Raw genomic sequence first — 72,089 nt, 5'->3', positions numbered from 1 at the left:
GCGGCGGGCAGGGCGTGTAATACGGTGCAGCTTGTCTTGTCCTGGAAATATACATTGAACATGGACTTGAGATGCAGGTGAGGCTCCCAGGCTGCACCGTAGGGAGTTGTGTGCGGTGTGTGGTGATTTGGTCTAGTTATAAGGTTAGTTTAGGATTATTGAGGTTTTATTCTCTAGGTGGTGGGCATTACAAAAAAAGGGTATTGGGTCATTATTATTACTTTTGTTATTATTATTGTTAGTGTTAATGTCACTATTATGTAATTGTTTTGGCTTACAATTTTGGTTGTTAGTCAATAGGGATGAGCGAGTATACTCGCTAAGGCACTACTCGCTCGAGTAATGTGCCTTAGCCGAGTATCTCCACGCTCGTCCCTAAAGATTCGGGGGGCGGCGCGAGGTGGGGAGCTGCGGGGGAGAGCGGGGGGGAACGGAGGTAAGATCTCTCTCTCCCTCTCTCCCACCCGCTCTCCCCTGCTCCCCGCCGCAACTCACCTGTCAGCTGCGGCGGCCCCCGAATCTTCAGGGACGAGCAGGGAGATACTCGGCTAAGGCACATTACTCGAGCGAGTAGTGCCTTAGCGAGTATACTCGCTCATCCCTATTAGGCAAGTTTTGGTTTTTTTGGGGATTTCAGGCTGGATCCTGTGAGTTATGGTTATGTTTTCTTAAATCTGGGTTAATTGTTATATATGTACAAATAAAGATTATTATTATATGTCGTATGTAGTGTATATGAATTGGTGTGTAGGTTTAGAGTGTAGGAAGTGAGTAGGTTGGTGTAGTGTGCTGTATGTATTATTTGGACCAGTTGGACCTTCGGCTTTTGTTTCTTTGTCCTGAAGTAAGGCAAGTTCCAGTTAAAATAAGTGATAATTTGTTTTTGTTTTAGGTTTACGTCTTATGCTAAGTGAGCAATATTTATGTTCTTGTCATTGTTATGTTTTTCAATTTTATAGTAAAAAGATCTACAGGATGTAACTCAGGATCAGTACAGGATAAGTAATGTATGTACATCATGATGTCACCAGCAGAATAGTGAGTGCAGCTCTGGAGTATAACACAAGATTTAAGAATCCTTTTACACAAATTGATTCTCGTTTGAACAAGTGAACCAGTGAGTGACGTCACCGCTAATGCATTCACACTCATGTAGCCTGTTTAGACTGGCAAATGCATCATTGGCTCATTCAAGGGAATACAAGGACTGACCGAGCGCTGTTTAAACCGAACGAGTCAACAATGATTGTTATAAACAATTCTTGATCATCGCTCAGTTGTTGAATTATCGTTCACTTTCGCTCATTTGAATGATTTTTTTGAACAATACTTGTTATGTCTAAAAGTACCATAACTCAGAATCAGTACAGGATAAGTGATTTAATGAATGTACACAGTGACTCCACCAGCAGAATAGTGAGTGCAGCTCTGTAGTAAGCTGTGTGTAGGAGAGCTCTTCAGGAACTAGGGTGTGATCTGGAGTCCCAGGTGAAGGTCTTACTGGGATCCCAGGAAGAGTGCACTCTTCAGGGTGTTTGTTTTGCAATGGAGTTCTGCACCTCCTCCTTCTGATCTCAGTCGGAGGGATGGAGGACCTTGATGGCAGCAGCATCAGCGACAGCAACAGCTTTGCTACTGGTGCCAGATAAAGGGTGAGCCACAGACTGTGACAAAACTGTCCAAATGGAGTGATAGACGGGTAGGAGGAATCTGTGATAGACCTGGCCTCCCAGTTGGCAAAGCATATGCAGGATTATGAGACTGCAGGGAGGATGATTGTCCTGCAGAAGGGAAAACTGCCCACTGCTAAGCTGCTAAAAGAGCAAAAAGATGCAAAGGTTGAAAAAGCAGTAGCCAGGAGGGTCATACAGGACTGCAAAGACTGCATTAATATGTGGCGTGAAGTCAGAGAGAAAATCTGAAAATCAGAGAGCGGTCCCTCTAAGGAGAAACTGATCAATAACTATCGGTTTGCAAAAAAATGGCTGCAGTTTGTCGTGGCCATGAGCAAACCGAATAGTCAAGTAATGGTGAGAGCTTGGACGAAGACGCTTATGAAGATGTGCAGGAGAGTTTGGGGGAGCAGCCTGTTTGCTCTGCTGAGCAATGACTGACCCAGAGCAGTATCACAAGTCCCAGAAGTATCATGCCTGAGGAGATTGAACTACCACCTACATCAGAGGAATCTAAGGTGGAAGGGAGAGTAGGAGTACTTCAGGTTCAGAAGACCCCACAGCGGGAAGCCTCGTCTGCTATGAGGGAGCTTCCTGTTTGGCAGTGATTTGCCAGACTAGGACTCAGTGATCCGCAAAAGGCAAAAAAGAAACTGGAGAAGAGACAGTCCCTGAGATTGCTAGTCCAGGTGAAAAGTTGGATGAGAGTTCTGACCCCAAGAACCCCCCTGACTTTGGCTCTGTGGTAAGCTGGAAGCGGGGCATTGGGAAGAAAGCTGAGCTGGTCAGACCCCTGACCCTGTGTTAGTTGGTAAAGGAGACAGAGAGATCAGTAAGAAAGGCACAGGAAAGTCTAGTACAGCTGCAGGCGACAGAGGTGATTGCAAGAAAAGGGGCAGTGGTGCCACAAATAACATAGCGAGTGGTGCCTGTGAAGCGGAGGGGGCTGATGGCCAAAAATCTTGTGTCTCCCATGATCAGAGAGTAAATCAGACAGGGTCCTGGGCTTCCAGTGATGCTGAGGCCAAAAAAAGAAAAGGGTAAAATTTAAAATAAGAATAAAAACAAAACTTCAGCTGTGTTACCATCTACTTCTGGAAAGGCCAAGGCCCAAAGTCCACATCTAGCTAAAGAAGTGAATGTGAGAAGAGAATGTGCTGGGGATGAGGGAGAGGATGCTGGGGGTGCTGGTTGTGCCTCTGATGTTGCTGAGCCTTTGGGTACTCAGGGTACCTCTGGCAGTGATGATGCCACACAAGTCGATGCAGGTATCGGTGGAGGTTCAGGGGATACTAATATAGTAGGGCAAGAGGAGTCACAGGTTCCAGTTGCCCCTCCAGCAGTGACAGCATCTGGTAGGAGTTATGCCAGTGTCGCCACTGGGAGGAGTGGGTTCTCCCTGTGTCCAGGCTCTAAGGAGGGCATTTTGCAACAGCACCTCCTGGGGGATTTACAGAAAGAGGAGAGGTGGAGCTATCTCTTTGGACAGAGCGATATGACTTGGGTGCCTTCCAAGAGCAAAGAGGGGAGACCAAATGGTCCCTACCGACACCCGGGCAGGACGTAGCTCGTAGGAACGTAATCTGTCTTCGCTGGAGAGGCAATGACTCCTATCCCCCAAGGGGGAAGATAGTGTAACTTCTATTGAAGATGGACTTCAGGGTGGTTGACATCTTTGCCCTGATCCATGCAGGGGCCTGGACATTTATGATCATGCTGAAATGTTCAGACAACTCAGTGGCTCACATACTATCTGCAGACATCCTCAGCAGGGATTGTATCCTGGCCTTTAACAAGGGTCAGCTGAAGCTCTGGTGTAACCTTTGTGGTGATCTTGGTCACCCATTTAGTTGCTGTCCACGCTTCTTTGCCAAAGTGGTTTCGGCCCCTATGCATGGGGGCTGTGATGTGGCCTCCGGGGCAGAGGAGACTAGCAGAAGTGAGGAAGCTCAGGCGCCGTGGAAGAACCAGCAAAAGATGACTGCTCAGCAGAAGCATCTGGAGAAGTGCAGAACGAACAGGGAGCTGACAGGAGCTCATTTGGAAGGTGGGTCAATTGTTGCCCCTTATCTGGAAGCAAATCTAGCGGCTGAGGCTTTGAGGGACAGCGAGTTAGATGAAGAGGACAGGAGAATCCAGAGGGAGGAGGATGAGACTAACTCTGCAGTTTCCTCCTGCTATGAAAGGGTGGATGAGGAAGGCAAGAGATGGTTAGAGAAAAGGCGTAAGCTAGGTGTCATAAAGAGGAACCGAAAGGGGGATTCAAGATCTTCTCCCACCCTGGGCCAGGTGCTGGAAGGGGAAACCTCGCCTCCAGTTAGACTCTCCAATGGGTTCCGGGCCCCCTGATACATCTCTTCCTCCTCTTCTGTGGGTTAAGCGGAGGGCAAGGTTTCTAGGGCAAGAGGAAGGTCAGTAGGGGGCACTAAGTTTCCTTCTCATGGAGGCGTAGTTCCTTCTGGGGAGAGGCCTACTCTAGAGCCTGGAGACAAGGATGACTGGGTCAGAGGATCCCTTGCTATGGACACATCCATGTCCAAAAAAAGGAGCAATGGGCTTAACTCTGACCCCGAAGTGGGTGTGAGGAAGAAAGCCATCTAATTTAATACTTCATGATGGTGGCACCCACTCTGCTAACTCTGGCATCAATTAAAGTTGCCAACATTAAGTCCAATATGGCTAGATTTGCGGCCTTTGATTTTCTAGGCTGTGTTGAAGCTGACATGTTATTTTTGCAGGAGACCAGGCTGTCTGATTTGGCAGCCATACATAAAGCAAAAAGCGAGTAGAGGTTGGGTCCTTCCTATTGGTCTCTTGCGGCCGAGCTGTATAGTGGAGTGCCTGTCCTTTTTACTGCTTTGGTTGAGTGGCGCTGAGATATTTAATTAGAAATGGGAAGGTGTCTGTTCTTGGATGTCCTCATGAAGGGACAAGAACCAAGTGCAAATGATAAAACTGAAAATCGGATCCAAAAGGGCTCACCGTTCTGCGGCTTGACAATTCCACTGAGATGTGTTGAGGAGATCACATGTGGAGACTTGGTAGACTGCTAGCTCATGCAGCTGACATACAGAAAGAGGAGGTAACCAGCTTCAACACATCGATCTCCAATACTTTATTATATCTTCATACAGGACAGTGAAATATAAACTTTAAAAAAGCATTCTGTTAAGCTGCCTACGTGTTGCAGCGAATTTAAGGCCTCATGCACACAGGCACACACAGATTCCGTGTGGGAAATGCCACACGGAGTCCTCCCGTGCCCGCTGCCGGTGACCCTGCATAACTGTCAGAAGTCGTCTTCTTTCTGTATGTGGATACGCCTCCAGTGCACATGTGCAGTATAGGGGACACTGCGCTGTCGGCTAGGCAATGACACGCCTCCATGACACTTCTGCAATGCTCATTGCAGAAGTGCCACAGGAGGGACAGCTTCCATTGACTTCAACAGAAGCCATCCCCGTGTAATTTTTATACATATAGTAAAGCTCCATCAATTTCAGACACCAGTTTAGTTTTATCTTTGATATTTTTACCAATCCTGCCTATATAACTGCAGTAAATACTCAAATGCCCCCCTCAAAAAAACGCAATAAAAATATATGTTCTGGTGTAAACAGGGACCAAATTACTTTTTCTTACTATAAGCTTACTTTTATTTGAATGAAATGGTGTTGCACAACTAGAAACACGTAAGGCCCATTTAGACACGAATACCGCTCAAAAGCCATCTTTTGAGTAATAATCGTTGCGGCTAAACATGCGGCCAATCATGCTCTGTTCATTCATCACTCATTTATAGCCAGCTAAAAATTAGGCATTAGCCTTATCAGCGCCGCATGCTGATATTTCATCAGGTGGTGGTGATAGCATTCTTTCAGCTGGTATCCTGCTGGCAGTTCTCAGTGGGACACCAGCTAAAAAGCTCTGAGAACAATGCAGCTGTTTGCATATACAAAACAGCTGCTTTGTTTTCAGAGCTATCACTGTGGTCTCCTGCTCCACCTACATTAACTCTTAAGTAGCTAATTAGCTACTTGGAGTTATGCAAGGATCATCGCTCAAAACTGTCGTTTGAGCGAATTTTGAGCGATGATCATTCTGTTTAAATGGGCCTTTATTAAATGCAAAAGGATTTTTTTAAAATAAAAAAGCAAAACTGTAAGGCCTCCCTCACACAGATGTTTTTTTTTTTACAGCATTTCAATGGGGCTGCTCACACAAGCGTCAAAACGCAGCGTTTGCAACGCTGCACTTTGACAGCAGTGCATGTTCTATCTTTGGCCATTTTCGGCCCTGCGTCGCCCATTGAAATGAATAGGCAGCGGTTTCAGCTCTGCCGAAAAACATTGCACAACTTGGTGACACGTTTTGGACAGCGCTAAACACCCTAGCTACACTACCTGAGGGGGAAAAAAATCCATACTCACCTGGCAGATGCCGTCAGGGACTCTCCAGACCTCTGTGCAGGCTGCTGGGCACTTGTCTAGTAAGCAGAGGATCTTTTGCTAGTGACTGAGATTAAAATCCCCACCTCCAGCAAGAGATTACTCTGATTGGCTGAGCACCGCAGAGTGACAGCTCACTCAGTCAATCACAGCCAGCGCTGGATGCTCCAATGAATGGCTGTGATTGGAGCATCCAGCGCTGGCTGTGATTTGCTGAGCGGGCTGTCATTCAGCGTTGCTCAGCCAATCGGAGCAATCTCTTGCTGGAAGCATGGACTTCTAATCTCCGTCATTAGCAAAAGATCCTCTGCTGGCTTGACAAGTGCCCGGCAGCCTGCATGGAGGTCAGAGAGTCACTGACGGCACCTGCCAGGTGAGTATGGATTTTTTTTTTTCAGCAACCTTGGCTGCGTTTTCAAGTGTGCTTTAAACGCAGCCAAAACCCTGGCATAGCACATGCCAGCGCTGCTGCAACTGGACTGAATCTGCAGAAAACGCTGCATTTCTGCAAACGCCTGTGTGAGGGAGGCCTAATTGTTTATTGATTTTCCTTTTTATCAGTGGATTTACATTAAATCTATTTTATTATTGAAACCTTTGGGATGTCTCCTGTCCAGAGTCATTATACAGAATGCTTCTCTCCTGAATGCCTTGGGTATCTCCTCCCCGTATGGACAGTGTTACCTTTTCTATTCTATAAAAATCAAAAAATTCCAAATTACTGTTATGCTGTTTTTATAAAGTGCTAATTACTGTGGTTTTTATAAAGTGCCGCGCCGCTGCTGATCCTCCTTTGATGTCCTCCAAATATCCTGAAATTCTGTTTTTTAATTTGCGTGTTGTGCATACTGCATAACCCTTTTGACCTTGTTTACAATTAATTACATATATAATATTAATGGTGTTACAGTTAATGAAGCTGTCAATTTTATATTCTTTATTTAACTCTTTGTTAAAAAATTCTCAGTTTTTTTTCATGTTTTTACATGTTGTGCATCTATTGCCTCCATAGGGAAAAAAAATCCCTTTTGTGCCAACCAGCACGGCACTGCCCTGTGACACTCATAATGACACTGATAAATTTTTATTTCTTTTGGGGACGCATAATACGCCCTCTTCTAATATTGATTACAACGTTATATCCTATTTAAGGATCAGCAAATAACTCAGAAAAATATTTTTTATCTGATTGAGGGCGCATTCCCACAAACGTATATCGGCTCGGTTTTCACGCCGAGCCGATATACGTTGTCCTCGTGTGCAGGGGGGGAGGATAGAAGAGCCAGGGCCAGGAACTGAGGCTCCCGCCCCCTCTCCGCCCCTCTGCACTATTTGCAATGGAGAGAGGCGGGACGGGGGCGTGGCTAATTCCCGGACTTTAGCCCCGCCCCTGCCCCGCCTCCTCTCATTGCGAATAGTGCAGAGGGGCGGAGAGGAGGCAGAGAGGGGGCGGGAGCCTCAGTTCCTGGCCCTGGCTCTTCTATCCTCCCCCCCCCTGCACCCGAGGGCAACGTATATCGGCTCGGCGTGAAAACCGAGCCGATATACGTTCGTGTGAACGCACCCTTATATTGCTTTCTGTACGCTGTAGAAGAAAATATTCTTTCATAGAGTTTGTCCTTTTGCCTTTTTCCATACAATAACACATTTCTATTTTGATGTTTGATCTTGGACTGTGCTCTTTTGATCACCCACCGTTTATAACTAGGGATGAGCGAGCATACTCGTCCGAGCTTGATGCTCGTTCGAGTATTAGGGTGCTCGAGATGCTCGTTACTCGAGACAAGCACCACGCGGTACTCGTCTCGATTAAACGAGCACTGACTATTGAATTCAATGGAGCCGGCAATACAGCCGACTCCATTGAAAGCAATGGGCTGCCGGTGAGCGCGGGATGAATTTTCGGGAAGGGCTTAAAAATATGTCATTCAGCTGAGGGCTGCCCCTGAGCCAATCAGAGGCAGCACTCACTCACCCATTCATGAATTCATGAATGGGTGTGAGTGAGACCTGCCTCTGATTGGCTCAGCGCTGAGCCAATCAGGGGCAGGTCTGACTCACACCCCCTTCACACCCACTGCAGGCCGGCCGAGCTGAACTCCGTCTGCTGGGACAAGGTGAGTATATATATTTTTTTTATTTTTACACATTTCTGGATGAATTGCAGGGAAGGGGTTATATATTTAAGCCCTTCCCGACAATTCATCCTGCGATCGCCGGCAGCCCATTGCTTTCTATGGAGCCGGCTGTATTGCCGGCTCCATTGAATTCAATGGGCTAACATCGTTCTTCTCTGCCACAGCTGTTACAGCTGTGGCAGAGGAGAACGATCTTTACGCTGACAGTGCGGGGGGGGGGGGGGTCTCACTCTTGCCACTATTGTGGCTTAATAGTGGGACCTGGGAACTTGAGATGCAGCCCAACATGTAGCCCCTTGCCTGCCCTATCCGTTTCTGTGTCGTTCCCATCACTTTCTTGAATTTCCCAGGTTTTCACAAATGAAAACCTTAGCGAGCATTGGCGATATACAAAAATGCTCGAGTCGCCCATTGACTTCAATGGGGTTCGTTACTCGAAACGAACTCTCGAGCATCACTGAAAGTTCGACTCGAGTAACGAGCACTCGAGCATTTTGGTGCTCGCTCATCTCTATTTATAACCTCTGTCTTAATCTAACATTTATTTGATTTTCAGTTTTAATATAATCACTATTCTCTGAGCATGTTCGTTTCGCTCTAACGTATTACCCTAAGGCCTCATGTCCATGGGGAAAATCGGGCCCGCTACGGATTCTACATGTAGAATCTGCAGCGGGTCCCTCCTGCCCCGCAGACATGAGCGCTGAAAATACAAATAAATGACAATAAACTCACCTCCCATCCGCTCCGTTTCTTCTCTTCGCGGCGGCGTCATCTTCTCTCGTCGCGGCCGGATCTTCATTCTTCGGCTCGGCGGATGTGCACGATGACGTCGATGACGTGCCCCGCGCATGCGCCGGGCCGAAGCAAAATGATCCGGGCGCGGCTGAGAGAGGATGGTGCGGCGCCGAAGAGAAGAACCGGAGCGGGTAAGTAAAATGTGATTTTTGTGTCCCGCGGATCCGGACGGCTTCCATAGGCTTCAATAGAAGCCCGCGGGAGCCGTCCCCGCGGGAGACCCGCATGAAAATGGAGCATGGTCCAGATTTTTTCATGCTCCATTTTTTTAAAATCACTTTTATTGACGATCCGCGGGTATTTATCTACCCGCGGGTGGTCAATGCATCCCTATGGGGGTGCGGATCCGCGCGCGGGAGAAGAGTTAAAATCCGCTGCGGATTTTAATTCTTCTTTTCCCCGTGGACATGAGCCCTAAGGGGATAGCTTTCATAGTGTGAGCCGGATGTCAACTCTTAGCATGCACTAGAAGTGTTCCTTGCTTCTAGTTTATGGTAGAGGGTGGTCTGAATCTCACTGGAGTTTTCTTTGGCTGTGAACTGTAAATCCAAAAGTGATATGGAGACCTCATTATAATTACTAGTGAAGCTCAGATTTAAATCATTGGTATTCATATAGTTGATGAAATCTTTCACTTCTTCACCGAAGCTCCAAATTATGAAAATATTATTCACAGGGGCAGTAGTCTAATAATTCAAAGTAAAGTGGTTTGCACTCTATTGGAAAAAAGCATAACATTGGCAAACATTACCCCATTTGTATGCTAAGCCAGTACTATTTATAAGTATTCTTTGCCAATAATAAAGGCTTATAAGCAATATTTGCCAACAATAAAGGCCTACAAACCATCCCTATCAGTGAGAAAAGTGCAATATTGGCAAATATTACCCTCATTGTTTGCTAAGCCAGTATAATTTACAAGCACTCTCTAGGTTTATAACCTCTAGGCAATAGAGTTGACAATCCCCTCCCGGAGACTACTGTATATTTCTGGGCGCTTATATGCACCTAGAAATAATTACGGCTGAAATTTGATTATTATTGATCAAACTAATTTATTATAAGCCTCTTGTCTATCCTGGGCAGCATGTATCTGTATCTGTCTCACCTGTGGGCAGTACATTGCTGTTGTGAATACTAATAGATGATAACTTCCTGATGATCCGTGGGATCCACGGGGAAATGCGTTGAAGTCTCTAAATCTCATGGTTGACAAATCTGATAACATGAAACAAAAATATGCATATGCTTATAGTGACCTCATCATCAATTTGTCAATGGGGTCCTATTTTCTTTGAAACCATAATAAAGTATTATGCACTAAAGTTCCCATGACTGACATAGTCACACAGAAACCTGATATAATTAGCAACAGGCAATTGATCTATTATCTGGCCTAAGTACACGAGGATTGTTTAAGGGTGCATTCCCACGAACGTATATCGGCTCGGTTTTCACGCCGAGCCGATATACGTCATCCTCGTGTGCAGAAGGGGAGGATGGAAGAGTCAGGAGCAGGAACTGAGCTCCCGCCCCCTCTCTGCCTCCTCTCCGCCCCTCTGCACTATTTGCAATGGGGAGAGGTGGAACGGGGGCGTGGCTAATTCTCGGAACTTAGCCCCGCCTGCGTCCCACCTCCTTTCATTGCAAATAGTGCAGAGGGGCGAAGAGGAGGCAGACAGGGGGCGGGAGCTCAGTTCCTGCTCCTGGCTCTTCCATCCCCCCCCCCCTCTGCATATGAGGACGACGTATATCGGTTCGGCGTGAAAACCGAGCCGATATACGTTTGTGGGAATGCAGCCTAAGGATGAGTATCTTAGGAGGACAATAATGAGTTGTCAAAATGTTGAATTACAGACATGAATAAAATTCAATATTAACGCTGCCCTAATACTTATTGTATTGGCCATAGAAAGCGGAATATCTTCAGTAATAGCTCACATCTACTACCATATTTCTAACATCCACTAGAAGGATACTCATGCCTTATTGGCTACCTGAATTAAAGGTGCCAATTTTATTTAGTGTGCTACCCTCTGTCTGTCTGTTTGTTTTGTGCACTTTCACGTTTGGTGTGCCCTACAGTGGTATGTTTTTCAATGAATATCAATAAAGAAATTTATGAAGCGATTATAGCTAATTATTTTATCCAAAAAGGGGAAGCAGAATAAAATTGATGTTCCTCCTACCATGCCATATAGAGATTGGCCAGAGTGGGTGAGAATTTAGACCCCATTGGATCTCCGGTGATTTGGAGGTAGTAGGTTCCGTCAAACATGAAAAAGTTATGGCACAATAAAAATTCTACATACATTACAATAAACTCTCTTAGTTCCCCACTAAAATTACTGTATTTCTGTAATTGGAATATAATTGATTGTTCAGCCTGTTGGTGGGGAATACAAGAGTATAGACTAGCTATATCACATGTGAGCCATTTTAAACCTTTTTGCCAGCAAAAGCCTTCTAATTGCTGCAGGAGGTCTCTGCTATCTTTGATATACCCTGGTGTACATTGGACTAGAGGTTGTACTGCCTCATCTATACACTGACTTAGTTTTTCACTCACAGAACGAATTCCAGACACAATGGGACGAATTGGTGGTGGAAAAATATTTTTCTGGAGTTTTGGTAATCCATAAAGCGTTGCTGTTATTGGTTTATCAGGTTCTAAATGATTTATCTCTTTCTTTGTTAATACTCCTAAAGCTAGCCCCTCCTGCAGCAATTTGGGAAGCTTTGGTTTTAAATTTCCCACTTGGCTTTTCCTCTAATTTCTTATATGTTTTATTATCATTCAGGACATGATGGACCAATCTTTGCTATAGGGAGGCATCCATAACTACTATCTTGCCTCCCTTATCAGAAGTTTTGATGACTACATTTTTATTCCTTTCTAGTGAGGGAGTGGAGGTCAGGTCCTTCCTATTGGTCTCTTGCAGCCGAGCCGCATAGTGGAGTGCCTGTCCTTTTTACTGCTTTGGTTGAATGGCGAGAAGTTATTTAATTAGAAATGAGAAGGTGCCTGATCTAAGATGTCCTCATGAAGGGGCCAGAACTAAGACTTATCAACATCTATAGTCCCCAGTCAAAAAAGGACAGGAAGAGTCTCTTCATGAGGATCAAGCCCTACCTTTTTACCAGTCGTCAAGTTGTATTTGGAGGTGACTTTAATGCAGTCACAAGGGCCTGTGATAGGGGAGGCTTTAGGGGCAAGTGGTTGACTTTTGATAGCGTCGTGCTTAATGCCATAGGTAGCAAAGCTTACCTGGTGGATGTTCACATCCGGTACACCACAGGCCATGAGGAATTCGCCTTTCATGGAGGCAGCAGCGTAGAATAGACAGGTTTTATTTGAAGGAGGAAGCCATCTCTTCACCAGTGTCTGTCGTTGAGGTGGAATTCTTTGACCATTGTCTAATATTGTTTTCTTTGAATGTTGCAGAGACCCCCTGGATGGGCAGAGACCTATGGGGACTGAATTTGATGCTCTTTGAGGAAGCAGAGATAAGACAGTCCTTTGAGGTCTTTTTGCAGAGCCAGATACTGTTACTGGATCTCTGTAGTAGTGTAAGACAGAGTGGTGGGAAATGTTCAAGAGTGGTGTGGCGAGGTTCTTCCGAGAGCTCTCTTAGCTCTGGCGCATGGACAGGTACCGCCTGTATCAGGGCCTGAGGAGGAAACTAGAACATCTCGTCTTGACTGGAGGTAGCTGCAAGGAGATCTCCAGGGTGAAATTTTTACTCAAGAAGTGCTGGTACGATAGACCCACATCCTTGGTTTTTGAGAGGGATTTCGGGAAGTACTGCTCACCCGTCTCTTACAGAAACTGTAGGATGTCAGTGAATAGTAAAGAGGTCACTGGACTGATTGATAGTACAGGGTCCCTGAATCAATCCAGATCAGGGATTCTGGAGGTCATCAGAGCCTACTACTCTCTACTCTTGGGAAAAGGGGACCTGGATTTGGACATGATGTCGGCTTTCCTGGCTGAAACTGTCCCTGAGCCAGGGGTAGACGCCTCTCTTGATGTTTTGAAAGAAGAGATCAGAGAAGAGGAAGTTAGACTGGTGATTGATAGGCTCTGGCTCCAAAAATCACCAGGCCCAAATGGCTTAATATCTGACTATTATAAGACCTTCAAGGACTTCTTGAGTCCCCTGTTGATAGAGGTATTAAATGAGTGTCTTTCCTCTCGCACTGCCTAGGTCGATGAGGAGGTCAGCTTTGAGGCGTACTGAGAACTGGCATCCCATAGTGCTTCTCTGGACAGGAAGATTCTAGAAAAAGTGCTGTTTAATCGGCTAGTGAACTTTACACCCTGGATTCTCTCGGGGGCCCAGCATTGATCTGTTCCAGGTCGAAGCACCTTTAGTGCTGTTCTCGGTGTCCATGAAGCAGTGAAGCAGGATAGGGATGGTCACTGAGAGGGGTACCTGCTGTCGCTGGATTAGGCAAAAGCGTTTGATAGGGTTAATCACGAGTACCTCTGGTCAGCTCTCCTGAGATATGGTCTGCTGGGGGGGAGGTTGTCAATTGGCTTTGAATATTGTATAGAGACTGAGTCTTTTCCACCGGTTAACGGTTGTCTTGGCCGCCCTTTTGAGATGGGGTCTGGCATCCATCAGGGCTGTCCTCTAAGTTCCCTGTTGTATGTATTTGCAATAGAGCCCTTCCTTAGGAGGTTTGATCGTGGACCTATAACAGAGGTTGGGATGGACCGGGCAGTGTTGGGGGTCATTCTGAGGGCAGTTGCATACGCTGATGATGTCATGTTCTTCTTGTCCTCGAGAGGTGAGGGGAAGTTTGTGGTGTCAGTAGTGGACTGCTAATCTGAGGCATCCGGGTCTGGGGTCAACTTGGATAAGTGTGAGAGTCTCTGGTTAGAAGGGGGGATCCTATGTTTGATCTCCTGGACACCCTTCTGGTGCCCCACACTTCAGCAAAAGTTCTCAGCATCAAATTTGTAGAGAGGAATTACCCAATGCAAAATTGGATAGACAGACTGGATGGTGCCACTCAGAAGGGGAGTCAGGGGAAGGGTTGGTCTCTGACCCTTCGGGAGTTAACTTGATCAAAACATACCTGCTCCCTTTATTCATCTACCTGAGCAGCGTATGCATTTTGCCAGAACCTCTCTGGACCCGGGCGTAGAACCTGTTCTTTCTAATGTTGTGGGGGAATAGGGTGTACCTAATCACGTAAAGACTAGGGGGGTTATTTATGGTCAACCCTGTGGTGTTTTTTGTAAACACCTTTTTTTAAGATCAACATAGGCAACCTCTTGCAAGAGAGGGCTCCTCCATGGGTATACTCCTGCCGGTTATGGTTTTGGCCCTTCTTCCAGGAGTGAGAGACAGGAGGGCAAGTGAAGGACCTTTGCATGCAGCATGGATATCTCCTGGCTTATGCTACCATGGCTCTGAAGATGATATGCTGGTGAGGTCTAGGGATGTGGGAGATCAGGACTCTTACGAGAAAGCTCTTCGATGATAGAGTCATGTTGACCCATTTCCTGCTTCAGTGCCCCTTTAATGTAGAGGTATGCCAACAGGTAGGGGTCTCCATAGGCTAGCCTCGGCTGGCAGACCTCTCTTATGCACAGAGGGCTTATGGAGCCTTCAGAGGTCTTGGTGGCAGGGACCGCTGCACTTTATTTCTAGTTAGCCTAATGGTCAGGTTCCACATCTGGAGTGCGTGGTGTTTAATCTTGATGCAGTAAAAAAATCTCTCCGTGGATAAAGCATGTAGGAACATTTGAGGTACCTGGTGCTGGTACATTACAAGGAGTATGAGAGGCTGGGCACATCCAAAGCTTCTCTCCTATGAAGAGGGTTTGTTTTTCGTTAGGGACAGTCTATTCTTAGGGAGTAGGGAGAGGAGGAATAGGATAGGAGCAGTTTTCTATGAAAGGTCAGATTAAGGGGCAGATTAATTACAGTCTAGGGAAAATTAAGGAAAGAATGATACCTTTTTATAAAAAAAAAAAAAGGAACGAAAAGTACATTGCTGTGTCTGTGCCCGGCCTATCATCTCCAATACCGGTTAGGGGCTGTGAGTGCACCATGAAGCTTTTTGTTTTGGTTTGGGCACAATGGAAAGAAGTAGGGCTGCTGGTGAGCTAACCTTAGGTTTTTGGGTTATGCGCATATTGTATAATATTTATATTGGTTTATGTTCATTTATTGGAGTTTATGTATTTGCACATATTTATATATTCCCGTTTTGGGTGGCAGATAGGTTGGGTGGGGAGTTGAAGGGAGTGGGGTTCACTCCTTGACCCGTAGCCTGGCATGTCCCGAACATTGAACTCTGGGCACGGACTGGTGAAGCGGGTGTGGCCCCCAGGCTACTGTGGGCACAGTGTTGTATTATTGTTTTTAAAAAACAAAACCTTGTACGGCTTAGCACGTCTTGAACTTTGAACTCTGGGCATGGACCTGTAGAGGACGCATGGCCCCCAAACTGTACTAGGGACCAAAAAAAAATTAGGTAGTTTGGTTATGCCAGTTGGCTTAGTCTTTATGTTAGTATGGTTTGGTTAGTTCTTTATTTTTGTATTTATGCTATTGTTTAATTTTATTCATGTTTAGTTTCAGTGGGGTTTGGCTGGACCTGTAGTTTTAGTTTCTATAGCTTTATGCTCTTTTAGGTATTTTTTTGTTATATGTTGAGTTTTTGTGGGTGTGTGAATGTACAGTGGTGGCAAAACTCCAGACATGGGCATAAACTAATTTTACTTTTGTTTGTGGCTCATGGACCATGGGTGAAGGGCCCTTTCTTGTATACAATTCTGTGTTTGCCGTTAATGTTTTTCTTTATTTTTTTGTTTTCTACTTTTCTAATAAAAGATCTACTGGATATAACTCAGTATCACCACTGTATTTGACAAGTAATGTGATACATGCACACAGTTAATTGATATTTTTAAGTAGATATCTGTATCTGTGAAATAGTGTCAAAATGTCAACATACCCAAACAAATGACGTTCCACTTTCATCAAACCTTAATAACATTTTGCACAAGAACAACATTTGGGTTACACATATCACTTTATTATCAGTCACTGCTCATGATGATCGGGACCAACATGGGAAAATAATTGACATAAATAATGCTGCTTTGTGTACTACATGCTCCATTGCCAGCAATCAGAAGCCAATGACAAGTAAGGCATTTCAGATAAGTACCCATAATGCATTTCAGTTCAATGCATATACGATGTACACAGACTTTGTCACAGAAAGAAATATCAATAAGTTAGATGGAGTTTTACACCATTACAAACAAATTGTTCAGTTATTACTTGTACATATCTTAGAAGAATCATTGTAGAATTCACTTCTTGCAGTTTCCCTGTAAGATGGGCCATACACATGAGATAGCTGTTAGCTGAAAGAGTGGCTGATTAGCTTATAGTCAAGGGACCCCTTTAACAATTAAGGATCGCCCTGTGCTAAATTAGTGGTGGACACTTCTGACCTCATGTATTATCAGGGGAAGACAAAGGCTTAGATCAGGGGTGTCTAACCTGCAGCCCAGAATATCTTTGAAGGTGGCCCACAGGGGTGGATTGGCCGTTTACTGCACCAGGGAAAGGTCTGGTGGGCCGACCGCTCTGTTGGCTAGCAGCTGTGCTTCATTATACACAGGGAGCTGTCAACGGCAACTTAACTACATGCCCCATATATTTGAACCACAGCAGGCCGCCTGCTCAACTACACCTATGTGTGACTGTGAAAAAACGGCACTAGCGTAACTATAGGGGATGCAGTTGCATCTGGGCCCAGGAGCCTTAGGGGACCTATAGGGCCTCTATTCTCCATACAGGAGCTCAGTACTATGAATAAAGCATTATAGTTGGGGGCCCTGTTACAGGTTTTGCATTGGGGCCCAGGAGCTTCAAGTTACACCTCTAAGTAATGGAGTACAGAGACACTGGTACACAAGGGGCAGGAGCCTAAGTGTGGGCACTTATAGTTCTTACAAAGCTGCTGCTGCTGCTGCTCCAAGTTGTATGAGAGCCAATAGAGAAGAGCCAATAGAGAGCTGTTTTGGCCGAGTTTAAGCCAGCGAGCCCCCATAGTAGTCTCGCCTTCATGCTGTGCTGAGCATTTGACACACTGCCAGCCTGTAGGTGTCTGGACATATTCAGTGGAGCATCAGCGAGCCACCTGTCACTGTCCATAGCTCCGTATTTTCCTGCCCCCTCTCTAATTCTCTCTCGAGTTGCTGCTAGGCAACTGCCCAGTGCCCGTCAGTAGTACTGTAAGTGAGTCTGTGTAAGGGAGACTCAAAAGAACAGCACGGGGCACCATAGCAAGAATGTAACAGCAATAGCTATACATAAGAGCATTTCAATGATTCCAATTAAAAAAGAGATTAATATTTACAGTAACAATCAACATTATTCATCCCCCATTGCTTATGTCTAACATGCAATCAAATGTCAGTCAACAAAGCCCTCGCCAGTCCAGGTATTTGATGTCTTTTATCTCAAGCACGCCTGATGTAAATAATGAAGTCCTTGATTAGTTGCATCAGATGTGCTTGAGAGAACACCTGATTTGCAAATGTATGCTCTTATGAGGAATTCTATGCAGGAAATTGAACAAGTCTGCAATATTAATTAAAAGTGGCATTTTGTGTTGAGTTTGGAGAAACCACTTGTTACTGTTTATTACTTGTTTTGAGATTTTAGGTTCCTGTATTTTTTTTTTGGCAGCTGAAACTTTGTAAATTTGGCAACTAAACTTAAAGGGGTTGTCTGAGCTCTTTTGAACTGAGAACTTATCCTCTGGATAGGTCATTAATAATTAATGGCCTGAGGTCTCCCACTTGGGACCCTGTCCATCCGCTGATCGTCAGTCGCCCACTGTCCATTGCAGCAGGCTGGAATAGGTCATCGGTGGACAGGGTAGGAAATGGGAGCACCCGCTTCACTGCCTCTGAAATCGATGGGAGCCCAGAGCTGCTATTCCACTTTTTGTTCCTGTTCCTGACATCCGGTCCTGGACAGGAAGTGGAGTAGCAGTGAAATCAATGGAAGTGAAGCTGCTGCCCCCACTTCCTTAACAACATCAAGCCCACTGCACTGGAATTGGGTCAGTTAATCAGCTAATGGACAGAGGTCCTGAGCAGCGGGCCCTCATTCATCAAATCCAGTGGGTAGTTATCAGTTGAAAAAACCCAGACAATCCCTTTAATTTGTAATGGCGGTTGAATAATTTTGATTGCAACTCTATTTCTGGATCAACCCTTTTAAGACCTTCCAACTTTTGTGTTTCCCAGCATTTTCATATGCTTATGCATGTCTCCCAACCATCCTCATGTCTCAAAGGAGGTGGACTTTATTGAAATATACTCCAAACAAGATATTTGTTGGGCATTCCTTTTTTGGGTAGGGTTTAAAATGTTCCCAAGGATGGGGATTCAATGTACTACAAGCCATATGTTAATATTTACACAGAAGTCCCATTTAACCCACCTTGAAAACAATGTCAAAATTCATAAAATTAACAAGTGCTACCTATATAAATAATAACAAAGCACTATATATATCATGGTATATGGGTTACAGTCAGGTTAAAGTCCCGCTTTGCATTTGTTTATGTGTTTTGTTTTTTTTTCACGTGGAATAAATATATTTATCATTGAACCTGAATGAGTCAATTCTTCACCATCTCCGATGGTGTCTTCTTCTATTGTCACACTCAAGATATGTGTTATATGGCTATAATTCACAGTCAAAAGAATGCACGTTCCTTTACAGAGTAACTGACCCCTTTCAGGTTCCCGTGTTCATCTCAGGGCCTGCTGAAACAAAAATGACATATATCAGAAGGACGTTCCATATTTATAGAGTGAAGAACACAAGGTTTAACTCCACCAATGCTATCGGCATCGATCTAGACTAAAGGATAATCCATCCTGCGACTGTTAGAAGTCAGGGGTATAACCAGAGGCGTAACTTGAAGCTCCTGGGCCCCAATGCAAAACCTGTAATAGGGCTCCCAACTATAATGCTTTATTCATAGTTCTTGACTCCCTATATGGAGAAGAGAGGCCTTATGGGCCCCCTAAGGCTCCTGGGCCCGGGTGCAACCGCATCCCCTGCATCCTCTATAGTTACGCCCCTGGGTATAACTATAGGGGTGCAGAAGTCACTCCTGGGCCCTAGTACCTGAGAGGGCACAATTAAAAAGGTGTCTGTATTATAAATGGTAGTGGGAAGAGGGGCAGTTATAGATTTTGCATGGGGGCCTGAAGCTTCAAGTTATGCCTTTGCTCAAAGTCACCAATGAATTCCTAATATGTGAAAATGAGAAATACACTAGTAGTATTTAAAAACCACCAAAGGTGCTGACTTAAATGTAACTATAACAAGGATTAAATCCTATTCTATTCAGCTGGGTGCAAAGATATTCTCCTGCATATCAATAACTACATTGGATGGCATTTTTAATCGAGACCCTGGTCCTTTTACTGATTGGAACTTTCCTGCAGGGGCTGGCTGGCAAGCACACAGCACTGGTACAAGCCTAGTGGCCCACCTCAAGGGTGGATACACATGATGCAGCTGGCCACACCCAGCCAAGTCAGGGCCACTCAAGTTATTGGCAAAATTGTGCAGCCATTGGCCACTGCTGATGGCTTGACCTCCCTATGTGCAGCCAGTCATATCATGTCCTTCCATCTATTTAGCATAAATATGGCACCAAAACTAAGCTCATAAAATTAATACAGCACCAGAACCAAGCACAGTATAAAAATACAGCATCCGAACCAAGCTCATAACATGATTATAGCACCAGAACAAAAATCAGCACATGACTATAACATAACCAACCTCAGTGCATAACTACAGTACCAGGACTAACCTCAATAAACAAATACAGCACCAGAACCTGTCTCAAAGTGAATATAGCACCAGAACTAAGCTTTTACTATAAATACAGTACTCAAGCTAAACTAATGCATCAATACAACACCAGAACCAAGCTTGTGATATAAATACAGCACCAGAACTAATAACTGTATTTCTTATTTATATGGACAGTTTCAGTTGAGCATATTAAGGGTACATTTTATAGACGAATCCAGATTTCTGTTAATGATTGGAAGGTCAGAATTTGGCGCAAACAGCATGAATTAATGAATTCTTCATGTCAGCTGGTCAAGGCTGTTAGCAGCTCCATCCAGTTTGCAGCAGTTGCAAGAAGTTTCTTGTCCACATTATTGCTGCAGAACAATTTCAACACCTAGTGGTATCTATGCCAAAAGGAACTACTATGGTTCTGAAGGCCAAAAGAGGTTCAATGCACTACTAGTGGGGTGGGAGGGGGGGGGGGCGTATTTAAAGTGGCCATTCAATGTATATGGACCATAATAGTAATGATCCCAAAACAAAGACACAGGGTCTACGAAATAAGGAACAAGTTCATAATGGTAGCTGTATAGGAGGAGCTTCCACTAGTGACTATGGGAAGTACCTTCATTCAGTTCCACGGTCCCCTTCCATCAGTAGCCCCATGGCAAGCTCTGCCTCTATGGTAGGTAGGCACGTGAATCATGCTCCATGAAATATGTCAAGTTTAAAAGGTTGTTGGCACTGGCATCAGCAGCTAAACAATTGAAGTGTGTCCATATAATATGAAACCTCTCCAAAGGCCACCTGCTCAAGAAGACCACATCAGACGTAGACCAGCCATCTCGGAGGTCTCTACAGAGAGGTTTCCCTGTATTATAATGGTTCACCTCAGTGATATTCTATTGCTTCACATTACATTTTGTTGAATTGGCTTTCACTTACGAGTATCTTCCCATTTTTCGAATAATTAAAATGATGATCATGGCACTTATTCCGAAGATGGATACAATGCCGGCTACTATTCCAACCAATGTGCCCAAATCCAGGCCACCTGCCAAATAGAAAACAAAATCATCCGGCCTTGTAGCAAAATATACAGAAATGACAGTAGCCTTTTTCTATCCAATGGATTCTCAATGAGGGAATCATAAAGGGCCCCACTTTGCTTTATATTTTTTTTCAAACAAAGAACTCCTAGTTAATGGGCTTTCCATAGAAGCACCAGATCCTCCAGAGCACGAGTGACCTGAGACCCCTTCTATGAATTCTACAGGCACGGTTTCACACAAAGAAAAGTTGGGCCCCTCATGATTCTCTAATTGTCAGGGAACCCTGTTGTATGGAAAGGACAAGCGTTGAAAGCAACAATACTGTGTATGGATTTATACAGCTGCAATCAAAAGTATTCAACCCCATTGAAATCTCGGGCGGAAAACAAATCGCAGCATGCTCTAGTTCTGTGCGGGGCTCGCAGAGCCAATACTGTCACTGTCGTTTGAGCGATGATCTTTCAGTGTAAATGCGCCTTAATATATGTACACAGTGACTCTACCAGCAGAATAGTGAGTACAGCTCTGGAGTAGAAACACAGGATGTAGTTTAGGATCAGTACAGGATAAGTAATATATGTACGCAGTGACTCCACCAGCAGAATAGTGAGTGCAGCTCTGGAGTATGATACAGGATGTAACTCAGGATCAGTGCAGGATAAGTAATGTATGTACACAGTGACCTTATAAGCAGAATAGTGAGTGCAGCTCTACAGTATAATACAGGATGTAGTTTAGGATTAGTACAGGATAAGTAATGTAATGTACACAGTGACTCCAGCTGAATAGTGAGTGCAGCTCTGGAGTATAATACAGGATGTAGTTTAGGATTAGTACAGGATAAGTAATGTAATGTACACAGTGACTCCACCAGCTGAATAGTGAGTGCAGCTCTGGAGTATAATACAGGATGTAGTTTAGGATTAGTACAGGATAAGTAATGTAATGTACACAGTGACTCCACCAGCTGAATAGTGAGTGCAGCTCTGGAGTATAATACAGGATGTAACTCAGGAGCAGTACAGGATAAGTAATGTATGTACACAGTGACTCCACCAGCAGAATAGTGAGTGCAGCTCTGCAGTATAATACAGGATGTAACTCAGGAGCAGTATGGGATAAGTATTGTATGTACACAGTGACTCCACCAACAGAATAGTGAGTGCAGCTCTGGAGTATAATACAGGATGTAACTCAGGAGCAGTACAGGATAAGTAATGTATGTACACAGTGACTCCACCAGCAGAATAGTGAGTGCAGCTCTGGAGTATAATACAGGATGTAACTCAGGATCAGTACAGGATAAATAAAGCAGTATCTTTAAATAATGATACTGCACTCTTCATGTAAAAACTGAAAAACATATTGGTTGTCATACCTTCCGGATCTTCTATAACTACTGTGTATGTTGCATTGTCCAGGCTCTGCGTGTCCGTTTCCACTGTAAAGGCTCTTGCCGTGCTGGTGTCATACAGACTTGTCACATTAAGGTCTGTCTCAGGAGTCTAAATAAGAAGAGATTCAGAAAATGGACAGGATTAAGTTTCACCCAGAATCAGAAAGAAGAATGTATTTGTCTTAAAGGGGTTGTCAATTTCAGCTGATGTCCTTTTCATTAGAATAGGCCATGATTGGTGGGGGGCTGATCCCTGGGGATTACCACAGATCAGCATAACAAAGGGTGTGACTGGGCCTGCTACTGAAAGGGCCTTGCTGCTATGCTGGTATATAGGAGGCGGCACATGGAGAAGCAATAAAGGATGGGCCATCTGAGCACAGGGGGTGATTGTCACTCAGTTGACTGATGGGGATGACGGGCGTTGGACCCCCACTGATCGAATATTGATGGTTTATCCAAAAGGAGAAGACATCAATATTACAATTCCAGAAAACCCCTTTAGTGTAGTGATGTACTTGGTATACATTAACCCCTTAAGGACATAGCCTATTTTGGGCTTAATGATGCAACAATTTTGGGAGGATTTTCATTTCCACTTTTCATAAGCCATACATTTTTTATTTTTCCGTTGCCATGGCCGTTTAAGGGCTTGGTTTTTTTGCGTGGCGAATTATAGTTTTTATTGGTACCATTTTTGGGTGCATATAATGTATTGTAAAACTTTTATTATTTTATTTTTGAGAGCAGCGAGAGAAAACATCAATTCTGCCATTATTTTATTTTATTTTTTACAGCGTCAATGACACGAAACATTTCTTTTTGCCGGTCGGTACGATTACAAGGATACCAAAAACATTATACTTTTTTAGGTTTTTCCACTTTTGCATAATAAAACCCCTCTTTTTTGGAAATGATAATTAGTTTTGAATTATTGCATTCAAAGTTGCATAAATTTTGTATTTTTCCTCCTTATTTTTTAGTGTGCTCAAATTATAGTCCAGGTCATTGCAGACACGATGATGCCACACGTGGGGTTTTTCTTAATTTTTTGTCATATATATATATATTGGATAAAAAACTTTTTTGCTCACTTTCCCCTATATATAGGGGAAAATGAGCAAAAAAAATTATTTTTTCACGTGATTTTTTTAATTTCTTAGTGACCGAGCCTGTTTGCGCCTTAGTAATGGCGCAAATTTTGGAAATCTGACATTTCACTTTAACGTAGAATAACTCCGTAAAGGTTTTGCATCTCCAAGTGATTCTGACATAGTTTTTTTTGGCCACATTTTGTACTTTATTTAGGTGTAAAAATAGACCGATATAATTTGGGTATATTTATTAAAAGCCAAAATTGGGAAAAAATGTAAAAAAAAAATTCATTTTTTTTACATTTTCAACTGCAATATCTCAAATATGTATAAACATACTGTACAAATTTTTGATGAGAGATATATATTTCCATCTGTTTAATTTATTCTGGATGCATGTTGGGAAACTTTAGTTGCTTTTTTTTAACCATTTAGGAGACGTACAAATTTAACATTGATTATTAATAGGGATGAGCGAGTATACTCGCTAAGGCACTACTCGCTCGAGTAATGTGCCTTAGCCGAGTATCTCCCCGCTCGTCCCGAAAGATTCGGGTGCCGCCGCGGGCAGCTGCGGGGGAGAGCAGGGAGGAACGGAGGGGAGATCTCTCTCTCCCTCTCTCCCGCCCGCTCTCCCCTGCTCCCCGCCGCGACTCACCTGTCAGCTGCGGCGGCCCCCGAATCTTTCGGGACGAGCAGGGAGATACTCGGCTAAGGCACATTACTCGAGCGAGTAGTGCCTTAGCGAGTATACTCGCTCATCCCTAATTATTAACATTTTGAGGAACACTTTATTTTCCTGCACCAAGCCAAGATTGCAGAGGCTAATAGGTGTCAGAATGATAGATACCCCCACAAATGACTCCATTTAAAAAAAATACACATCTTAATATATTCACTGAGGGGGGTCAGGAGTATTTTGATCCCACAGTTTCTTTTCAGGAATTAATGCAATTTAGAGGAGACAAAATAAAATGTCATATTTTTGCCCTGTGTTCAGAAACATACCCATTGGGGCCCATGTCTTGTGTCTCTATGCACAGCGGGGCCCAAATCGGAAGGAGCAGCTGGTGGCTTTCAGAACCGATATTTTACTTGAAGCTAATTTAGGTCCTATTGTCCACTTATAGAGCCTTTGAGCGACCCAAACGACAGAGAACCCCCACAAATGACTCTATATTGAAAACTAACGAATTCATCTAGGGGTGTACTGCGTATTTTGACCACACAGTTTTTAAATGAATCTAAGCAAAGCAGAATAAAAAAAGATAAGATTTTCCTTTTTTGGCAACTGTGTCATTTTAAAAAGTTTTTTTTGTACGTACCTATTGTGGCTCTAATCTTATGTCCATATACACAATGGGGCCCAAATCACAAGGAGCATTACACTTCAACTGTTTTTTAACTTTTACGTGATCGCATTATCTGTTGGATAATGGTGATCACATGACCCAGGACCACTCACTGCGGCCCTTGCTCACTACATCAGGCTTTTGACTACCTTTAGTAGCCAGAAGCAAGGAGATTAAAAAATTTCCAGGGCCCTCCCCAGCTTCTGCGCTTGCGTCCACCATTTTGGTAACAAGCGCAAGTGCCAAAGCTTGAGAAAGGTCTGCGGATAAGGATTCCATCAGGAGACATCACCGGAGGCCCTAGGTAGGTAATTTCACCGCCCCTCACAAATCGGATCTGTGGCGGGAGGCGAAACCTTCGCTTTTTTTTTTCTCCCTTTTCCGTGATCGCCTTTAACCATTGGATAACGGCAATCATGTGACCAGGAACCGTGTACTGCGGACCCCCGTGAGATCTAGAGGCTCTCGGTTATGTTTCGTAGCCAGGAGCAGGGAGTTTTTAAATTAACCCGGCAATCTGCGCTTTTGCACATGCACCCGCCATTTTGGCGAAGGGCACGTGCACAGAAGCCAGGGTAAAGTACGCGGATAAATGCGGGAACCTTAGGTACGTAATTTCATCCCCTCTGACGGATATGATCTGTGAAGGGAGATGAAACTTAAACTGGATACCGGCTGGATTTGTTTACACTATTTTGTGTTTTTACACTGTCTATGTCCCTGAAGGGGATCTGATTGATAGCTGCTATGATCGTTATTATAAAGCATTGCAGGACTTCTGTTTTGCAATGCCCTATCACTTGTAGTGGTAATCGTAGGCAATGGCACAGCAGAACGCCTGTATTTGGCATCCTGTTGCCATGGCAACCCATTGGCCTTCTGCGATTACATCCCAGGAGTCCAATGACAACAAAGAGGGAGTGCGCTCTTTCTGTGAACCTTTTTCTATGTAAGTGGTTAACAGCGGGGAATGCTCTCCTTATGCATCTCGGTAACAGCCAGCGAGGGATCTCTTCTGATCTCGCGCTATCTATAGCATGTCCATAGAACTGAAGACCGCTAGATTTACAGTAAATCATCAGAAATGTTTGCAGTTTGATTGAAATACCTGATCTTTACAAAATTTAAAGTTTGTTGCTACAAAAATGTCACTGAGAATGCAAACAGAAGAAGGACTGTGCTGGAGTTCATCGACGGAATTCTTTCGAGTTTTTGCCTTCCCCACTCACTTGAGTTTGAGTTTCTGTTGACACTGTGAAGGTTTCTTCCGTTACGTCCAAAGTTTCTGCTTCATTATCCGGTAACGTTACAACTAGAAAAACAAAAATGGACTAAACATAAATAATAATAATCGTTATTTTATACATTCCACAGCACTTTATAATTCACACCTGCGTTGGGGATTCTGATTTCCTGCTTCGTCTCTGGATGGAACCGAACAGCGCTGGGTGGACCCTATTGACTATAGTGGGGTCAATCCAGCTGCTCGGCTTTTTGCACTATTCTTTCAGTACTTTGAGCTGGATCTGTGATTAAAACTCCCTTTTCTTGAAGATGCCGTAGTTTCTTATTCTCTTCTTAAAGTCCCTTTTAGGCACCGAGTGACGTCACATTGTGACGTTTTCATGGCAGACTGTTTTTGCGGGGTGGTTTGCCATTGCCTTCCCCAGTCTTCTTTTGCCCCCACCAAACTGGGTACTCATTTTACTGACCTTGGAAGGATAGAAGACTGAGTCAACTTTGAGCCGGCTACCTGAATCAGTCAGAGATTGAACCCGCAACCTTCAGGTCGTAAGAGAGCTTAGGCCTGCACTTCTGCTGCCTTAACATTCTGCGCCACATTTTCAAAATGCTATTCATTACAGTACCAGCAACAATACTAATAATGCATTGCCCCCTTACACTTGCACCAATTTAAAGGGGCTGTATAAGGTTTTTTTTGTTTTGTTTGTTTTTTAACTCCTCCTCCCTGTGCCTACAAAACCTCCTATACTCACTTCACTTAGCTTCCTGCAGCTTCTGATCATGGGTCCATCCGTCATGCCAAGTTTGTGTTGACAAGTTGCACAAAGTTACTTCCTGTCTACTATCTTCTTCTAACTTCATCACTTTCTAAACACATGTAATACAGTGACAGACAGGGTCAGTGTTACGGCACTCTGCCCCCCGAGCGCCAGGTGGGGTACCCTGATCTTCCCGCACCCCACTGTCCCTGCCTACTTGTCTCGCCCTGGCTAACCCCAGGCGGACAACTGGACGGCGGTCCCTGCCCTGGCTAGGGACCTGGCGACTGACACGATGAAAACTACCTAATGGGGGGAACAGAGTGCCGACAGAGAAGGCAGGTGGAACAGACCAACAGAACTTACAAGGCAGAGTAAGGCTGGAGATGGAGCTCACAGGCAAACTGGAAGGATGCTGACTAGCAACTAGAGCAGACTGAGACAGACCTGACTAGAGGCTAACAGAACCAACAGGAGCAAGACTGAGCAATGGGTAAGAAGAAGGAGCTGACAGACAACTAGGGACTGACTAGATGAAAGCAGAACCAATAACTGGCAGTGAACTCAATTCACTGCCAGTCTTTTAACCACAAGGCTCCGCCCAGGGGCGGAGAGTGGGAGGAGGCAACTCCTCCCACTGCTGTATAAGAAGGATGGAGGAGTGCGGGCGGCACCCTACAGGCAGACACGCCTACGCCGCTGCCCACTGGCCGCCCCAAGCCGCTGGGAGAACCCGACACAGAGCTCCAGGCCGCCGGAGCGACGTGCGCTGACCGCGGGAACCCGTGCTGCCCTGCATGGTAACAGTCAGGTGGTATTTGTCAGCGCCCTATTCTATAGTCTTCAAAATGTGGAATTGTAGTATTAAATGTTGCCAATTCTAATAAAGGAGTCCTCCAAAGTGTGAGGTATTCTTTGCAGCAGCTATTAGGGCATTCTTTTCCATAAAGCCAAGTTATAGGGGGTAAATGCCTCATGGAGCCACAAAGGACAAAAGGGAATACCGGTAATATAAATGCCACATAGTAGATAGTGGACCTCATTACAGATTTGACCTTGAGGTAAATTTTGCATTAGTATTATCAATATAAGTTATTCTATAACAAGGGATGCAGAGGAATCACATAGAAAAATGCAGACTGTTCCTCTTTGTCCTATTGGCAGTACTACATCCTCCCCCTTTTTAGGTCTGCCCCACCCATGAGGAGTCATCCCAGATGGAGTCCTCCAGTTCATGGTCCAGAAAGGCTTTGTGGTTAACATGAAATCATTACTTGGGATAAAAAAAAATAAAATTCATGTGCCTGTTATTTTCATACCCAATGTGCAATACTGCAAAATTAGTACTTATGTTTCCATAGTTAACTAATAACAGTCTCTTTAAATAATAATCAGCAAATTCCTCCACCGCCACCATCTATATAAAGCCCAGCGAACAGTCAGGCATCAGAATACTTAGTCTGTCTGTATACTCCCTGGTAAAGTCAAACACTATTATATCAAGGAGAACATATCATTTTTGTATGCGGCTCACCCCATATCCCAGGGAAGGATGGAAAAAAACATTCTCAGTTACAAGAAACCTCAGTCTCAGCAAACAAGTTTTCCTTTGACTGTGGATGGTCAGTAACTGGGGTGGAACACAAATGTCTATACTGTTTATATGGAAGCAGCAAATGAAAAAGTGATTTATACTGTTGCTGACTGGTCAGTTATTCTTTTTTTTCCTATAAAAAGTATTCATCCACCACCCTCTCGCCTTGGACGTTTCCATTTATTGTAACGGCATTGAATTACACTGGAGTTAAATGGCCTTTTTGACAGATGAACGGAACGAAATTTCACCTTCACCTTGTTGCAGAATGATATACTGAATGATTGCTGCATTAGGATCAACTGGAACATGGCATCCTGTGATCTGGAACACCGTACCACCATATGGGCACATCATGATTTTCTGTCAGATAATGTATTTACCTCTCCTCTGCGAAGCAGAAAGCAACTTTTAGCAGTCATGGGTAAATGTGATACCTCGAGTAACCTTCACCGCAGGCAGATTGTTGATGCCTGGAGGTGGGGTTCCTGTATTTCTGAAACAGTCGCACTTGTTGGTTATCCGCAAGCCACGATATCTAGAGTGTACCATAGTTGAACCATGGGCAGACATCCAAAAGATGACCACACAGTGGCTGGCCAAAAGTGATTAAACCAAGATGCGAGTGTCATGTACCACATCTGGTATCTCAGCAACAATATGCAACAGTCGCCCAACTGACCCAGCAATACAACAACTGGGAAGTTAGACAAATTTCCTTAATGAATATGTGGCGTACCTTCTACGCCAATAGCCGAGACCAACAAGAGTGCGCCTGATGACTGAGCATCATTACCAACAACTCTTTGAATTGGGCTCAAGAAAGACATCAATAACCTTGGACACATGAAGGTCATCTGGGGGGGGGGGGTGAGTCCTGTTTCCTGCTGAATCATACAGATGCCTGTCTCCACATCTGGCATAAACTACATAAAGTTGTTTTCCATGGATGTATAATTAGGGTTTAACAGGCTAGTGGTGGTAATGTCATGGTTTGGGGGCCATTGGCCATCATACCACAATCTTTGAATGGTGAATGCTACAGTGACCTGTTAGCAGACCATCTGCATCCATATCTTCAGGACGTCTTTCCTGAGCACAGTGCCATCTTTCAACAAGACAACACTCCATGTCATCGAACATGGCTCACTAAGAAGTGGTTGGAGGAACACTTTCTGGGTCCTCAAACTTTCCGGACTCTAACCTCATTGAACATGTTTGAGATATGCTGAAAAGATTGAGATCTACTTCCACTTATGCGCAAAATGTGCACCAAATGATGGAGCAACTGCAGTGGGCATGGGTCGAGTTGAAAATGGAGGATATTCAGCACATTGTGGAATCTGTTCCCTGACATCTGAAAGCTGTGATCGCCCAAAAAGGTGGACCAACCTGTTATTGCATAGGTATTGCTAAAACAGTGATTGTTCAGTGTATAGATGATCTCAATTTGACTATACCAGTAACTTCCAAAACCAAGTGATTTTTCCAATGTACACATCGAAAACTACATTTATTCATATCCGGCTACAAACAAATCCTGTGTAGTTTGCTCCTTCAATTACACTCTCTTCCATTTGTCCCCTACTTCTAGGTCTATCCATTAATTTTTGATCAGGCCTCGCCCACAGATTTGGCAGTGGCTTTCTCTTATCTCTCTATTCAGAACATACTTGGTCAAGTTGAGCATTCATGTGTGTGGGCGTGTTTGGACATGATAACTGTCGGCTGAGTATGCATTTGGCTGACAGCTGTCCTATTTGTATGGAAAACCAAAAGGGCCTTTAAACACTTTAGTTAAGAGGCTCCATTGTTACACTGGTCATTTTAATAATTTTGGGTGTAAAAGGTTGTAAAAAGGAACTGAGGCTCTGCCACAACTGATTGGCAGGTGGTTAATAGAAAAGGAATTGAGTCAATAATGTAAATCAAACAAGGAACATTGTATTTAGAAGTACCAGGTAACGTGTTTCGAGGTACATAGACCTCTTCATCAGACAGTTGGATTGGACATGTGACAGTACATCTTTTCTCATGGTCCGATGCATAAATGACCATTGTAGCTAGCGAGCTGCCCTTGCCCACCTACACTTTGTTCCTGGTCATCAACGGTCATGATTGTTTTATGCATTTTAACCATGAGAAAAAGATGTACTGGCATAAGTCCTAGCCAGCTGTTTGATGAAGAGGTCTATGTACCTTGAAATGTGTTACCTCTAGTTCTAAATAAAGTGTTTCTTCCTTGATTTTATATAATTGTCTTAACTCCTTTTTTGTCAACCACCTACCAACCACTTGCGCCAGAGCCTCCGTTCTTTTTTACAACCTTCCACATCCATGATTCTCACTAATATAACCTTTGGTTGACCAGCGTACTAGGCCAGAAGCACCTATTTGCACTTAAGAACTTCTTAAACCACTGCACAGTTATGCTTCACTTCTGTTCCGCACTTCTTTCCCTTCATTGGTGCTCTGCCCAGATTTTCCCTACTACTGTATAGTCATACTTTTTTCATCCTGTATTGATTTTAGTATTTTTGACAGCAAGAAGAATGCAGTCTGCAGGGTTATTGTTGCCATCAAAAAATAATTGACTCAATAGAAGTCAATAACGGGAGGGGCATATCATGGGAAGTATCGATCATCTCTACTGTGGCTTCACATGTTCTCTGCCAATAGTGAAGTAAATGCCACCTTTATAGTATTTTTTATGACTACTGACCAAGAGAAATTTCGAAGGAGAAGCAATCCGATTAAAGATACATTCGGTTGAAATGTTTTTGCTTCATGTTTTTGCCCTGAAAATCACATCACGTCTGTAGCTTAACATGCATTTGCTAAATCCGTTGATAGACTACCACAGCAGAATAGAAAAGGGGTGTGGCTTATAGCAGTTTGCATTAATCCATTCCTGCTGCAGCCCTTTTTTTCCCTTATTTTCATTTTTCCCTACCCACTTTCAAAAAATCACAACTCTTATTTTTACAGCGACATAACTATATGAAGGCTTGTTTTTTTTTTTTGTTTTTTGAGTTGTATTTTTCAATGGTACCAGTTAATTTACCATATAATGTATTGGAAAAATGTAAATATTTCTAAGTGGGCCAAAATGGGGAAAAAACTGCAGTTGTGCCACTCTTGGGGGTTTGTTTTTGCAGTGTTGATGGTTCAGTAAAATGAGAAGTTATATTCATTAATAAAATTACATGTTATCCTCAACCTTTAATATTTCTTATTTTTATTTAACCCCTTGCTGCCCGGGGCGTATGTGTACGTCCTGGCAGCAGGGTACTTAACGCAACAGTACACTTACGCCATAAGGATAGCGCAAGATCAGAAAAGATTCTCATCATCTCCGAACGTGGCTGTTGTGGGCAGATGTCAGCTGTCAAAGACTGCTGATAACCACGTGAATGAAGTGGGTTCGGCTCTGCCCTGGTGATGTCATCTGTCAGAAGCCATAGTGCTGGACCACCGAGGCAGCGGTCTGGCACTATAATGAGTCTACGCTCCTTGTCAAAAAGTCTCTCCCCTAGAAGGAGTTGTTGGAATTGAATTAAACTTTTTATGTGTAATTGTAACGCTGATAAGTAAGTGATTACAGTATCAGATCTTTTATTGCAAAAAAATGAACACTTGAAGGGAGTCTCTAGTACCCTGTTGTACCGCCTCTAGCTTGGATACAAGATGTGAAACAGGCAGGCATGGAGGCTCTAGTACCCTGTTGTACCGCCTCTAGCTTGGATACAAGATGTGATATAGGCAGGCATGGAGGCTCTAGTACCCTGTTGTATCACCTCTAACCTTGATACAAGATGTGATATGGATGGACATGGAGGCTCTAGTATCCTGTTGTACTGCTTCTAGCTTGGATGCAAGATGTGATACAGGCAGGCATGGAGGTTCTAGTACCCTGTTGGTCTGCCTATAGCTTGGATACAAGATGTGTTCCAGGTGGGCATGGAGGCTCTAGTACTATGTAATACCGCCTTTAGCTTGGATACAAGATGTGATATGGGGGGCATGGAGGTTCTAGTACCCTGTTGTACTGCCTCTAGCTTGGATGGAAGATGTGATATGGACAGGCATGGGGGCTGTAGTACCTTGTTGGTCTATCTCTAGCTTGAATGCAAGATGTGATATGGGCGGGCATAAAGGCATTAGTACCCCGTTGGGCCGCTTCTAGCTTGGTTGCAAAATATGACACAGACAGACATGAAGGTTCTAGTACCCTGCTGCCCCACCTCTAGCTTGGATACAATATTTGATACCGACAGGCATGAAGTCTCTAGTACCCTGTTGGGCCGACTCTAGCTTGGATGCAAGATGTGATATTGACAGGCATGGAGGCTCTAGTACCCTGATGTACTGCCTCTAGCTTGGATACAAGATGAGATACGGACAGGTATAGAGACTCTAGTACCCTTTTGGGCCACCACTAACTTGGATGCAAGATGTAATAGAAGCGGGCATGGAGGCTCACAGGTTCTGTATGGTGTCCTGCAGCATATCCCTATATATTTGCTGTAACTGAGCCTCCAGATAGTGCAAACTCATAGGCTGTTAAAGTCGGCATCCCAGATGGTCCCATACATGTACTACTGGCAATAAATCTAGTGATTGGGCAGCCACGGCAGTGTGACAGTGTTGTAGGGACATTCCCGTGACCCCCTTGTATGTGTGGGTGACCATTATCCTGCTGCCTCTTGGAAGCCACCATGAGAGGAACACATGTGGCTGCAGGATGTCCTGAACATATCCATGAGCTGTCATTGTCCCTTGTACCGCTGCTAGGGGGACCGACATATGCGATGGCCCTCCAAACCATCACACTACCAGGGGGCAGTGTGCCGCCCCACAGCAAAGGCAGGAGTGAGGCGCTCACCCCGAGGTCTCCAGACACAAATACGGCCGTTATCAGCGCCCAAACTAGAACTGGATTCATCACTGAAGACAACCCGGTTCCACTCCGTAGCAGTCCAGTTTCATTGTTCATGATCCCAATGCAAACGGAGGCAAATGGGTAGGTGTCAAAGGCCGTACATGTGATGGGTGCTGTGAGGCCAAATGTCCTTTAGCCAAGTGCCTGGAAATGGCTCTAACAGACACAGGGGTGTAACAATGGCGCCCCCTGTCTCTGGACGGCAGACAACAAAACAGTTGGAGCTCTCTGTGCTTGTTGGACGATCAGTAGATCCTCTCTACTGGTGGTCTGTAGGGGGCGTCTTGAGCCCGGTCACCTTGTATGCCCTCACACATGCACTGGTCCCAACACCTCCTAACAGTCGGGTCAGGTGCTTGATTTATTTTGACAAAAAGTGTATTTCGTTTATATAGTTGTGAGCACAGGGCTCCCAAAATAATCTAAAAGAAATAACTTGGAAAAAACCTTTAATCAACTTTTTTTATTTTTACTTTTTTGATGTATTGGCACAACAAGAAAAATAGTTTGCAAAGGTGGTCATACCCTTTCATAGAGCTGTCACATCAGAGACAACTCGGTTCAAAATATGGCTGCTGGTCCTGTTTCTGGCAAACAGGTGATTTTGCTGGGGAAAGCCACTGCCAGCCAGCCGCTCATGTAATGCAAGGACAGCTCGAGTCGGCCAGAACAGCTTTGTTTGCACAGGGAATCACTTACTGCTGGCTCATAGTGGGGTGTCTCAAGCAGGGGACCCCACTGTGATGTCATTATGCCCTAATAGGATACATAGACAGGGGATTGCTTTAAACAGCTTTTAACCCCTTAAATAAAAAAAATGTTTAGACGTCTTTCCATTGTTTACAACCAGTTTATTAACTTTGTTTAAATATTTGGTGCATTAAAAGTGACCCCAGGAAATGACTCAGCTGCAGTGTATTTAGCTGCGAATAGTAGTGGTGTTGTCCTGCTCCATGGCTGCTGTGCAAATATTTTTGTACAAGGCTGCTGTCCTACCTTATTTCTCCAGCTACAGCTTCCTTTTACTAAATTTACCTTTTCTGTTTAATCTGAGTTCATGAGGTTGTTCATATGCGTTTCTAACCCCTGTCACGGGCCTCTCACTAGCAAAACCAGACTCCTGCTGCACACTGATGAAGGGCAAATGCCCTGAAACAGCTGTCTGTGCATGGGTTCTGGCTTTGATTTCAATTCTCGGTCATTGTTACAAGGCTTGTATAAAGAGTCTAACTTTGGCTTGCAGGAATGCTACCTTCCACTAGGTGGCGCTGCAGAGGTATTGTTCCATCTCCCTTATTTGCATGTAGAAAAAAATAACACAAGGGACAAATATGTTCTTCAGAGGTTGTCTCATCACTGCAGTTTGATCTTGGGGTCCAAGGTCTTCTGCCGCTTTGTATTTTTGTTCTTGGATGCTTTTCATTAATTATACAGTCTCCTACCAAAAGTAATTGGACACGTGAGCAAGAATTAGAAGTAGCATTTATTTTCATATGTTAATACTTAGTAGGGCCCCTTTGGCCCTCATGATATTGGATGCTCTTGGTGGTATACTTTCTACTAATGTCTGATACACTTTAGCTGGTATTTCCCTCCATTCATCCTGCAAACGCCTGGCACGTTCTCTCAGAGAAGGTGAATACTGTTCATATTTCCTGACCCAACGTTCCAGTTTGTCCCAGAGATGTTTAGTAGGGTTCATTCGGGAATCTGTTCAGGTTAGTCCAATTGTAGTTTTACGATTGTGCAGGGCTTATGCACCTTGCCTGCGCAAATTAACTAAGAAAGGAGTTCACACCAAAATATTACAGTCCAAAAAAAATACACTGACAAACATAAAAGGGAAAAGTGGTCCAGAGCAACTTTTGGGGGAGCAGACTCTGCCTACAGACAGGGCATTTGTCCTGAGAAGGACAGCCCTGCATCTCATACCTAAGGGCCTAGTCTATCCCTAGCTGGAAAGTAGGGAAAAGGACAGAACTAAGATAGATGTAAGATAAACCTCATAGGTACTCAACACACAGATGTTGCATGCTTGTCCCAGACACCTACGGATGGGGAGTAGATTCAGGCGTCCCGCACAACTACGTACCGACGTGGGGGATTCAGGCGCCCCACATACCTACGGATGAGTGTGGGGGATGGAGTGATTCAGGCATCCCCCTGCACACTTACGGATGGGGGAGGGTGATTCAGGCATCCCCCACACCTATGGATGGGGGGGAAATCAGGCACCCCACAAACCTACGGACTGGAGGGGATTCAGGCATCCTGCACACCTACAGATAGGGGATTCTGGCGTCTCCCACAGCTATGGACGAGAGGGGATTCAGGTGGCCCATAGACCTATGGATGGGAGGGGATTTAGGCGGCCCACACACCTATGGATGGAAGGGGATTCAGGCGTCCTGCACACCTACAGATATGGGGGATTCAGGCATCCTGCACACCTATGGACGGGAGGGTGTTTAGGCATCCCTCACACCTACAGACCAGAGGGGATTCAGGCGTCCCGCACACCTACGGACGGGAAGGGATTCAGGCGTACCGCACACCTACAGACGGGAGGGGATTTAGGCGTCCCGCACACCTATGGACGGGAAGGGATTCAGGCGTCCCGCACACCTAAAGACGGGAGTGGATTCAGGGGTCCCGCACACCTACAGATGGGAGGGAAGTCAGGTGTCCTGCACACCTACAGATTGGAGGGGATTCAGGTTTCCTCCACAACTACAGATGGGTGGGATTCAGCTAGTCCTGCACACCTACGGACGGTTGGGAATTCAGGCGTGCTGCACACCTATGGACGGGAGGGAATTCAGGCGTCCTGCACACCTATGGACGAGAGGGAGTTTAGGTGGCCTATACACCTACGGATGGGAGGGGATTCAGGCGGCCAATACACCTACGGATAGGAGGGGATTCAGGTGTCCCGCACACCTACGGATGGGAGGGAATTCAGGCATCTTACACACCTACAGATGGGAGGGAATTCAGGCGTCTTGCACACTTACAGACAAAAGGGGTTCAGGTGTCCTGCACACCTACATATCGGAGGGGATTCTGGTGTCCTGCACAACTACAGACCGGTGGGATTCAGTTCGTCCTGCACACCTACAGATGGTAGGGAATTCAGGCATCCTGCACAACTACAAACGGGGGATTCAGGCGTCCTGCATACCTATAGACGGGAGGGGAATCAGGCATCCCCCACACCTATGGATGGGGGGATTCAGGTGTCCTGCACAACTATGGGTGGGAGGGGATTCATCTGTCCTACACACCTATAGATGGGGGGGATTCAGGTGTCCTGCACAACTATGGGTAGGAGGGGATTCAGGCGTCCTACACACCTATGGAAGGGAGGGGATTTTAGGCATCCTGCACAATTACGAGTGGGAGGGGATTCAGGCATCCTACACACCTACGGATGGAAGGGGATTCAGGTGTCTCGCACACCTATGGATGGGAGGGGATTCAGGCATCCTGCACACTTACGGGCGGGAGGGGTTTCAGGTGTCCTGCACACCTACGGATGGGAGGGGATTCAGACGTCCCACACACCTACGGATGGGAGGAAATTCAGGCATCCCGCACACCTACAAATGGGAGGGGATTCAGGTGTCACGCACACCTATGGACCGGAAGGGATTCATGAGTCCTGCACACCTACAGACGGGAGGGGATTCAGGCGTCCTGCACACCTATGGGCAGGAGGGAATTCAGTCGTCTTGAACACTTACAGATGGGAGGGGTTCAGGTGTCCTGCACAACTACAGATGGGAGGGATTCAGTTCGTCCTGCACAACTACAGACAGGGGGAATTCAAGAGTCCTGCACACCTGTGGATGAGAGGGGAACTAGGCATCCCCCACACCTACAGACGGGAGGGAATTCAGGCACCCTGCACAACTATGGGTGGGAGGGGATTCAGGCGTACTACACACCTACGGACGTTAGGGGATTCAGGTTCCTGCCCACCTATGTACAGGAGGGGAATCGGGCATCTCCCACACCTATGGATGGGGGGGGGGGGGAATTCAGGCATCCTGCACACCTATGGATGGCGAGGAATTCAGACTTCCGTACACCTTTTAGATGGAGGGGAACAAACAACACCAAATATGCATTCTAATTTGGATTTAGGCAAACACCGATAGAACATAGAGTCTAGACTCAAACACCAACAAGCAGACTCCACCGAATTGGACACAACATAGAGCTAGACACACACACCAAACTGGATCCAAACAAAAGAGCTGCCCAGCACACAAGCAAGTAGACTACAGAATGACCCACACCCAGGAATGGGTTAAATATACTCACACCATGGCTGATTGGCCAACCAGAGGACACACCTCCTTGTCAACCAATCAGTCGAAAACACCATAGGAGATGTTACAACAGAGTGGAGAGGTAGGCCCCAGTGAGAGATTTCAAACAGACAATGTCACAGGGACCTTTTGCAGTAACAGGTAAGAGACGAACATCAGTGGGGTAGGCATAGCCACGTGAACCAGACTGATGTAATATCATCACCCTGGTTCAACTACCTGTTATGGATGGCACACCATAACAGGTAGAGCATCTATATCCTCAAACTAACAAAACAGTGTTAGATTGGTGACAAGGCACATTGTCTTGTTGGCAGTATGGCTGACCATACCCAGAGTATTACCACATTGTTAGCAGCACATTATTGTCTAGAATGTCAGGGTACACCTCCATGTTCATGGTTCTTACTACTACATCCAACGGAACGAGACCATGCCACGTAAAACCTCCCCAGACCATAATAGAACCTCCGCTACACTTAACTATTGGCACAACACACTCAGGCGAAAGGCGTTCCCCAGGCATCCTCCATATCCAGTGATGTCCATCTGATGTGAAGATGGAGTAGCGTGATTCATCACACCATGGAAAGTTCTTCCACTATTCAACTGTCCAATGATGACACTCCTTGCACCATTGTAGAGGGGCTGATGGATTGCCTGATGGACGGACGGCTTGTGTGCAGCGGCAAAACCTGTGTATCCAATACTGTGCAGTTCCCGTCACAAACTTTAGCTGATACTTCCAAAGGTCTGCATCTGATATAACATGGTTAAGTACACGTGACATGCTAATGACACATGATCCATTCTACTGATAGGGGGAGTCACGATACTTTTGGTAGGATAATGTAGATGTGACAAAATGCACCAAAAATAATAAAATCTTAAAAATTGAACTCCTGACCTGCTTGAATATCCAGAAGTACATATTTGTGCTTCGCTATATACTAGGAATGCAAGGACAAGGACTAGATTCTGTCATGAATCTTTAAGGGTGGAAAATAAGCAACTAGCGGACGGAAGGAATCTCTCAGGATACAGTACATAACAGTGTTTTCACCTCCGCGGCTCAACACTACAATTCTTGTCTTATGAGTTCTGCTGGAAACATATATGAAGACTGGTACACAGAGAAAAGGTGGTGCCCTCGATATCACCAGTTCGATGTTTACTGCCATGTAAAACACCATAATCTGGAAAATTTCCACTTAATTCGAAGTTTCCCTTTAGAGAACAGACTGGTCATAGACGTGAGTAAGAGTGTGAGAAAGTATTGTCTGTGGTTATCTCTATAGTGTAGTGTTCCAGACTTTAGGCTGGGTTCACACAGGGCGGATTTGCCGTGGAAATTCCGCGCGGAATTTTGCCGCGGCAAATCCTCATGCGGCCGTTAATCTTGGGATTAGCCAGCCATGTGGATGAGATTTCTCAGAAATCTCGTCCACACAGGACAGCCAATCCGCTGCGATAAGTCAGGCTGGAACCGCGGCGACCGCAGCCACGGCTTCAGAATATGCAGCATGTCTATTTTTTATTTCTTTCCGCTGCGGCCACGCTCTCCTCTATGGGAGTGCCGGCTGCAGCGGAAGAGCGAGCGGCCGGGCCGCTTCAAAGCCGCCGCGGGTTTTTCCGCGGCGGTTCTCCCGGCGGAAATCTCGCGGGATTTCCGTCGGGAATCCGCCTAGTGTGACCCCAGCCTTAGGGCCACTCAGCACATTAATTACCTCATGTGGGGTGTGTCATTGTATTTGTGATTACTTGTCTGTCTTATGTAATGGAGGAGAAAGGTGTTGGTTAGGTGTATTATGTAGAGTCATTGTCAGGTCAAATGTCTGCTGTTGTATATTTCTAAAGGCCCATTTAGACACAACGATTATCGCCCAAAATTCGCTTAAAAGCCATCTTTTGAGTGATAATCATTGCGTGTAAATGTGCCCATCTTTCAATTTTCTGACGAACTATGGATTTTAGTTCGGCATGAAATCCATTGTTCGGCAGAAGAGCTGATAAGCCTGACCACACGCTGTGTTCTGCCCTGAGAGCACTGATTGCAGCTGATTGCATTGTCCCAGCTGTTCTCAGCTATCAGCCTGCCAGCAGAACAAAGGGAATTTGTTCAGAGAACAGCGGGCAGTCTGTTCTCTGAATACAGCTCTCAGCGGCTCACACGCTACTAATTGGTACTAATAGGTATTAGTACCAAGTAGTAGTTTATGCAAAAATGATCATTCAAAAGCCATCTTTTCAGCGATCATCTTTGTGTCTAAATGCACCTTTATTTGTATATGTCTGGATGTGAGACACCCTACCCTCTTGTGTCTTGTGAGTCACCCCCAAAGGCAGCCCTGGGATTGGGTAGAAGGGTTCACCCTGAATCCCCCTGGGGTTAGGTGTAGTCAGGGGAGTCCATCTGCAGCATGCCAGAGTAAGGGAGAATGAGAAAACGGAGAAAGAAAGTCTAAGGATAGACTAAGAAAAGGTGGGCAAGGAAGGAGAGCCCCGGTAACCGGAGAGTTTATTTCCACCCCATTGGAAGAAGCATGCCCAGTGCGGATAAGTTCCGTGAGTAAATGTCAAGCGGCCATTGTCAACCGCGGTTAAGACTACTGCTGGGAAGCAGCAGGATAGATGCCACGGGAGTGCCAGCTTAAGTCCCTTCATTATCTCGAAGAAGGAACTTACCTCAGAATCACCTAAGGTGATAGAGTGTCTGGGAGAAACTATGCAAATTATTATCTGTACTGAAGAATCCACATTTTACATCATAGAGACTCTTAAAATACCTTGTTCCAAAGTTGAGTAAACTTTATAGCCTTGGTTTACCATAACGTCTGATGCCTGGACTGTCTTCTATTATTATAATCAACCTAATTTAGTTAAAGGGTATTGGCGTCACCAACTTCTTTTTACGTTTACTTGCAACCGGCATGTAGCTGAGCCAGGCCACAGCTGAACTACGGAGCGGAGCAGCAGAGCCACTCGTGACAGCCATCTTCTACACCCTGCTGTCTCCCTCACTCGGTAAGGTCTGTGCTCGGTCACTACAATAGTTTATATAGCATGATGCAACTCATCTTCAGTACTTAAAGGGGCTTTCCAGAGAAATACCTATCGTCAGGATAGGACATCAATAGTTGATCGGCTGGGGTCCGTTTCTCAGGACCCCAACCGATCAGCTGAGCGGGCGCATGCTGCCAGCATGGTCTTCTTGAGTATTGCGTGCACATTTGCATCCCCTGTTGATTTCTTTGCGTAACTTTGATGCGTCAATACACAGAATGATAGAGCATGTTCTATATTGTTTTGCATGGCCAAAAATGCGCATGCAAAATATGCAATGTGAGCAAACCCATTGAACCCATTGAGTTCTATTCACAGCATATTCCGTGCGCAAATTAAAGGGGTTGTCCCGCGCCGAAACGGTTTTTTTTTTTTTTTTTAACCCCCCCCCCCCCCCCCCCCCCCCGTTCGGCGCAAGACAACCCCGATGCAGGGGTTAAAAAAAACAAACGGAGAGTGCTTACCTGAATCCCGGCGGTCCGGCGTCTTCATACTCACCTGCTGAAGATGGCCGCCGGGGTCTGCTCCCTCCGTGGACCGCAGCTCTTCTGTGCGGTCCATTGCCGATTCCAGCCTCCTGATTGGCTGGAATCGGCACGTGACGGGGCGGAGCTACACGGAGCCGGCATCCTGCACGAGCGGCTCCATTGAAGAGAGCAGAAGACCCGGACTGCGCAAGCGCGGCTAATTTGGCCATCGGAGGGCGAAAATTAGTCGGCTCCATGGGAACGAGGACGCTAGCAACGGAGCAGGTAAGTATAAAACTTTTTATAACTTCTGTATGGCTCATAATTAATGCACAATGTACATTACAAAGTGCATTAATATGGCCATACAGAAGTGTATAGACCCACTTGCTGCCGCGGGACAACCCCTTTAAGTGTGAGTAAATACGCCCATATGAAGGAGCCCTGAAAATATAATAAAAAAGTCAGCACCACTAAGTATAAGTCTGCCCCACCATTGTGGCTTCTAGTGACATTGCCACCAGGTACCCCGAAGAGTGAATCCACCTATTGTAACTACAGCGCAAAACTTGTCTATGTCCATTATCATTGCATAAAGAGTTGATAAAGTTGTGACGGGAGCAGAAGAGTTATTACTCAACAGAAATAACGAGGAAAGAGCTGGGAGGGTTATAATAACTTGGCCCGTTCTTGAATGACACATAACACTATACTTCCTCCCCAGCAGCCACCAGATGTAAATGCACAAATGCGGGCAAAAATGCAACACCCATTCCGCAAATGAGCGCATAAATGCACTTATGCCTGTGTGAAGGCTGCCTTAGGGTGGCCACACACAGGCGTAAGCACATATATGCTCACTACTGCAAAATATATATATATATATGCGCTATGCAGGGCGCACGATCACGGGTTATTGCACCTATATTAGCGCTTTTTACTGTGCTTTAAGGCGCTGCAGGGACCACTGGTCCCGGCAGCGTCATGTTAGAGTAGGCCGGGCAGCCTTCTTAGTAAGTAGGTCAGCTGACTCAGTAGCCCAGGTGTTTCTGTTTAAGGTGCAGTGAACTACGCGATTTCGGGCAGACGGAGCCTTCTGTGCGCAACTGCACACCAAAATAAAGCATGCCACGTTTTTTTCCCCACGCTCGAAATCTGTACGGAAAAAAACACATGTGAAGGAACCCATTTTATTCGCTGCCCATTCGGCGTGCAGATTTTGCATCTGCAAATGTGCACATAAATGTGCCCATGTGAGGCCGGCTTTAGGCGACAGTATTTGCGCACTGTTTTGTGAGTGCATTGCACAGAGAATAAAGGCCACTGTCCATTCTCACCCTTCTTTTGTGCGAGAATTTTGATTTCAATGGCTGTTTCATATGTACCGTACGTATTTTTCCTGCGCATTTCAAAAAATGCAGCATGCTCTTTTTTTTATGCACATTTGTGTAACCAAAGTCCCCATAGAAATCAATGGGAATGCGAATAAGCGCACACAGGACGCTAGGAGATGCGTGAAACACAGCGTAACTGTTGGATCATCATACTTTAGTCTAGAATTTTTGGGGGAGGGGTCATCCCCACATGCGGTCTGTTATTCCAGGTTTATTATGTTGACAGCAGCCCACTAAGATAATATAGTTAATTGGTTCACGCTCACCAGGTCAACAAATAGTAACTCTAGAATTCATGGAATGCAAAGCGCAGTGCCAAGCGTCCAAAATAAAATGGGGAACCCATTCCTGTACTTTATTTTAGTGCAAATATACGAATTTTTCATATGAAAAATAATAAGTTGAAGAAATTTTTTTAAAACTTTTTTTATACATCATCCCTATTTAAGCAACAAAAAAAAAGGGAAAATTCTGTGAAAAAGGTGTTAAAAATGTTAGCTTCATGTGTCATGAAAAAAATATGCAGCAAAAAGAATTTTGGCAGGCTAGGGAAAAAAATTGGGTTATAAAACCACCACATGTGTAAAATCACTAAAAACTGTCCCGCCCTTTAAGAGTTAAGCAAAGAAAATGTACTTATTCTATAAAGAAAAGTTATGTAATTTTCCAATATACTTTCTATATCAATGATCTCATAATTTTCAAGATCTCTACTTATTGTCATTGATTAGGAATTCTTGTTTTGACCACACATTCCTCATACAGCGGCCACTGCTGGGCAAATACAGTATTGCATGCTGGCCATTCAAAAAAATGGCTGAACATGTAATATATGCACAGTGTGGGTCCTCAGGGATTGTCTTTGTGAGTCTCGCCAGTATGGCTTACAGAGAGAAAGCCTAAACTGTGGCCCCTCTGTTATGATGTTCTTTAGGGCACGAGACAAACCCTCTAATTGCCTTGGTGACTATATAAAAGTAACCCAGCAGCTGTATATTGTTTATAGTGTCAGGCGAAGACCTCTTACACGTCATTTAACGTTCTCAAAGTACGCTTATAAAAACCAACGTTCTATACACAGAGGCGTGAATGTGCATTATTCAGCAGGTAGACCGTATAGATGTTTATCCAACCATTCCCGGCATTCCTTAGTCAACTGTTCTCCTCTGCAACATAATAACGCTTTCAGCTGCCTTCTCCTTCTCAACCCAAAGTCTCAGCCCAGCGAGCACACAGATACTTACTTATTTACTATTGATGTCCCCAAGGAATTGTTCATTGCAGATTGTATTTCAATGTCGGAGCTATTTTCACAATTTAAGAATGAAGACCCCGCTGTGAACACAGTAGAAAGCGTCTGCTCAAGGGAAGCAACTGGAATGGGACTCGGGAATATAGACATGCGGGCATTTGTGTATACGTTTGCCCTGCTAGCAAAATCTATAAATGATTCATTTTAATGTAATATGTTGGTGATGGAGTAAGGCCTCCGGATTCCGCAGCAAATACCTTCCATATGGTATGGAAATGCTATGGAAAAGCATTTTTTCCTGCCCAGAAGTGGAAATCGATTGCGATTTTTCACTCGCAGGGGAAAAAAATCACGACGTTCTCTAGTTTTAGGTGGATTCCTTGCGGGCGGTTTCCGTTGAAGTCAATGGAAGCCGTCCAACCCGTGGCCCTTCTGCAATCATCATCCGATGATCCATGTCTTTGCCTAACAATGTTGCGGCATTATCTGTATTGCGCATTTGCGCCGGCATGCCGGCTGGTACATCCACAGTACAGAGTTGGAAGAATTCAGACAGGTAGGCTGGGGTCACCGGCCGGGCGCAAGGTCAGATTCCGCTGCAAGATCTGACCCGGTCTTGTACAAGCAGCCTAAGGGTGGACCTATGGGACCCTTGGAAAAAGATAGACAGCTCTAGTTGTTCCAACCCCATTTCTATTAGGTGTCAAGAACATGTGCAGGACTCCTCTGTCACATCTGGTACAACTAGTTAGGCTAGTTAGAATGACTAGATGTGACAAGTTTCAGATCCTAGCAGAGGGTCAAATTGGTGGGTAGGTGATTTCGGTTTATCCAAACTAGCTAAAAGTTAAGCTACTTAACTGAAATGCAGGGAGGAGCGGAGAAGTTGACGAGCTCTCTTACTAGAACCACCCAAACCAGACAAGTCCCTCAAGCAGAGCACCCTCTCCGAAAAGGGCAACCCTATTGCAGAAGAAAGAAAGAGAAGCAGTCCAAAGTGCACTAGCTATACCTAATGCGAAACACTGAACCAAGGAAACTAAGAAGACTAAGTACTAAGCCAACTGTAACATAAGCACTGAATCACTAAGTGCTAAAACACAGAATCCACTGGCACAGTGATGGTCAATAGACAGGACGTATAACAGGCAATCCTTGAAGCAAGGGGCTGGTTTAAATACCTTTACATGGAAACTAAATAGGCTGACTGGACTGAAAGACAACCCAGCCAGTCTATGGGTGCTGGCATCAGAGGGAGATGTTACTCCTTCAGTGTCCAGCGCAGAATGACACCGCCATCCAGTGCATCACATGGTCCGGTCGTGCTGATATCACCACAGACCTGTCATCACAATCTGGAAGTCATATCCTCTCTACAGAGGAACAGGGGGCCAGAAATTGACCGAATTGTCATGAAAAGGATGCAGAGAGAGAATCCAACATCTGATGTTCTTTACCTGGATGGCAGAACCTGGCACCATAACTGCTGGCCCATTATGCTCTCTGCTGTGGGGCACCTCTTTTCTATATACGTCACTGCATTGTGGTGCCGTATTACCTTTCCCCATTTGATCACATATACAAGGTGGCATATAGTTTGCAGCTTTGGTATAAGTCCACATTGCCTATCAGAAAACGATTTTCTAACTGGGGTCTATGGGGGAACTTTGTTAAAGACTTCACATCAGTTTTCTCATGTCAATAATTTGCAACTTTTTGCTATTTCGCTTCTCTTGTTGCGACTTTTCGAGGCAAGACAAGTGGGCAAGATGTGGTGAGAAGGACAGGATGTCTGTAGACCAACAGATTTACTAGAATTTACATCAAAAGCATGTAAATTAGAGTGTATATTTATGCTTGGTCATGGCATAGATTTGATTCCATTGCGCACAGACAGCCCAAATTACGTAAAATTTTATCAAGAGGCGCATCTTTTTCCAACGCAAATTGGTTTAAGACTGGTGTACCTTGAGTAGAATGTTGCCCCCTTCTGGTGCTGGTGGCCACTACTACCTACCACACCCCTAGCCATCTAGAATGGCAGAACGTGGTGCCGTTTGTGCCATTTCCTTTCCATGATCCTTGAGTTAAGGATGGCATAATGAGCTGTACGATCACCACTTAGAATCAACTATTCAGATAACAGTGGTCATCAACCTTAAGCCAGTCTGTGCATGCTGGGAGTTGTAGTTTTGCAGCCTGATAGCCTCCGGCTGTGGACCACTGCAATAGACTTGTCACAAAGCATTCACAGTGTGGACTAGACGCCAGTTGAATCTCCCTGCTTGTAGAATGAGGGATTTCAATAGTAACTCTACAGTAACGAATAGCTACAATATTTGTATAATTCTCCAACATGGCCACTAAAGTTTCAAAAACTTTTTTCTAACTATCTACTAAAGTTACAAACACTTTTTTCTTACCATTTTGCTCTAAACAAGTATAAATAACAGTATATAGCTCTACTGATGTAGTTTATACAATTATTCCATGTACACATCTATATACCAGAGTAGTTACATTGCATCTTTCTTACCTTCAGCAAATGCTGCTCGAAGCGCAAGACCAATTAGCAGACAAAGCAGGCCCTGTGTCTTAAGCATGTTTCAGTAGTGTAAGGCACTGTGTTCTGGAGCAAGGAACAGGCTGTAATCCTGAAGAAATGTGATTTAGGCACTTACTGGTACAACCACATTATAAGCTTGAAATGCAGGGGGACGGAACGGTGCTGGGAAGTTTGGGGAATGGGGGTTGTCTGAGGTGGTCTTACAGGCATATGATCCTCCCAGTAGTCCCTTTATGGTCAGCATTGAACATGATCTCACTCTGGGATAACGGATACAGGGATACAGCTGCCAGTGAGTCTTAATAACACGGCTATTGAAATCTACCTACGGGCCAGTTATAGCATACTCTTAAAGGAGCCATACGATCCCTTGTTTTAGGGAATTCTCCGCTACGCTTTGTTTCTAATAAAATGGGCTTTATAAGAAAGAATACATATGAAAAAGTTTAATTTGAGTTCTACAAGTTTTCTTACTTCTTTTCTTCCAACAACTCTGCCCCACTTCAAGGCAAAATATGTGAGTTACCTGTATCAAACCACTAGGGATGCTGTGGTTGTCAGGCACTATTTCTTTGGCTAACTCTCTGTTTTATAGATGACTCTATCTATCTATCTATCTATCTATCTATCTATCTATCTATCTATCTATCTATCTATCTATCTATCTCATATCTATCTATTCTATCTTATCTGTCAAATATCTATCTGATATCTCTATCTATCTATCTAATATCTCTATCTATCTATCTATCTATCTATCTATCTATCTATCTATCTATCTATCTCATATCTATCTATCTATCTAGCTATCTATCTATCTATCTATCTCATATCTATCTATCTATTCTATCTTATCTATCAAATATCTATCTGATATCTCTATCTATCTATCTATCTATCTATCTATCTATCTATCTATCTATCTATCTATCTATCTATCTATCTATCTATCTATCTATCTATCCCATATCTATCTATCTATCTCATATCTATCTATCTCATATCTATCTATCTATCTATCTATCTATCTATCTATCTCATATCTATCTATCTCATATCTATCTATCTATTAGAGATGAGCGAGCGTACTCGGATAAGCGGTACTCGCTCGAGTAATTGGCTTTATCCGAGTATCGCTGTGCTCGGGGCTAAAGATTCGGGTGCCGTTGAGGCTGACAGGTGAGTCGCAGCGGGGAGCAGGGGAGAGCGGGCGGGAGAGAGGGAGAGAAAGATCTTACCTCCGTTCCTCCCCGCTCTCCCCTGCAGCTCCCCGCTCCGTGCCGGCACCCGAATCTTTAGCCCCGAGCACAGCGGTACTCGGATAAAGCCAATTACTCGAGCGAGTAGTGCTTATCCGAGTACGCTCGCTCATCTCTACTATCTATCTATCTCATATCCATCCATCCATCCATCTATCTATCTATCTATCTATCTATCTATCTATCTATCTATCTATCTATCTATCTATCTATCTATCTATCTATCTATCTATCTTTTCCTTCTGTGCCCTCACACAGTTATAGTGATTACTTTCTGCCACCACACAATTACAGTGTCCCCTCTGTACCCCCATAGTGTTATACTGGCCCCTCTGCGCCCCCACACAGCTTTGATGACCCCTTTCTACCCCCAAACAATTATAGTGACCCCTCTTGGCCCACATGCAGTAATAGTGACATATCTGTGCCCGTACACAGCCATAGTGACTCTTCCATACCCCCACACAGCTGTAGTAACCCCTCTGTGCTTCCACACAGCTAAAATGACCCTTTGTGCACCAACACACTTATAGCAAACCCTCTACGCCCTCATGCAGTAATAGTGACCCCTCTGTGGCCCGATAAAGTTACACAAACTTTTTCTGCCCCTCACACAATTATATTTACCCAATTCCCCCCCCCCCCCCGCACACAGTTATAGTGCTGCCTGTGCACCCCTCACAGTTATACTAGCCCCTCTGTGCTCCGCCACCCCTGCACTGCAAAATCACGAACAAAATGCAAATGAGAAACTGAGAGCAAATACACAAGTATCACTGGGGATGAAGGTCATGGAATCATAACCACATGGTATGTAATGGTTGTTTCATTGTTGGGCCGGCTTCACTTGAACATATGCGCAATTGCGTGCGCCTTAGTGCAATGTTTTTGCGCTATGAACAAGACTTATTTGCCTGCACATCAGCATATTGCACTGTACTTTTTCTGCACGCTGACATGTTTTTTACACGCATGACACAAAGCCACGCCCATTGAAATACCTAATTCGTCTCATTAGTTTCAGATGTGTTCCTTTTCTAGCGGAATAACGCAGTGTTTCAGACATCTCCTTGCATCTTGGGCGCGCATTTACTTCTTTGAGGACCTTAAGTGCGCAAATACACAGAATAATAGAGCATGTTCCATATTTTTTTGTGCGCTTGCAAAATACGGAAATGTTTATGAAAATAGAAAAAAATAAAATAAATCTTGTTCTTTGTTTAGCGCCAACTTTTTCCACAGCGCTTTCAAGTAATTACCCACCCCCACCAAGCTGGGTACTCATCTTACCGACCTCGGAAGGATGAATCGACCTTGGGCCACCTTCTTGAACATGTGGGGATTGAACTCGCAACCTTCAGGTCATGAGCGAGAGCTTAGGACTGCATTTCTGCTGCCTTAACACTCTGCATCACACGAGGCCCAGTCTGAACCACATGGGTTCTATTCTCTGCGTATTGCGCGTGCAAATGTTGCACCTGTAAATACGCACACAAATACGCCCAGGTGAAGCCAGCCTAATTGTCAACAGACTTTACATAAATACACTAAGAAACTTTATAATATATCTTATTAGAGAAAAATGCCACTTTTTCCACTTATGAGACCCTCTATTTTCCCCATCCCAGATCATTCATTCTCACTTCACACTAAAACCCAAGACGAGACGGATCAGCTCAATGAGGGATGAGGCTTTATGCTGCCCATAGAAGTCTATGGAGGGGAAGGAGGATGCAGCAGCTGTAGAGAGAGAGGGGGGCAGAGAGGCACATGTTGCTGAAGGCTCTATTAGCAGGAAACTGACCTCTGCTTTGAGCCCTTTAAGCTAAGATTACAGGCCCAAAATAGCTGATTCGCTTAGTCTTGGGATGCTGTATACTTACCATTCCCACCGTTCCCTAAGTGTCAGTGCTCAAAATGGCCAATGCAGTGCATTGAGCGCTGCGCTAAGTAGTCCTCTCATCCGGCCTTAGTATGGACATCTGGAGACCTCCCTCACACTCAGGTGGGCCCGTGAGCTGCATACGCTGACCACTTGAATGGGTTCATTACACACAGCTCTTTGCAGAGGCAGACATTGCTTCTGCTGGCAGTTCATAGAAGGCTGGCATGGGAGGACTACTTAGTGCTTTGAGCGCTGACACTGGGGGAAAGGAGGAGAAGGTAAGTATAAGACTTACAACCCCGGACTCAGCAGGTCACTTACTTTGAGTCAATAAGCTTACCTTCAGTACATCAATATCAGATCTGTGGGGGTCTGCCCATCAGGACCCCATCGATCAACTGTTTGAAGCGGCTTCGGCGCTCAGGTGAGTGCTGTGGCCGCTTAGTGGCGTACCAGGCATACATTTCATGGTGGCCATGCCTGATTTAGCAGTTCGATTCCATACAATTGAATGCGAGGGAGTTGCTCATAGGTCATGTGATCGATGAACGTGTGAGGTCACAGGCTTTGTCAATCAGCTGATCAGCAGTGATCCCAAGTAGCAGATCCCCACCAGTCTGAAATTCATGACCTATCCTGAGGATACGTCATTAGTATCTTAGTACCAGATAACACCTTTAAATCACTTTACTACTTTGAACATTTCTAGACGTTGCTATTATGGTCATACCCCAGCAGAGGGCATAGTGACACCTACGTTTGTTCCTACTTTGAAGATTCATGTATCAGCGGAAATGATAATCTTAGAATAGATCAAATAATTTGCAATTTTCATAAGTTCTCTTGTTGTTATCCATTTTTTTGCCCCTCCACCTACCAAGAATTCTATCCAATACCTGTTGCGCTATTAATCACTCCACAGTGCTGTCAGGCAGTAGGGTTAGTAAGTAGGATGCCCAGCTGCATAGATAGAAGTACCGGATAGCCAGTAGAAAGAGGGAGATTGTGATCCCGCTGTATAGACCACTTGTGAGAACACTTCTGGAATACTCAGTTCAGTTCTGGAGACCTCACCAACAGAAAGACATTGATAAGGTAGAACAAGTCCAAAGACGAACTACAAAAAAGGTGGAAGATCTTAAGCCGGGCATACCCATTAGAAAACTGTTGGCTGACAGCTATCTTTCCCGACCTTCCCATATGCATGCATGGGGAGAGGGAAATAAACTTATCACACCTAGAACAAAACCATTGGACAAGCTGAAATCCAACTACCCACTCTTTTCTTCCCCAACATCTGCTGTCAGGGGTCATGAGGACCTCTTCACATTAAATGATTGGCTGGTCCCACCAGACTACATCTAATATGTATGGCCAGCTTTATAGGGGTTTTCCTGGAAGAGGAGCAATGCAACAGTGGGGGGCAGTACTGGTGTTTATGCCATCAATGTTCTGTAACTCGGAAAACCCCTTTATGTGTAAAACTTAGCAGGAAACAAGGTTGCCAACCATCCAGAAATTCCTAGACAGTCCATAAAATTAGGGCACTTTTTTCCAGTGTTCCATGATTCTTTGAGGGCCGGTGGTGATTAAGCGGGTCATTATGACTGTAATTATCATCATTTTACAGTAAATGCTGATAATAAGTTTATATTAGTATTTGACCTATAGACACCTATCATGTATAATCTTTCTCTTTCATTATGGTTTTCCAATGTGTCCCTAAAAAATCTTAGTGGTCTGTAATTTTTGGATAAGTTGTCCAGAAAATAGAAAAATTCAGGTTGGTAACAACTACAGGAAAGACTTAAAGAAGTTAATTTCTATAGCCTGGAGGGAAAAAATGGAAAGGGGGTGCATGAAGGAAACTTTTAAGGGTTAACTAACTTTTCAGGAGACTTTGCAGAATAAGCTGCCATGTGTGTACAGGAGGAATAGCCCTATTTCTGACCATTATATGACTTGTATCCAGGCTGTATATATCTAGTTTTCAGTCCTCTCTAAGCTGGTGGATGGAGACTAGCTGCTGTCTAGCTTTCTGTACATTGCACATGGAGAAAACAACAGATTCTGTAACACACATATATACTTTATTACAAACACTCATCTAGTAGCACATTTGGGCTTCTTCGACCTTTGGCAATTCCTTTTAGCGTCCATCTACCAGTATCAGATAACCCAGAGTGTACCAAAAACGTCATTTCCCACACCATTGCTGTACTTCTAGCAATCTGAGCTGTTGACAACTGATAGAAAGGTTTTCTTTAGAGATGAGCGAGCACCAAAATGCTCGGGTGCTCGTTACTCGGGACGAAAATTTCGCGATGCTCGAGGGTTCGTTTCAAATAACGAACCCCATTGAAGTCAATGGGCGACCCGAGCATTTTTGTATATCGCCGATGCTCGCTAAGGTTTCCATTTGTGAAAATCTGGGTAATTCAAGAAAGTGATGGGAACGACACAGAAACGGATAGGGCAGGCGAGTGGCTACATGTTGGGCTGCATCTCAAGTTCCCAGGTCCCACTATTAAGCCACAATAGCGGCAAGAGTGGGCCCCCCCCCTCCCAACAATTTTTACTTCTGAAAAGCCCTCATTAGCAATGCATACCTTAGCTAAGCACCACGCTACCTCCAACAAAGCACAATCACTGCCTGCATGACACTCCGCTGCCACTTCTCCTGGGTTACATGCTGCCCAACCCCCCCCTGCACGACCCAGTGTCCACAGCGCACACCAAATTGTCCCTGCGCAGCCTTCAGCTGCCCTCATGCCACGCCACACTCATGTCTATTTATACGTGCGTCTGCCATGAGGAGGAACCGCAGGCACACACTGCAGAGGGTTGGCACAGCTAGGCAGCGACCCTCTTTAAAAGGGGCGGGGCGATAGCCCACAATGCTGTACAGAAGCAATGAGAAATATAATCCTGTGCCACCGCCATCAGGAGCTGCACACGTGGGCATAGCAATGGGGAACCTATGTGCCACACACTATTCATTCTGTGAAAGTGTCTGCATGCCCCAGTCAGACCGCGTTTTTTTATAAATAGTCACAGGCAGGTACAACTGGGAATCCCCAACTCCGCAATGGGAATTCCGTGTGCACCCACAGCATAGGTGGCTCCCTGGAACCCACCAGCTGTACATAAATGTATCCCATTGCAGTGCCCTGGACAGCAGAGCTAACGTCAGATTAAATGCAGGTGGGCTTCGGCCCACACTGCATGCCCCAACCTGACCGGGCTTTTTAATTCATAGACACAGGCAGGTACAACTCCCTATTGTGAAGTCCCTGTGGACCGACAGCATGGGTGGGTGCCAGGAAGCCACCGGCAGCACATAAATATATCCCATAGCATTGCCCATCACAGCTGAGATAATGTCATGTTTAATGCAGGTGGGCTTCGGCCCACACTGCATGCCCCAGTCAGACTGGGGTTCTTTAGAAGTGGACACATGTAGTTACAACTCCGTGTGGACCGACAGCATGGGTGGCTCCCTGGAACCCACCAGCGGTACATAAATATATCCCATTGCAGTGCCCAGCACAGCTGATGTAACGTCAGCTGTAATGCAGGTGGGCAAAAAATTAATTGGATTACACTGTAGGCGAGGGCCCCAAAAAATTGGTGTACCAACAGTACTAATGTACCTCAGAAAAATTGCCCATGCCCAACCGAGAGGGCAGGTGAAACCCATTAATCGCTTTGGTTAATGTGGCTTAATTGGTAACTAGGCCTGGAGGCAGCCCAGTTAAAATAAAAATTGGTTAAGGTGAAAGTTTCAACGCTTTAATGAGCATTGAAACGTCTAAAAATTGTTTAGAAAAATTATATGACTGAGCCTTGTGGGCCTAAGAAAAATTGCCCGTTCGGCGTGATTATGTGAGGTTTCAGGAGGAGGAGCAGGAGGAGGAGGAGGAATATTATACACAGATTGATGAAGCAAAAATGTCCCCGTTTTAGGTGGTGATAGAGAACAATGCTTCCATCCGTGGGGGCAGCCTACGTATTGCTTAGGTATCGCTGCTGTCCGCTGGTGAAGAAGAGAAGTCTGGGGAAATCCAGGCTTTGTTCATCTTGATGAGTGTAAGCCTGTCGGCACTGTCGGTTGACAGGCGGGTACGCTTATCCGTGATGATTCCCCCAGCCGCACTAAACACCCTCTCTGACAAGACGCTAGCTGCAGGACAAGCAAGCACCTCCAGGGCATAGAGCGCGAGTTCAGGCCACGTGTCCAGCTTCGACACCCAGTAGTTGTAGGGGGCAGAGGCGTTACGGAGGACGGTCGTGCGATCGGCTACGTACTCCCTCACCATCCTTTTACAGTGCTCCCGCCGACTCAGCCTTGACTGAGGAGCAGTGACACAGTCTTGCTGGGGAGCTAGAAAGCTGTCAAAGGCCTTAGAGAGTGTTCCCCTGCCTGTGCTGTACTTGCTGCCTGATCTCTGCGCCTCCCCTGCTACCTGGCCCTCGGAACTGCGCCTTCGGCCACTAGCGCTGTCGGATGGGAATTTTACCATCAGTTTGTCCGCCAGGGTCTTGTGGTATAGCATAACTCTCGAACCCCTTTCCTCTTCGGGTATGAGAGTGGAAAGGTTTTCCTTATACCAGGGGTCGAGCAGTGTGTACACCCAGTAATCCGTAGTGGCCAGAATGCGTGTAACGCGAGGGTCACGAGAAAGGTATCCTAACATGAAGTCAGCCATGTGTGCCAGGGTACCTGTACGCAACACATTGCTGTCCTGACTAGGAAGATCACTTTCAGGATCCTCCTCCTCCTCCTCAGGCCATACACGCTGAAAGGATGACAGGCAAGTAGCATGGGTACCCTCAGCAGTGGGCCAAGCTGTCTCTTCCCCCTCCTCCTCATCCTCCTCATGCTCCTCCTCCTCCTCAACGCGCTGAGATATAGACAGGAGGGTGCTCTGACTGCGCCTTCTGCCACTAGTGCTGTCGGATGGGAAGTTTACCATCAGTTTGTCCGCCAGGGTCCTGTGGTATACCATCATTCTCGAACCCCTTTCCTCTTCGGGAATGAGAGTGGAAAGGTTCTCCTTATACCGTGGGTCGAGCAGTGTGTACACCCAGTAATACGTAGTGGCCAGAATGCGTGTAACGCGAGGGTCACGAGAAAGGCATCCTAACATGAAGTCAGCCATGTGTGCCAGGGTACCTGTACGCAACACATTGCTGTCCTGACTAGGAAGATCACTTTCAGGATCCTCCTCCTCCGGCCATACACGCTGAAAGGATGACAGGCAAGCAGCATGGGTACCCTCAGTAGTGGGCCAAGCTGTCTCTTCCCCCTCCTCCTCATGCTCCTCCCCCTCCTCCTCCTCCTCAACACGCTGAGATATAGACATGAGGGTGCTCTGACTATCCAGGGACATACTGTCTTCCCCCGCCTCCGTTTCCGAGTGCAAAGCGTCTGCCTTTATGCTTTGCAGGGAACTTCTCAAGAGGCATAGCAGAGGAATGGTGACGCTAATGATTGCAGCATCCCCGCTCACCATCTGGGTAGACTCCTCAAAGTTTCCAAGGACCTGGCAGATGTCTGCCAACCAGGCCCACTCTTCTGTAAAGAATTGAGAAGGCTGACTCCCACTACGCCGCCCATGTTGGAGTTGGTATTCCACTATAGCTCTACGCTGCTCATAGAGTCTGGCCAACATGTGGAGCATAGAGTTCCACCGTGTGGGCACGTCGCACAGCAGTCAGTGCACTGGCAGATTAAACCGATGTTGCAGGGTCCGCAGGGTGGCAGCGTCCGTCTTGGAGTTGCGGAAATGTGCGCTGACCCGGCGCACCTTTCCGAGCAGGTATGACAAGTGTTTGTAGCTTTTCAGAAAGCGCTGAACCACCAAATTAAAGACATGGGCCAGGCATGGCACGTGCGTGAGGCTGCCGAGCTGCAGAGCCGCCACCAGGTTACGGCCGTTGTCACACACGACCATGCCCGGTTGGAGGCTCAGCGGCGAAAGCCAGCGGTCGGTCTGCTCTGTCAGACCCTGCAGCAGTTCGTGGGCCATGTGCCTCTTCTCTCCTAAGCTGAGTAGTTTCAGCACGGCCTGCTGACGCTTGCCCACCGCTGTGCTGCCACGCCGCGCGACAGCAACTGCTGGCGACGTGCTGCTGCTGACACATCTTGATTGCGAGACAGAGGTTGCGTAGGAGGAGGAGGAGGGTGGTTTAGTGGAGGAAGCATACACCGCCGCAGATACCAGCACCGAACTGGGGCCCGCAATTCTGGGGGTGGGTAGGACGTGAGCGGTCCCAGGCTCTGACTCGGTCCCAGCCTCCACTAAGTTCACCCAATGTGCCGTCAGGGAGATATAGTGGCCCTGCCCGCCTGTGCTTGTCCACGTGTCCGTAGTTAAGTGGACCTTGGCAGTAACCGCGTTGGTGAGGGCGCGTAGAATGTTGCGGGAGACGTGGTCGTGCAGGGCTGGGACGGCACATGGGGAAAAGTAGTGGCAACTGGGAACCGAGTAGCGCGGGGCCGCCGCCGCCATCATGCTTTTGAAAGCCTCCGTTTCCACAAGCCTATACGGCAGCATCTCCAGGCTGATCAATTTGGCAAAGTGCACGTTTAACGCTTGAGCGTGCGGGCGCGTGGCGGCGTACTTGCGCTTGCGCTCAAACAGTGGTGCTAGCGACATCTGGACGCTGCGCTGAGAGACATTGCTGGATGGGGCCGAGGACAGCGGAGGTGAGGGTGTGGGTGCAGGCCCGGAGACGGTAGTGCGAGTGTCCTCAGAGGGGGGGTTGGATCTCAGTGGTGGGTTGGGACACAGGGGGAGAGGCAGTGGTGCAAACCGGAGGCGGTGAACGGCCTTCGTCCCACCTTGTGGGGTGCTTGGCCATCATATGCCTGCGCATGCTGGTGGTGGTGGCTCCCCAGCTGATCTTGGTGCGACAAAGGTTGCACACCACTGTTCGTCGGTCGTCAGGCGTCTCTGTGAAAAACTGCCACACCGTAGAGCACCTCGACCTCTGCAGGGTGGCATGGTGCGAGGGGGCGCTTTGGGAAACAGTTGGTGGATTATTCGGTCTGGCCCTGCCTCTACCCCTGGCCACCGCACTGGCTCGGCCTGTGCCCACACCCTGACTTGGGCCTTCGCGTCCTCGCCCGCGTCCACGTCCTCTAGGCCTACCCCTACCCCTCAGCATGCTGTATTACCAATAGTGCAGAAACAGAACGCTGTAATTAAATGTGCCACTTATTTGCCTGTGGTTGGAGACTGACTTCGCTTACGGAACGCACAGCAGAGCCAGGAAATAATTTTGCGCAAGCCTGCTGTAACACTTAGCTGGCTGCGTATGAATTAGGACAACTACCCCTAGCACAGACCCAGTACACTGAGGACGGTCACAGGCAGCCCAAATAGATTTTTTTTCCCAAATGTTTTTGGAAAGGCCCACTGCCTATATACACTGTATATGTCTTCTCTCTCTGCGTCACCACTACTGGCCCTGGAGTATGTAAAATAACTGCAAACTGTTGCACTATGGACTGGAATACAGCGGTGATGTAACAGCCAACACAGAGCCAGGAAATAATTTTGCGCAAGCCTGCTGTAACACTTAGCTGGCTGCGTATGAATTAGGACAACTACACCAAGCAGAGACCCAGTACACTGAGGACGGTCACAGGCAGCCCAAATAGATTTTTTTTCCCAAATGTTTTTGGAAAGGCCCACTGCCTATATTCAATAAATATGTCTTCTGTCCCTGCCTCACAATATATGTCTTCTGTCCCTGCCTAACCACCACTACTGGCCCTGGACTATGTATAATTACTGCAGGGCGCAATGCTCTGCACGGCGGATATACAAAAAAAAAAAAATGTGCAACACTGCAAAAAGCAGCCTCCACAGTACTGCACACGGTTAGATGTGGCCCTAAGAAGGACCGTTGGGATTCTTGAAGCCTAAAATACTCCTAACACTCTCCCTATAGCAACTCCAGCAAGACAGCACTTTCCCTGATCTCTGTCAGAACGCATCTGTGGCGAGCCGCGGGAGGGGCCGATTTATATACTCGGGTGACACCTGATCTCGCCAGCCACTCACTGCAGGGGGGTGGTATAGGGCTTGAACGTCGCAGGGGGAAGTTGTAATCCCTTTCCTGTCTTTCTATTGGCCAGAAAAGCGCGCTAACGTCTCAGAGATGAAAGTGAAAGTAACTCGAACATCGCGTGGTACTCGTCACGAGTAACGAGCATCTCGAACACGCTAATACTCGAACGAGTATCAAGCTCGGATGAGTACGTTCGCTCATCTCTAGTTTTCTTGACTCATGCTGCATTTGCCAAATTCTGACCATCCCATAGGCACAGAAATCTGTATTCATCTGACCAGGTGATGTTTTTTCACTGCTCAGTGATCCAATTTGTCCTCTTTTGCCTGCAGCAGTTTTGCCTTCCTGTTCTTCTTAGACAACAATGATGCTGAAAAAAATGAACGACTGCCTGTTTACAATGAGTGAGAAGTTGCTCATTAGTCGTCTTGTTTCAGTAAGCTGTAATGAAACGACTGACAACTAATGAGCAATTTCTCACTCAACTCCCTGTCTGGTTCCTCATTTATGTGGGCCGACTATTAGCCAAAATTACTCATTTGCACGATTTTTCGGCTAATGGTCAGCCCATGTAAAAGTATGCTAAGTTTCGTTCCCTCTAGCAGCTCCCTCTCCTTTCAATAGACTTTGTGGTCAACGTGAGTCACTCTCCTCCACCTCCAGTTTTCTGTCTCGAAATCATCTGTTTCTAACATTTACTGGCAATGGCCAAAATTAGAGTTAGCTGTGATTATGGCCTTTAGGTATTTAGATACTTCAGTCAAAGCTGATTGCGCGTTCAAGCAGTCGGCCATGGGGGTGGCCCCTCCAGCACACCATCACCCCTACAACACAATCCCGTTAAGTGATCATATTCAAAGAGCGGTGGTAAAAAGCTGCACATCCAACTGGAAGAATGTGTCAAGTAGGGTACCACAAGGCTCTGTTCTTGGCCCAGTGATGTTCAACATTTTTATAGAGGATCTGGAGGAGGGAATTGAGGGGAAACTGATCAAATTCTTGGGCGACACAAAGCTAGGAGGGATAGCTAACACTGGAAAAGAGATAGGATTCAAAAAGATCTATACAAGCTTGAATAGTAGACGGAGACTAACCGGAAGAAATGCAAAGTCCTATATCTGGGCAAGAAAAAGGAAAAAAGCACAAACAGAATGGGAGGAATTGGGCTAAGCAGCACATGTGAAAAAGACTTGGGTATACTAATAGATCACAGAATGAACATGCGTCAACAATGTGATGCTGCAGAGAAAAAGGCAAACACAATTTTTGGATGTATTAAGAGAAGCACAGAGTCTAGATCATGTGAGGTAATTATCCCCCTCTACTCTTCCTTAGTCACACCTCATCTGGAATACTGTGTCCAGTTCTGGGCACCCCGATTTAAAAAAGACATCAACAAGCAAGTTCAGAGAAGAGTTACCAGGATGGTGAGCGGTCTGCAAATTATGTCCTATGAGGAACGGAGACTTAATAGCTGTCTACAAATATCTGAAGGGCTGTCACAGTGCAGAGGGATCAGCCCTATTCCCATTTGTACAAGGAAAGACCAGAAACAATGGGATGAAACTGAAAGGGAGGAGACACAGATTAGATATTAGAAAAAACGTTCTGACAGTGAGGGTGATCAATGAGTGGAACAGGTTACCATGGAAGGTGGTCAGTTCTCTTTCAATGGAAGTCTTAGAGGCTGGACAGACATCTGTTTGGGATGATTTCATGAATCCTGCATTGAGCAGAGGGTTGAACCTGATGACCCTGGGGGTCCCTTCCGACTGTAATAATTCTATGAATAGTATTATATGCTGCAGTATTGAAATATTGCAGTATATAGTACAAGTGATCGCACGTTCACATACTCTTTGGGGACTAAACAAAAGTGTAATAACATTTTGTAAATATATAAAAAATAAAAGTTAAAAAATTCCTTTTCCAAATGGAAAAAACAAAAAAAATGAAAAAATGAAAAAAGAAACATTTTTGGTATTGCCGTATTTGTAAAAAGATGGACTATTAAAATATCACAGTATTTATCCCGCGCGGTGAACACCATAAAAAATGCTGGGAAATCTGAGCTCCGTAACCTGCAGCTATGTGAATGCAGCTCTGAACTATAATACCGGGTGCTATTATTATGTAATAGTTGGACCTGCTCCAGCTGTGTCAGGCTCAGTGCAGGCTCGTTGCGATGTACTTCCTCCAGATGTATTTGTATCTGCACTCTGTCTACAAGCTGCACTTTTATAACCTGCGGATATTAAGTTAATTGTCTCTTTTCATCATGCATCATGCATATTCAGTTTTCGTCTCCTACTCTTATCAGCCTTGAATATTACACACTCCGTCTCCTGCTGTCTTTTATTTCTAGTGCAAGAAATACAACCAATTTCAAACTACCACTAGAGGGCGCTGTCAACATAAATATTTTCTTACGGAGAGCGTTCTACTGGTTTTACGTGTCTCTGTATGGTTATACTTATGTACTGCACTTCTACTACATCTGAAGCAGGTGGATGGTATGTGATAGCGCAGCGGTGACAGACGGAGGCAGCGTATTTTTTATCAACTTTACTGAACAACAAGAAAACATTATTTTGCTCAGGTACTTAAACGTTGCGTAATAAATCTGGTCATCCGTTGGAACATTTTTCTTAAAGCAACAGTACTACATTATCTTATGAGACCCAAGAATGTAGTTTACGTCATCTCTGAAGATGTCTTCCCTACGGCAGCAGCAAGGCACTTGTTTCACGGAGCTTCTCGTGTCATGCTCTACCCTACATTATTGTAGACCCGACCCCTCTCACTCCATAGGAGCCCACAGGATGCACAAGGAAGTAGAGGCCATTACACTGTATGATAATAAGCACTCTATCTTCGCATCACATACAATTTCCAAATATCCCCCCAACAGGTACCTTATAAACATCACACATTACGTATAGCATTTTACATGCCATCATATACATTACATCATAACTAAATAACCCTGCAAGACCTTGCAGAATGAAAGGCGCCATAACTTCACTACTAGAGATGAGCGAGTAGTGCCTTAGCCGAGTATCTCCCCGCTCGTCTCTAAAGATTCGGGGGCCGGCACGGGTGACAGGTGAGTTGCGGCGGGGAGCAGGGGGGAGAGAGGGAGAGAGAGATCTCCCCTCCGTCCCTCCCCGCTCTTCCCCGCCCCCCGCCGGCCCCCGAATCTTTAGAGACGAGCAGGGAGATACTCGGCTAAGGCACTACTCACTCGAGTAATGTGCCTTAGCAAGTATACTCGCTCATCCCTATTCACTACGCTACTGTAGAACCGTCCCAGTGAGTCCTCATACGCCACACCCTGGCCAGGGATGTAACATTACATAGTCCTGGGGTATTGTTACACGCACGCCTCAATGAAACCAATTTTGGCAGATTTATTTAGTCTTCGCCTGCACCATGTCTGCAGACCCAGTACAGTGTCCGATGCACTTCTAGGTGTTGTAGGAGGGCAGCCTCCCTGTCCTCATATGCGCTGTGGGGCACTTTACCCCAATGGTCCAGCCAGTTCTTTAACGGTGAATGAGTGGGAATAGGAGGGATAAAATGCTGCTGGCAGTGGGGAAGGGTGACAATACGGCTGCCAGTTGAGGAGGGGTGGGAAGGGGGGTAAATGCTGTTTCCAGTGGTGAATGGATGGGAATGGGGGGGGGGGGGGCCTGCTGCCAGTGGGGAAGAGGGAGAAATGCTGCTACCAGTTTGGGAGGGGTGGGAAGGATGGGGGGAAATGCTGCTGCCAGTTGGGGAGTTGTGCGAAGGGGAGGATGCTGCTGGCGGGGGAACAGTGGGGTAAAATTCAGCTATTTGAGCTACATAGTGGTGTTTGGCGCTGTTGGGGCAAAATTTTGTGCTGTGATCTGGTATTCAGCTGGCGTTTCGAAGGCCATACTTTATGCTGCACTGCAATATTCATCGCTGTTGGGGTGATATTTTGTGCTGCACTGTGGTATTTGGCACTCCTGGGTGTATTTGATACAGCTTGGGGCCAGCAGCATCTGCGCTGTATGGTGACACTTATTTGACGTAATATGGGTGCTACATGGTGGTATTTGGCGCCGTGTTGTAGTGTGCTGGTGGGGCCCTTCATCATTATGGATTACTTGGTGAGACCCGCGTTGAAAATGTTTGAGAAGCCCCGATCTATTGGATACACATGACAGCAAATAACGCCGTCCTCGCTCCCGGGCTCATATTTGGTAATCACAGTTTCAGATCAGAGTACTACGGGTGTATTTATGTGCATGTAATACGGACGAGTGCTGCAACTTGACCGTAGGTCTATTGATCCTCATGATGCTGAGATTTTTGTCCAGTAGACCTGCAGCCAGGCTGGGGCACTCATCCGTATCACATGCAATTTTCTTGTCTGAGACTGGCCTTAAGTAATAATAAGCTTTATTTATATTATATAGAGCCAACATATTCCGCAGCGCTTACAAATCAGGGGGAATAAAAACAAAACCACAGTTACATGAAGTGATCAGTTCATGGAGACAGTAGGGCTGAGGGTCCTGCTCTAACAAACTTACAAAGTACAAATAATGAGGTGATACAGAAGGTAAAGAGGCTGGAGATGTGCACGGTATGGCGAGGTGGAGGATGAGGGACGCTGTACACACAATGGTCAGACTTAAGCCGTGTGATGCCTGAATCAATATGACTGCAGGGGGCGGTTGGTTGTGGCTAGCAGGGATTGCAGTCAGTAGGTCAGGGAGCATGTTATTAGGCGGAGTACAGAGGGGTTTGTTTAGGGGATATGGTATGCCTCCCTGAAGACGTGCGCTTTTAGAGCACGCCTGAAGTTTGGTGTGTCAGGATTGCCGGATGTTTTGGGTAGCAAGATCCAGAAGACTGGTGCTGCTCTGGAGAAGTCTTGGAGGCGGGAATGGGAGGTTCGAGTTAAGGTGGCACTCAGTCTGATTTCATTAGCTGAGCGGACGATGCGGACTGGGTGGTGGATTGAGATGAGGGAAGCAATGTAGGGCAGTGTGGTGCTATGGAGAGTTTTGTGGATGAAGGTAGTCAGCTTGAATTGAATTCTATATTTGACAGGCAGCCAGTACAGTGACTGGCACAGGGCAGAGGAGTCCGAGTAGCGGCTGGAAGATGAGCCTGGCTGCCACATTCAGGATGGATTGGAGGGGCGAGAGTCTGGCGCAGGGGAGGCCGATCAGCAGCGGGTAGCAATAATCAAGCATTTTTAGTGTGTCCACGGTGAGAGAGGGGTGGATTCTTGTGATGCTCTTGAGGTGCAGCTGACATGTTCAGGCCGGAGATTGGATGTAGGGGGTAAAGGAGAAATTGGGGTCAAATATTTGGGGTCAGTTTTAGTGAGGTTTAGTTTTAGGTAGAGGGAGGACATAGTGTTAGAGACAGTGGACAGACAGTTGGTGGTGTTCTGGTGGAATGCTGCTGTGATGTCCCGGGAGGAGGTTTATAACTGGGTGTTGTCAGCGTAGAGATGGTGCTGAAAGCCAAATCTCATGATGGTCTGTCCAATAGGAACTGTGTAGATGGAGAAGAAGAGGGGGCCAAGGACCGAGCCCTGGGGCACCTCAACAGCAAGGGAAAGAGGAGGGGAAGGACCGAGCCCTGGGGGACACCAAGAAGGGGGGAGGTGGAGCCAGAAGAGGAGATGCTGAAGGAGCGGTCAGAGAGGTAGGAGAACCAGGAGAGGGCAGTGTCCTTTAGTCCAATGGAGCGAAGCATCCTGAGGAGGAGTTTGTGGTCAACAGTGTCAAGGAGGATCAGTGGGGAGTAGTCACCCCTCGATTTAGCCTTCAGGAGGTTGTTTGACAGTTTAGTGAAGGCGATTAAGTGCAATTTGTTGCAGCATGCATTGCAGGCCGCTATTATTCTGCAATATGGAAGGGGCAATATTGTATGTGGTCGGTGGGGCTTGTGAAACAGGGCAGCTTTTTAATCTCGGTCCAGTCCTGTGTGTGTGGATATACCCATATAGTGTCCATAGAATCCACATAACACTGCCATATATTGCCCACATAATACTGCCATTCAGGCAGTTAGTGTATCTGCATGTGTCTTTGCAAACTGGGTGTTGCATATTTGCACATGCATCAACATATTTTACTATTGCGCACACAAAAACATGCAGTAATGCTCTCATTGATATGGCCAATTACTTTAAAGGAGATGTCCCGCGCCAAAACGTTTTTTTTTTTTTTTAAACCCCCCCCCCGTTCGGCGCGAGACAACCCCGATGCAGGGGTTAAAAAAACCACCCGCACAGCGCTTACCTGAATCCCGGCGGTCCGGCGTCTTCATACTCACCTGCTGAAGATGGCCGCCGGGATCCTCTGTCTTCATGGACCGCAGGGCTTCTGTGCGGTCCATTGCCGATTCCAGCCTCCTGATTGGCTGGAATCGGCACGTGACGGGGCGGAGCTACACGGAGCTACACGGAGCCCCATAGAGAAGAGGAGAAGACCCGGACTGCGCAAGCGCGGCTAATTTGGCCATCGGAGGGCGAAAATTAGTCGGCACCATGGAGACGAGGACGCCAGCAACGGAGCAGGTAAGTATAAAACTTTTTATAACTTCTGTATGGCTCATAATTAATGCACAATGTACATTACAAAGTGCATTATTATGGCCATACAGAAGTGTATAGACCCACTTGCTGCCTCGGGACATCTCCTTTAATGAGTTCAAGAGGTGTTCCTTCCCTGCGTGAATTTTTTTGCGCAACTAACTTGCGCACACCGGATACGAGCATGGGAACAAACTAATTGAAATCAATGGGTTCTATTTTCTACGTACTGGGCATTCAAATTCTTCATGCGCAAATGCGGTCATGAGAATCCAGCTTCAGGGCTCCTGCACACGAGCGTATACGTAGATATGCTCACGAGAGAATAACGTGACTGCGTGCTGAACAGGGTGCATGTACCCGAGTAATTTACTGTACATCTTTGTGCGGCTGGACCCGGTCACAATTTTTAACCCGGCTCAGCAGCCTAATTAGTCCCTGGTGTTAGTACGTAGCACCAGTGTTAACACCGCAAAATCACGCAGTTACACGTGATTTCGCGCAGACCCCTATAGACTCCTATTGAGCCTCAGGTGCGCAAATGGACACAAGAATAGAGCATGTTGTGTATTTTTTTACCTGATGCAAATGCAGGCGCAAAAGCACTCAATATGTGGGAACCCGTTGAAATCAATGGGTTGTATTGTCTGCAGTTTACGTGAGTTATGCACAAAAACGCGCACAAAATCACCCGTGTGCCGGAGCCCCTGTAGTAGAATATTTTACCTCTCCGCTCTCCGGCTGCTTCTTGGCTCCGCTGGATCGCACAAAAGTGGAAAACTCAGCAATTTATTTATGGAGAACTTTTATTTTAGTGGAAAAGGCTCTTCAAATATTTATTGACCTTCTCACGCAGCTTGAAAATTTCCGTCCTGCGCAATTCTTTCTATCCTCCCTTAACTTTCAATATGCAGTGCTGAATGTCACACATATCATGATATAATTATATACTCTGAGTCATTAATGGCTTTGGGTCAAACAAATATGGCTGAATAAATTAAAAATGCATTATGAGTTCTGTAAAGTCACCTCTGAGTTTTATGTACTGCACCAAGCACTGCGGGGAAGCAGAAGTCTAAGCAGGGGGGCCAGCAAGATGTCCTCTGCCTGTGTGGGACTGCCATGGCTGGAACTCTAGAACTATTCTTCTTAGTTCATGGAATGCCAGAATGACAGTAAAGACTGACACTTAGGCCGGATTCACATGACCGTATTTGGGCAATACGCAGAAAATAGAACCCATTGATTTTATAGGGTTCATTCACAAGCGTGTATTTCTCCTGCGCATTTCGGTCGCACGAAAGAATATGTAGCATGTTCTACTTTTCTGCCCAGGAAAAGAACACATTTTAAACTGATTAAACTAATTTGGCGTTTCAATGGCTGAAATCATCGGTGCGGTTTTTTTTTGCGCACACAATTACGCACAATTTGCACACAGAAAAAGTACAGGAAAATTGCCAATGTGCATGCAAACACGTCCCAAATACCCATACGCTCTTGTGAATCCGGCCTTAGGCTAACTTCATACAGGCGTGGCTGATATCAGGCCGTGAATCACGACCCAAAATCGCGCTCGCCAAGATACGATTTTGCCGCATAGGCAAGTAGTTTTTGTAACAAAACCGCCTTTCATAACTTCAGGTAAGTAGTGATCCTGAGGATGGCTTTCAATGGTGAAATCTCGCATTGCACTGCGTACACCTAGCACGTGGCGCGATGCTGCCGTGGGCCCCATTGAGTAGAATGGGAGATGTGATGCAAGAGCACGCACAAAGATATCACATGGTGCAATGTTTTCCTGTGCCGCGATGCTGGAAAAACATTGCTCATGTGTATGACCCCATTTAAATCTCATGTGATTTTCTCACCCATGTGGTGCCGGCCACAGGCTACTTGCACACCTGCGTTAGGGCTCAGTTCATAGTTTCCGTCTCTATGCGCATATTTCCACATACCCATTGACTTTTATGCAAACTTTAGTGCGCAAATGCACAGGAAAATATAGCATGCTCCGGGTTGTTTTGCGTGACCAAATTGATATCAATGGGTTCTATTATCTGCAAATTGTGTGCACAAATACACCCATGTGAATCTGGCGTTAATAGCATTTTTTTTTCCTACACGGGTCACAGATGATAATTGACAGCTGCTGATGGCCTTCATTACCAGAAAATAGGGGTGTTATCTAACTTTTGTACTTATCTATTACCCCCTCTTTCCCTTTTGCAAACTTTGCCTGTGTAAGGCCTCATGCCCACGGCCAGGTTGGATTCCGACAGCACAATATCGCAGCGGAATCAGACCCAGCGCCCCCCAGTGACCATACACTCACCTCTCCAGATTCGCCACGAGTGTCTCGCCCGGCATGCCTGCACAGTGCAGAGCATGACGCGCCGGCACTGGGTTGTAACGTGGATTCTCATGATATTTCCGCAGTGCTCACTGCAGAAGTATCGCTGGATGGATGGCTTCCATTGACTGCAATAGAGGCTGTATGTGCGAGTTTCTGCACACGGAAAATCACAGTTGATTTCTGCTCATGGGCAGGGGAGAATCATTTACCATTGCATGTCTATGGACGGACATTGCTGCGGAATTTGTGGCGGGTGTCTGACCACAAATTACGCAGCGATAATCCGTCCGTCGGCATTCGGCCTAAGGCTGTTCTGCGTTAGGGTCAGTTCAGGGTTTTCGTCTTTCTGTTCTGTCTTTGGAGAGAAACTAAAATAAAACTGAAAAAAAGGGATTGATTTCAATGACATTTCAAATTTGACGGCGAATCAAATGAATCCCAGCACCAGTATCCAGAAATACCGTCATTGGAAAATTGCCCGTATTCAGCAGCAGTTCATGGGCGGCTGTTTCCCCCAATGTTTATTCTTTCTGGACATTGAGCCCCAATTGCATGGATTCCTCTGAATCAGAGGTCACCATAAATGTGACGTCTAAACATTCACTATTTCTGTCTCTCACCCGCTGACCAATACGGATGGCCAAAGTAATAGCTTCATCAAGAGACTTAGGAATGGGATAATGAATCATTAAATCCTTAATTTTATCAGATAATTGAAAACAAAAAGGTCTTTTTAGCGCCAGCTCATTCCATTGGGTCTTTGTGGCCCACCGGTGGAACTCTGCACAAAAAGGCAACCTGCCCCAACTCAACTTTTTAATTTTAAGTTCAGCAAGAGTGATCCTATCAGGATCATCATAAAGTAAACCTAACGCAGAAAAAAAAATTGTCCACCATTGAGAGTGCTTCAGAGGACGATAGTAAGGAAAAAGCCCAAGCCTGAGGGTCCTCTTGAAGGTGAGATATTAAGTTACTCCTCCTTTGGGACTCATTACCTGAGAACGAGGAATGCAGCTTATAATACAACATACAGGACTCGCGAAAAACAGAGAAATGATCAGGCAAATCTGATTTAGGCTCCTTACAAGTGACTGTCCAAACCATCTTTTGCTTAATATCAGCAACCTCTAGTGAAAGAGCCTCAAGCTGATGAGCCAAAAACTCAATGAGATCCATGAAAACACTTAAAAGACCACCCCCAGCATGGACACTAGTCAATGTTCACATAGGACAAATCCCATGTAAAACACTAAGACCAACACCAAACACAAATAAGGGGAAATGATGGAGAATCTAGCCCTAACAGCCATTGGGGGGGGGGGGGGGGGATACTCCTGCCTAAAGTGGAACGACTGTCCCAACAAGGACGACTCCACGTTCCAAACCTAGGTTACTTGTACCGATCCTAAACTTCAATATGTCAATATTCAGATGGTAACAACAAATTTTAGCAGGAGCAATGGCAGAAACAACACTAAGATATAAATAAATACAACAACTACTTATCTTGATCCAGATGGCAGCACCTAAGGACAAAAAGGCTAGAATAACTTCACCCACAAGGGGCTGAACTATATAAACTCCCTCCCAACTAGATTGGCCAGCTAACGAGAACACAAACCACCTAGGGGAATTTCAATATACAACTCCAATGAGCCTCTATCAACGGGGAAACCCAAGGGAAACGGACAACCACAAAAGTGTCGTAATGTGGTTCGGATTGATCTTTTACCACCAGTCCATTTCCACATCACGGACTGTATACTATGGACCTGCCGCAGCCATCCAGTCGTGACACCATGTACTGATCATCGTTCACATGACTTCTGTAGTCAATCACTGGCCTCAGCGGTCATGTGTCATTCATGAGGCTAGTGATTGGCTGCAGTGGTCACATGAACTTTATTTTTTTAACCCTGGGTAGATTGGCATTGAAGGCAGAACAGGGCATTAAATGGAATCACCCGGCTCCCTGCCACGTCTCCTAAAACAACCTTAACTTAGTTTATAGTGCTGTGGGGACGTGAGAGGTTCCCTTTAAGGCTTGGCAAGACTTTGGCTATAAGGGTTTATGGGATTGGAAAAAAGGGGATTTTTCAGAAACAGCGCCATTCCTGTTTATGAGGGTGCCTTTAAACAAGACAGAATATTCCGCAGGACCCAGCCGAATATTCCACTGTCAAAATTGGCACCCATTCCCGCAGGTCTAAATGCAGATTGTGACCTGGAATTGCTGCCATTTTCAATTGTGTTAGACATGTGGATTTTGGCGCAGATGTTTCCACACGGTAGAATATTCTGCAGTGTCCGGTGGAATATTCTGTCTCCTGGGACAGGCATTGCAGTTTATTTCATCGAGGCTGAGCTGCAATACCAAACTGTCCATGGACCAGGATTATCCTGTTTTTGGAAAAACTGAAAACTTTTTTAGCTTCTAAAACCCCTTTCTACAATAAGCAGATTGTTGTAAATATTAGATGAGGCGGAGAGCCTCTTTATTCTAGGTGGAGCTGTTACTGCGGAGAAGAGGGTTCTGTGTACAGCCGCCGCTGCTCTACTAATGAAACAAATGAATAATGTCAACGCTTTCCCCAGAGAACAAGTGAACACTGCCATCAAACCGAGATTCATAAAAATGTCTGCAGCGTTATCTGTACTGATCTATTGGTTTGATAAAAAGCTCAAGTAGTGTGTGCACAAAATATACCGCCCTATAGTACATTCTCCCTTCTTAGGTTAAGTTAGGTTAGGTTAGGATAGATAGATAGATAGATAGATAGATAGATAGATAGATAGATAGATATTAGATAGATAGATAGATAGATAGATATTAGATAGATAGATAAGATACAAGATGAATTATATAGATGGATTAGCTAGATACAAGATCGATAAATACAAACCAGATAGACATGCAAGATAGATAGGTAAATATACAGGATACAAGATGGAATAGATAGATAGACATGAAATAGATTGATATGAGATAGATAGATAGATAGATAGATAGATAGATAGATAGATGCAAGATCAATAAATATAATGTATATCGATAGATATAAGGTCTATTGATAAATGCAAGATAGATAGGGATAGAATATGAGATGGGTTAGATAGATGATGCAAGGTTAATAAATGCAAGATTGATGTATTTTTGTTAACCATTAAAAGGTATCATATCTACAAGATTACTTACTTGGTTTCTCTTACTCAGGACAATCACACTAAGATTGATAAATGATAGATAGATAGATAGATAGATAGATAGATAGATAGATAGATAGATAGATAGATAGATAGATAGATAGATAGATAGATAGATATGAGATAGATAGATAGATATTAGATAGATAGATAGATAGATAGATAGGTAGATATGAGATAGATAGATAGATAGATAGATAGATAGATAGATAGATAGATAGATAGATAGATAGATAGATAGATATGAGAGAGACAGATAGATAGATAGATAGATAGATATGAGATAGATAGATAGATATTAGATAGATAGATAGGTAGATATGAGATAGATAGATAGATAGATAGATAGATAGATAGATATGAGATAGATAGATAGATATTAGATAGATAGATAGATAGATAGATAGGTAGATATGAGATAGATAGATAGATAGATAGATATGAGAGAGACAGATAGATAGATAGATAGATAGATAGATAGATAGATAGATAGATAGATATGAGATAGATAGATAGATATTAGATAGATAGATAGGTAGATATGAGATAGATAGATAGATAGATAGATAGATACACTACCGTTCAAAAGTTTGGGGTCACATTGAAATGTCCTTATTTTTGAAGGAAAAGCACTGTACTTTTCAATGAAGATAACTTTAAACTAGTCCTAACTTTAAACAAATGCACTCTATACATTGCTAATGTGGTAAATGACTATTCTAGCTGCAAATGCCTGTTTTTTGTGCAAAATCTACAAAGATGAATAGAGGCCCATTTCCAGCAACTATCACTCCAGTGTTCTAATGGTACAATGTGTTTGCTCATTGGCTCAGAAGGCTAATTGATGATTAGAAAACCCTTGTGCAATCATGTTCACACATCTGAAAACCGTCTAGCTCGTTACAGAAGCTACAAAACTGACCTTCCTGTGAGCAGATTGAGTTTCTGGAGCATCACATTTGTGGGGTCAATTAAACGCTCAAAATGGGCAGAAAAAGAGAACTTTCATCTGAAACTCGACAGTCTATTCTTGTTCTTAGAAATGAAGGCTATTCCATGCGAGAAATTGCTAAGAAATTGAAGATTTCCTACAACGGTGTGTACTACTCCCTTCAAAGGACAGCACAAACAGGCTCTAACCAGAGTAGAAAAAGAAGTGGGAGGCCGCGTTGCACAACTAAGCAAGAAGATAAGCACATTAGAGTCTCTAGTTTGAGAAACAGACGCCTCACAGGTACCAAACTGGCATCTTCATTAAATAGTACCCGCAAAACACCAGTGTCAACATCTACAGTGAAGAGGCGGCTGTGGGATTTTGGGCTTCAGGGCAGAGTGGCAAAGAAAAAGCCATATCTGAGACTGGCCAATAAAAGAAAAAGATTAAGATGGGCAAAAGAACACAGACATTGGACAGAGGAAGACTGGAAAAAAGTGTTGTGGACGGATGAATCCAAGTTTGAGGTGTTTGGATCACAAAGAAGAACGTTTGTGAGACGCAGAACAAATGAAAAGATGCTGGAAGAATGCCTGACGCCATCTGTTAAGCATGGTGGAGGTAATGTGATGGTCTGGGGTTGCTTTGGTGCTGGTAAGGTGGGAGATTTGTACAGGGTAAAAGGGATTCTGAATAAGGAAGGCTATCACTCCATTTTGCAACGCCATGCCATACCCAGTGGACAGCGCTTGATTGGAACCAATTTCATCCTACAACAGGACAATGACCCTAAACACACCTCCAAATTGTGCAAGAACTATTTACAGCAGAAGCAGGCAGCTGGTATTCTATCGGTAATGGAGTGGCCAGCGCAGTCACCAGATCTGAACCCCATTGAGCTGTTGTGGGAGCAGCTTGACCGTATGGTACGCCAGAAGTGCCCATCCAACCAATCCAACTTGTGGGAGATGCTTCTAGAAGCGTGGGGTGCAATTTCACAAGCTTACCTCAACAAATTAACAGCTAGAATGTCAAAGGTGTGCAATGCTGTAATTGCTGCAAAAGGAGGATTCTTTGACGAAAGCAAAGTTTGATGTAAAAACAATGTTATTTCAAATACAAATCATTATTTCTAACCTTGTCAATGTCTTGACTCTATTTTCTATTCATTTCACAACGCATGGTGGTGAATAAGTGTGACTTTTCATGGAAAACACAAAATTGTTTGGGTGACCCCAAACTTTTGAACGGTAGTGTAGATATGAGAGAGACAGATAGATAGATAGATAGATAGATAGATAGATAGATAGATAGCTAGATAGATAGATAGGATACAAGATGAATTATATAGA

General features: G+C 45.2%; 1 protein-coding gene across 2 annotated transcripts; it reads right to left on the bottom strand.

Moving 5' to 3' along the window:
• Window positions 1-16,091: 16,091 nt before the first annotated feature.
• On the bottom strand, window positions 16,092-46,556 carry PDPN (podoplanin). 2 transcript variants are annotated; one of them, XM_066606717.1, is made up of 5 exons: window positions 46,405-46,556; window positions 26,049-26,131; window positions 22,356-22,482; window positions 20,871-20,979; window positions 16,092-18,874 (listed from the first exon to the last, which is right to left on the bottom strand). In XM_066606717.1, exons 1-5 carry the CDS (start codon window positions 46,469-46,471, stop codon window positions 18,865-18,867), a joined length of 396 nt encoding a protein of 131 aa, XP_066462814.1. In that variant the 5' UTR covers window positions 46,472-46,556; the 3' UTR covers window positions 16,092-18,864. The 2 variants fall into 2 exon arrangements, with proteins under 2 accessions (XP_066462814.1, XP_066462815.1); XM_066606718.1 differs by having other exon boundaries at window positions 16,092-18,871.
• Between the last annotated feature and the right edge of the window lie 25,533 nt (window positions 46,557-72,089).

The sequence above is a fragment of the Eleutherodactylus coqui genome, chromosome 6 (genome assembly GCF_035609145.1).
Source record: "Eleutherodactylus coqui strain aEleCoq1 chromosome 6, aEleCoq1.hap1, whole genome shotgun sequence".
Taxonomy (NCBI): domain Eukaryota; kingdom Metazoa; phylum Chordata; class Amphibia; order Anura; family Eleutherodactylidae; genus Eleutherodactylus; species Eleutherodactylus coqui.
The sequence above is the reverse complement of the archived record's forward strand: the minus strand, read 5'-3'. Positions and strand labels throughout refer to the sequence as shown.

Excerpts from the sequence above, each read along its gene's own strand:
- PDPN (XM_066606717.1), bottom strand. The coding sequence starts at position 46,471 with ATGCTTAAGACACAGGGCCTGCTTTGTCTGCTAATTGGTCTTGCGCTT. Across the intron at positions 26,132-46,404 it reads TCGAGCAGCATTTGCTGAAG|TTGTAACGTTACCGGATAAT; the intron begins GTAAGAAAGATG and ends TTGTTTTTCTAG. Across the intron at positions 20,980-22,355 it reads AGTTATAGAAGATCCGGAAG|GTGGCCTGGATTTGGGCACA; the intron begins GTATGACAACCA and ends TCTATTTGGCAG.